Genomic DNA, 70,149 nt, shown 5'->3' with positions numbered 1-70,149 from the left:
GGATGTAGCCATTGACAACGGTGATGCCCTACATACAGCTTGCCATGGAAAGGAGTAGGAAGGATTGGATGAATGTAATAAGAAAATAGAGATACGAGAGGAGCACAGCATCTTCACACACCTATCTGAAATTCCCACTATTGATTTACATAAGTATTTCTATCCCTTTTATTTTCTATTTATTCCATTAATCAAATTTAAACCAATAATCTTCCTAACTGAGATTTGCAAGGTGACCATAGCTTGCTTCATACCAACAATCTCTGTGGGATCGACCCTTACTCACGTAAGGTATTACTTGGATGACCCAGTACACTTGCTGGTTAAGTTGAACGTAGTTGTGATCACATATGCCAAAGAGCCATTAAATAAATCTCATGCAAATACAAAGAGGGTAATCACAATTTCGTCCACCAATGGGATACAGCAAGAATCGAGTTCCCATGGCAATGAAGATCAAGCATCATATCCTAATGGTGGTGAATCCTTTGAACTTGAAGGACCTTCTCCCGGTGAATTTGAAAATAATGCGGAGGTAGATTTCTCTCATCCTCCCAAGTATGATTTGAGTAAGGGAAAAGAGTTAGATAAAATTGATGAGCAAAGGATTTAAGTTGAGAAATCTTATGAGGAGGTGGAAGTCCTTAGAAAAAGAAAGACAGGAGTTGAATACGCTTTGTCAAGATCCTTGGAAGTTTCTTTGCCTCGGTTGCCATCTACACCTTCACTTGAGTGGGTAAAAATCATCTCTATTAGCTTTATTATCCCATTTGAGTATGGCTTGCTTGAAACGGATGATCAACTTAGGGTGCTTTACGGCATGAAGCATAAGAGATGGTTGTTTAGTGGTTGGCATTGCAAATCAAGGCTCATTATGGTTGATACCTCAAGGATTAGATGCAATGGTTGGACTAGTGCTCATTTGAATAGGTCTAGAAGGAGAATTTGGTACTATATTAAGAATCTCTCTTGCTTGCCACCCAGATGGATTAAGGATGATCAACTAGAAGATGGGTGTAGAAACAAGATTTGGGATCCGGGAATATATAAGGATCAACTTTGGGAGCCCTTAGCTTGTGACGAACTCCATCAAAGCTTGGAGCTATTGATTTTGAAGAATGGAGCTTATTGGAAGTCCAAGCATTGGTGGATGTTCAAGGATGGATTCAAGCACAAGCCACCTTGATGAGGAGCTCCCCATAAGTCCAACTTAAGGATAATAAATAAAAGTGTTAGGTGGGAGACACCCCACCATTGTAACATCTTTTCACTTTTCTCTTTTGTAAATATTGGTAAAATTAGTTTAATTTCATATTTTGATTGGTTTGTTGAGTTTAGTTGGTAGTCTAGTATGTTAAATAAGGTTTTATGGTGTTTTGTTAGCTGTTTGAGGGATTGGAATGCTTGGTTGGTGCAAGAACTTAGAAAAATTTTGAAAAATAGAGCACCAACCCATGTGTACGAGTACCCCACGCATACGCGTGACCCCAAGCTTTTCGACCATCCACGCACACGCGTCAGCCATGCGTACGAGTGGATCCAAAATTTTCACTTCCCAGCCAAAAACCCGAGAGTTGTGCAAGTTGTGGGCTGGGATTGTGCCTCTAGCACAAAACCAACCCACACGTACGCATCACCCCACGCGTACGCGTCGCCGCTTTTAATAACCCACCACACGTACGCGTGACTCACGCGTATGCGTCGACACCATTTTACCTATCCACGCTTACGCGTCACACCACGCATACGCGTGGATTGCCCTGTTTCACCACTTTTCTTTTCTTCTCTTCTTTCCATTCCTTTCCTTCTTTTCCCTTTTCTTCTTTTCTTTCCATCCTTCAATCATCATCCAACACTACGAAACACCATCCAAAACTATTTTTTTAGTTAATTAGTTGTTTAGTTAGTTTAGATTTTCATTTAATTTTTTCTTTTTCATTGTAAGTGTTGGATTATAAGTCTTGTTTACTGTTTATTGCTGCTTAGTACTAAATTAGATGTTACTTTAACATCATTATTGTTAATATTCATTGTTGGAAACCTTTATTGAAGTTATATTTGCTACTTGGTCTTGAGTTTCTTCGTTGAACATTTTTTAATACCAAGTGCATGAAAATTGCCCTCAAGCTCTTATATCTTTTTGAATTGCATGATTTGTTCACCATGTGATTTGAACTCCTTACTTTGATTAGGCAATTTCTTGATGGATATTGTGCATTTATCTCAATGCATTGTGCTTCTTGATCATAAGCATCCATATGTTATATATTTGCTTGAATGCTTTCATGCTTCTTTATTCCTTGTTTGGTTGTCTACACCTACGAGTTTAGAGCATCTCAAGCACCCTAGGATGAGTGAAGTGCATGCTTCTTTGTTGATATAGTTTTTTATGCGAGTGTGTGTTCTAGACCACATGCATCTTAGGACTCACACACTTGTTTCATTAATGTCACACTAATTCACTCACTCCATTTTAGTGGTTTTTACCTCATTCCAACAATTTATGCTTCCTTGCTTTTACATTTACTTTTCTTACTATCCTGCCTTCTAATTTCAGGATGAGTTATCTTAAGTAAAAATAGAAGCGGCAGAAAGAACACGCAGCAACTGATTGACCTACCAGCTGAAGGTAGCAACTCAGAGAGTCGCCGTACCACCTTGCTCATCTTTGAATGTACCGTGGACGGTGCAAACTTTTAGGTGTGGGGAGGTCGTCCGACCAGTCGGCCTTTTTGGGTGACAAGTTTCTAATATATATATATATATATATAAGCTTAGTCAAAATCATGATATTTTCCAAGGATTTATCTATAGGGCACCTCAATTGATTTGATTAAAAAATTTTCATCGAACTTGCTTGAATTATATATTGTGGAACATGATTTTGAGCTAAGAACACACAACTTTGTGAGTTTTAAGCCTAATTGCGTGATTACATCATATAACCACTTATTTTCCTTCTTGTGTGCATTATTCTCTTCATATGATTGTAATCTTTGATTTGTTTGATTCTTTATATCCATTATTTTGTGTATACATGCATTTATATGATTGAGGCCATTGTTTCATTAGCTCACTTACCCAAATAGCCTACCTCTTATCAACCATTGTTAGCCAACTTTGAGCCTACGATGAACCCACTTTGTTTTTTAATTTTAGCACATTACAAGCCTTGAAGCGAAACATAATAAATGTCCTTAATTTGGATCTTTGATTAGCTTAGGCTAGTGAGTGTGTGTATCATTCAAGTGTGGGGAAACTTGGGACATTGGTTGAGAAAAAGGGGTGTGTTTTGTATTTTGTTGAAAATATTGGGAATTGGGTGCATACTCATGTGTTAATTAAATGTTTAAACCATATGTATTGATACCTTTGTATATAATTACATCATAAAGAAAAATATGAAAAAAATAAAGAAAAAGAAAAAATATATGTATATGAATAAAAAAGAAAAAATAAAAAAATAAAAAGAAAAGAAAAAAGAAAAAGAAAAGAAATAAAAAGGAGACAAAGTGCCCCAAAGTGAAGTGCAATAATAATCAATGCATATGTGTAGTGATCGAAAAGAGAATGCATGAGTGTGTGAAAAAAGTGAAGGACGGGTAGTTAGGTTAGCTTTGAAATTGTATAGGTTGTCATAGGTTAGGTGGGAAGCTTAGGTTAATCGAAGATTCAAATTTCAAGCTCCCTTGACCATATACAATCTTACCTTGACCCTAGCCCCATTACAACCTATGGGAAAGTCCTCATGATATTTGTATGCATGCGTGAAATAATTGTTGATTGTTAGAAGAAAAACAAATCTTGGAAAGCATGATTAGAGGATAATTGAGTGAATCAACCCCATATACTTGAGTGATTAGAGCGGATACACATCCGGTGAGGGTTCGATTGCTCAATTACATGTTTCCACCTATAATCATCACTTTTCTTGCAAGTTTATAAAAGTCTTTAATAACTTAATTCAATTGTGGTTTGATTTGGTGTTATTGCTATTGCTTTAGCCCCTATCCTTATCTATGTTTCCTTGGGAATTGATTTATTTTGACCAAGTAGTTGCATTCATTTAAATAGTTGCATTTAGGTAGATTGCATTTAGATAGTTTGTTGCATTGAATAAATGTTGATACCCTTTGTTTCTTTCTTGATTCTAGCATGAGGACATGCTTGGTTTAAGTGTGGGGAGGTTGATAAACCCCATTTTTAGGGTTTATCTTATGTTAATTTTAGGGGATTTTATCACCTTTTCTCACACTTATCCAATGAAATAGCATGGTTTTTATTATTCTCTTTTATTTGTGCTTAAGTATGAAAACGTGCTTTTTAGGCCCTTAAATTGGTGATTCTGAATCACCTTAATTCCATTTGATGCTTTGACGTGTTTGTTGAGTGATCTCAAGTTCATGAGGCAAGTATTGAATGAAAGAAGTGAAGAGAAAAGCATGCATAGTGAAGAATCCATGAAGAAATAAGGATTTGGGACGCTGAGATCGACGCGCACGCGCAGCAGACTCGCACGCGTGGAAAGTGAAGTCGCATTGCGACGCATACGCGTGACATACGTGTATGCGTGGATAGAAAATGCCAATAATGGGTACGCGTGACCCATGCATACGCGTCAGTGCTCACACGTGACCCACTTAAAGTGAATTCGCTGGGGAGATTTCTGGGCTTCCCAGGCCCAAATCCAACTCATTTCTGAGCCTATTTCATGCAAAATTCAAATTGGGATCAACACAAGAATACATTAGCACATAGTTGAGTTCTATCATGCTTTAGTTACTTTCTAGAGAGAGAGAGCTCTCTCTTCTCTCTAGAATTAGGTTAGATGTAGATTAGGATTTCTTAGATCTAGATTTAATTCATGCTTTGATTTACTTTTCCTCTCTGATTTCTTGTTCTTCTACCTTTGCTTCTCTAGTTTAATATTTTACTTCTTGTAATTGTTTACTTTGTTGTTGATGCACTCTTGTTTCTTCTATTTTCCTTTTAAAGCAATTTATGTTTGATTCCCTTTGTTGTTGATTTAAGTTGTTGTTGTTAATTTCTTGCAATTAGTAGTTGTAGATTTATATTTCTTGCAATCTTGTTTACTTTTTTTTGTGCCTTCTAAGTGTTTGACAAAATGCTTGGAAGGAGTTAGAGTAGAATTTTCTCGTCTTGGCTTGAGTTGAGTAATTAGTGACACTTAAGCTATCAAACTCTCTTGTTGATTGATGATTGGAAGTTGCTAGTTGACTTGACGGCTACTAAAGCTAGTCTTTCATTGTGATTAGACTAGGACTTGTGGACTCAAGTTGATTATCTCCACTTGACTTTCCTTCATAGTTAGAGGTTAGATAGATCCTATTCCGACACAAGTGAGAACCGACAGATGATTAGCCGTGCGGTAGCTGTGCCTGGTATTTTTCATCCGTGATGAGAAATCCGACAGTTGATTAGCTGTTCAGAAACCGTACTTGGACCATTTTCACTGAGAGGATCATACAGCCTGCCATGGAAGGAAGCCATGCATGTTTGGAGAAGAAGACAGTAGGAAATCAGAGATTCAGATGACAGAGCATCTCCAGAACCTCAACCTGTTCCTTATTACTGAATCACAAGTATCATTTATTTCATGTTATTTACTTTTCTTAAACAAAATCATTTTTATCACTAATCTCCTGACTAAGAGTTACATGATAACCATAGCTTGCTTCAAGCCGGCAGTCTCCGTGGGATCGACCTTTACTCACGTAAGGTATTACTTGGACGACCCAGTGCACTTGCTAGTTAGTTGTAACGGAGTTGTGAAAAGTGTGATTTACAATTCCGTGCACCATGTTTTTGGCGCCGTTGCCGGGGATTGTTCGAGTTTGGACAACTGAAGGTTCATCTTGTTTCTTAGATTAGGTAATTTTCTTCTTGTTTTAACCTTTATTTTCTTTTTAAAAAAAATTGTGTTTCTTGTTTGAGTCTTGTGTCAAATTTTAAATTTGGTATCAATTGCATGTTTTAATTTTCTTAAATTTTCGAAAATATATGCATTATGTTCTTTCTTGATCTTCAAGTTGTTCTTGTTTATTTTCCTTGTTTGATCTTTGGTTTTTCTTGTTTGGTGTCTTTCCTTGTTTTTCTTGTGCATTTTCGAATTATTAGAGTCCAAAGTATAAAAATTTTTAAGTTTGGTGTTTTTTGTGTCCTTATTTCCTTAAAAAATTTTCAAAACTTGTTCTTGGTGTTCATCTTAATCTTCAAAGTGTTCTTGGTGTTCATTTTGACATTCAAAGTTTTCTTGTTTATTTTCCTTGTTTTGATCTAAAAATTATAAGTTTGGTGTCATTTTACTGTTTTTCTCTTTTCTCATTAAATTAAAAAAAATCTTTTCCTTTATTTACTCAACATTTTCGAATTCCTTAGGTTGACTTAGTCAAAATTTTTAAAATTTGGTAGTTTTTTGTTAGTCAAGTCAAAATTTCAATTTTAAAAATTTATCTTTTTAGATCTTTGCAAAACAAATTCTTTTTCAATTTTTTTATTTTTTCGAAAATCTTTTATAAAATTTTTTAAAATTTCTTTCTTTTTTTTATATATAATTTTTGAACTACTTGTCTTACTTTATTATTTTGATGGAAAAATTTTAAGTTTGGTGTTTTCTTGTTAAGAAAGTTTCAATCTTTAAAATTTTAAAATCATATCTTTTTCAAAAAATTTTTTCTTTTATTTATTTTTTTACAAGTATCTTTAATTTTAAGACACATCTTTTTCAAAACTTCCTAACCACTCTCTCTCTCTCTCTCTTCATTTTTCGAAAATCAACACAAAAAGTTTTCAAATCTTTTTAATTAATTAATTAGTTTAGTTTTCTAATTTCTTTTATTTCTTTTAACCTTCTTAATTTTCGAAACTTATATTCAATTTTTAATTTATTTTATTTTATTTTTATTTTTCTTTTTAATTTCGGTTTTCAAAAAAAAGAGAGAAAATTATTTATTTGTAATTCACATCATCTCCCTTTCTCCATCATGGACCTAAGTGGAAATGAACAGTCCAGAGGGACTCTGGGGTCATATGCTAACCCTATTACTACTTCATATGGAAGTAGTATTTGTATACCCTCCATCAGAGTCAGTAATTTTGAGTTAAATCCTCAACTCATTATCATGGTGCAGCAAAATTGCCAGTATTTCGATCTTCCACAGGAAGAACCTACTGAGTTTCTGGCACAGTTCTTACAAATTGCTGACACAGTACGTGATAAGGAAGTGGATCAGGATGTCTACAGATTATAACTATTTTTATTTGCTGTAAAAGACCAAGCTAAGAGGTGGTTAAACAACCAACCCAAGGCCAGCATAAAAACATGGAAACAATTGTCAGACAAATTCCTAAATTAATATTTCCCTCCAAAAAGGATGACACAGCTAAGACTGGACATCCAAGGCTTTAAACAAGAGGATAGTGAATCTCTTTATGATGCCTGGGAGAGGTATAGAGGGATGCTAAGGAAATGCCCCTTTGAAATATTTTCAGAATGGGTGCAATTAGACATCTTCTACTACGGGCTTACAGAAATACCCAGATGTCTCTAGACCACTCAACTGGTGGATCTATACACATGAGAAAGACAATTAAAAAGGCTCAAGAGCTCATTAATACAGTTGCTAGAAATCAGCATTTGTACTTAAGTAGTGAGTCCTCCATGAAAGAAGAGGCTAAAGCAGTATCCACTAAACTTAGTCCTCCAGAACAAGTTGTTGAACTCAATCAGCAATTGCTTTTTATAACAAAACAGTTAGCAGAATTTAAGGAAATGCTACAAGACATTAAAAATGCTAACAAGAATATGGAAGCACAATTGGACCAGACAAGACAGCAATTATCTAAATAGATAACAGAAGAGTGCCAAGCTGTTCATTTAAGGAGTGGGAAGACATTGAATGTTTCAACTGAAGGTAGCAGGAAGCCAAGAAAGGAACAACTGACAGAAGATGACCAACCCACTGCCCAAAATCCCTCTGAAGACAGTAAGAGCCCAGAGAGGAATGATTTTGGCATTCAAACGCCAGAAAAGGGTGAAAAGGTGACGTTAAACGCGCAGTAGATGGCCAATTCTGGCATCCAAACGCTAGAAAAGGGTGGTAATCTGGCATTAAATACCCATACAGCCCCCAATTCTGGCGTTCAAACGCTAATGAAGGATCAGACACCTACAAGTGCTAATAACAACACCCTTAAACAAGCTTCTCCAACCACTTCTGTAGGGAGTAAACCTGCAGCAACTAAGGTTGAAGACTATAAAGCCAAGATGCCTTATCCTCAGAAACTCTACCAAGCGGAACAGAATAAATAATTTGCTCGCTTTGCAGACTATCTCAGGACTCTTGAAATAAAGATTCTGTTTGCAAAGGCACTTGAGAAAATACCCTCTTATGCTAAGTTCATGAAAGAGATCTTAAGTCATAAGAAGGATTGGAGAGAAACTGAAAAAGTTTTCCTCACTGAAGAATGTAGTGTATTCATTCTGAAAAGCTTACCAGAGAAGCTTAAAGATTTCGGAAGCTTTATGATACCATGCACATTAGATGATGCTTGTACCAAGACAGCTCTATGTGATCTTGGGGTAAGTATCAACCTGATACCTGCATCCACTATAAAAAAGCTTGGTTTGACTAATGAAGTTAAACCAACCCGGATATGCCTCCAACTTGCTAATGGCTCCACTAAAATTCCATCAGGCATAATTGAGGACATGATTGTCAAGGTTGGGCCATTTGCCTTTCCCACTAACTTTGTGGTGCTGGAAATGGAGGAGCACAAGAGTGCAACTCTCATTCTAGGAAGACCTTTCCTAGCAACTGGACAAACCCTCATTGATGTCCAAAAAGGGGAGGTGACCCTGAGAGTCAATAAGGATGAGTTTAAGTTGAATGCTGTCAAAGCTATGCAGCATCCAAACACCCCAAACAAGTGCATGAGTGTTTATATTATTGACTCTCTGGTGGAAGAGGTCAATATGACTGAGAGTCTCGAATTAGAGCTAGAGGACATTTTTAAAGATGTTCAGCCTGATATGGAGGAACCAGAGAAAATAAAAGAACCTCTGAAAATTCCTCAGGAAGAGGAGAAGCCTCTTAAACTCGAGCTTAAACCACTACCACCATCCTTGAAATATGCATTTCTGGGAGAGGATGACCCTTTTCCCATGATCATAAGCTCTGCTTTAGAGCCACAGGAAGAGAAAGCACTAATTCAGGTGCTTAGGACACACAAGACAGCGCTTGGGTGGTCCATAAGTGATCTTAAGGGCATTATCCCAGCCAGATGCATGCACAAGATCCTATTGGAGGATGATGCTAAGCCAGTGGTTCAACCACAAAGGCGGCTAAATCCAGCCATGAAGGAGGTGGTGTAGAAAGAGGTCACTAAATTACTAGAGGCTGGGATTATTTATCCTATTTTTGATAGCCCCTGGGTGAGCCCTGTTCAAATTGTTCCTAAGAAGGGAGGAATGACAGTGGTTCATAATGAAAAGAATGAATTGGTTCCTACAAGAACAGTTACAGGGTGGCGTATGTATATTGACTACAGAAGGCTCAATACAGCCACCAGAAATGATCATTTTCCTTTACCATTCATAGAACAGATGCTAGAGAGACTAGCAGGTCATGAATATTACTACTTTTTGGATGGCTATTCAGGTTACAACCAAATTGCAGTAGATCTCAAGATCAAGAGAAATAGCATTCACATGTCCATCTGGGATATTTGCCTACAGAAGGATGCCATTTGGTCTATGCAATGCACCTGCAACCTTTCAAAGGTGCATGCTCTCTATCTTTTTTGATATGGTGGAGAAATTTCTGGAAGTCTTCATGGATGACTTCTCAGTATTTGGAGACTCTTTCAGCTCCTGTCTTGACCATCTAGCACTTGTTTTGAAAAGATGCCAAGAGACTAACCTGGTTTTACACTGGGAAAAATGTCACTTTATGGTGATTGAAGGAATTGTCCTTGGGCACAGAATCTCGAACAAGGGAATAGAGGTAGATAAAGCTAAGGTAGAGGTAATTGAAAAATTACCACCATCTGCCAATGTTAAGGCAATCAGAAGCTTTCTGGGGCATGTAGGATTCTATAGGAGGTTTATAAAGGATTTTTCAAAAATTGTAAAACCTCTGAGCAATCTACTGGCTGCTAAAATACCATTTGTCTTTGACAAAGAATGTCTGTAGGCATTTGAGACTCTAAAAGCTAAGCTGGTCACAACACTAGTCATTTCTGCACCAGATTAGACATTACCATTCGAACTAATATGTGATGCCAGTGACCATGCCATTGGTTCAGTATTGGGACAGAGGCATGACAAGCTTCTGCATGTCATTTATTATGCTAGCCGTGTTTTAAATGACGCACAGAAGAATTACACAACCACAAAAAAAGAGTTGCTTGCAGTGGTTTATGCCATTGACAAGTTCAGATCTTATTTAGTAGGATCAAAAGTGATTGTGTACACTGACCATGATGCTCTAAAATATCTCCTCACAAAGCAGGATTCAAAACCCAGACTCATAAGATGGGTGTTGCTTCTGCAAGAGTTTGATATAGAAATAAGAGACAGAAAAGGGACAGAGAACCAAGTAGTTGACCACCTGTCCCGGATAGAACCAGTAGCAGGAGCATCCCTCCCTCATACTGAGATCTCTGAAACCTTTTTGAATGTGAAATTATTTGCCATTCAGGAAGCACCATGGTTTGCAGACATTGTAAACTATAAAGCTGTGAGATTTATACTCAAAGAATACAGTAGGTAGCAAACAAAAAAATTGGTTTCTGATGTAAAGTATTACTTGTGGGATGAACCATATCTCTTTAAGAGGTGTGCAGACGGAGTAATTCATAGATGTGTGCCTAAAGAAGAGGCACAGATGATCCTATGGCATTTCCATGGATCACAATATGGAGGACATTTCGGAGGTGAGCGAGCAGCCACAAAGGTTCTCCAATGTGGCTTCTACTGGCCTACTCTCTATAGAGACTCCTGAGAGTTTGTACGTAACTGTGATAGTTGCCAGAGAGCTAGTAATCTACCTCACAGTTATGCCATGCCTCAGCAAGGGATCTTAGAGATTGAGTTATTTTATGTATGGGGTATTGACTTCATAGGGCCTTTCCCACCATCATATTCAAACACCTATATTCTGCTTGTAGTAGACTATGTATCTAAATGGGTAGAGGCAATTGCAACACCCACTAATGATACTAAGACAGCGATGAAGTTCCTCCAGAAGCATATCTTCAACAGGTTCTGTGTCCCTAGGATACTGATCAGTGATGGAGGCACTCATTTCTGCAATAAACAGCTTGACTCTGCTCTGGTCCGATATGGAATTAACCACAAAGTGGCAACTCCATATCATCCACAGACAAAGGGGCAGACTGAAGTCTCAAATAGAGAACTAACACGAATTCTGGAACAAACTGTAAGTACCCGTAGAAGGGATTGGGCAAGAAGTCTGGATGATGCTCTGTGGGCATATAGAACCACATTCAAGACTCCTATAGGGACCTCTCCATACCAGTTGGTGTATGGAAAAGCCTGTCATCTGCCAGTGGAACTGGAACACAAGGCCTTCTGGGTAACCAGGTTCTTAAACCTTAATGCTAAGGAAGCTGGAGAGAAAAGATTACTCCAGTTGAATGAGCTGGAGGAGTTCAGACTCAATGCTTTCGAAAATGCTAAAATCTACAAGGAGAAAGCAAAAAGATGGCATGATAGAAAGCTATCATCTAGAGTCTTTGAGCCAGGACAGAAGGTTCTGCTGTTTAACTCTAGGCTCAGATTGTTCCCTGGGAAATTGAAATCCCGGTGGAAGGGACCATATGTGATTACAAGTGTGTCACCATATGGATATGTAGAGCTTCAGGATATTAACTCTGACAAAAAATTCATTGTTAATGGACAGAGAGTCAAACATTATCTTGAAGGCAATGTTGAGCAAGAGTGCTCAAAACTGAGACTAAATTAAAAAGCTTAGTAAAAGTCCAGCTAAAGACAGTAAAGAAGCACTTATTGGGAGGAAACCCAATGTTATTTATTTATGTTAATTACTTTTTCATTTCATTTTCCATTGTTATTTTATGTTTTCTTTAGGTTGATGATCATGTGGAGTCACAACAATAGCTGCAGAATTAAAGTAGAATCAAAAACAGCATAAAAAACAGCACACCCTGGAGGACAGGCTTACTGGCGTTTAAACAGCATTCTGGGCATTAAACGCCAGAATGGGCAGCATTCTAGGAATTTAGAAAAATGCTCAGTAAAGAAGGATTCCTGGCATTTAACACTAGCCAAGGTATCTGGCTGGGCGTTAAACGCCCAAAGAGGCAGTTAAGTGGGCGTTAAATGCCAGAATGGATAGCATTATGGGCGTTTAACGCCAGGATGACACAAGGGAGGTAATTTTGTTTCCAATTCAATTTTTTTCAATTTTTTATGTTTTAATTCGTAATTTCTTGCATCAAACATATTTTAAACGTTCATCTTTCAATTTCAATTTTCAAAAATTAATAATCTTTCCAATTCTTTTTAATTCTTTTCTAATTCTTTTCAAATCCTTCCAAAATGTTTTCAAAACTTACATATCCTTTCAAATTCTTTTCATCTCTTTTTAATTTTTCTTTCATATAATAGTAAGTTTTCAAAATTAATTGAATCATTCTTCTTCTACTCCCTTCTATCTTATTTTGCTCGAGGACGAGCAAAGCTTTTAAGTTTGGTGTGGAAAAGCTCAGCTTTTTGCTTTCCATAACCATTAATGGTACCTAAGGCCAGAGAAACCTCTAGGAAGAGGAGCAACAAAGGTAAGGAAGAGACATAGAGGAGCTCAAGAACTCCATTGGTTCTTCAAGAGGAAGAAGAAGCCACCATCACTAAGGTGGATCCATTCTTTAATCTCCTTGTTTATTTTCTTTTCTGTTTTTGGTTTTTATGCTATGTTTTGACTATGTTTGTGTCTTCATTACATGATCATTAGTGTTTAGTGTCTATGTCTTAAAGCTATGAATGTTCCATGAATCTTTCACCTTTCTTAAATGAAAAATGTTTTCTAAAAAAGAAAAAAGAAGTACATGGATTTCAAATTCTATCTTGAAAATAGTTAATTATTTTGATGTGGTGGCAATATTTTTTGTTTTCTGAATGAATGCTTGAACAGTGCATATTTTTTATAGTGAAGTTTATGAATGTTAAAATTGTTGGCTCTTGAAAGAATAATGAAAAAAGAGAAATGTTATTGATAATCTGAAAAATCATAAAATTGATTCTTGAAGCAAGAAAAAGCAGTGAAAAACACAAAGCTTGCGAAAAAAAAGGGGGGCGAAAAATAAAGAAAAAGAAAGAAAAAGAAAAAGAAAAAGCAAGCAGAAAAAGTGATAAACTCATATTTCATGGTTTATCTTGTGCTCAATTGAGTGGTTTTTATCAACTCTTTACTCACTTATTCATACTATTTGCGTGATTTTATATTTGCCTTCCTAATTATGTGCTTTGATTGAAAACATGCTTCTTTGGCCTTAAGTTCCCTATGTTTAATCCTCTCTTATTACCATTAGATGCCTTGATATGTGTGTTAAGTAATTTCAGAGATTACAAGGCAGGAATGACTCAGAGGATGGAAAGGAAGCATGCAAAAGTGGAAGGAATACAAGAAGTTGGAGAAACTGCTAAGCTGTCTAGCCTGACCTCTTCGCACTCAAACGGCTATAACTTTAGCTACAGAGGTCCAAATGACGCGGTTCCATTTGCGTTGGAAAGCTAACGTCCAGAGCTTCGATTTGATATATAATTTACCATAGTGATCATATATATAGGTGATGCGAACGCATCATCCACGCGGACGCATCGCATCTGCAAAAATCAGCGTGGCAGATTTCGCAAACAGCGAATCCTGGGCTATTTCCGGCCCAGTTTCAAGCCCAGAAAACACAGTTTAAAGGCTGCAAAGTGGAGGAATGAGGGGGGACTTCAGAGGTTCTCATAATTCACTTTTCATATTTTTAGATGTAGTTTTTAGTGAGAGAGGTTCTCTCCTCTCTCTCTTAGGATTAGGATTTAGGACTTCTCTTAGTTTTAGGAGTGACTCTCAATCCCAGGTTCTTTATTTTTTTATTTATCCCAATTTAATTTATGAACTCTTCCATGTTACAGATTACTCTTTTAAATTAATGTTATTTGAGGTATTTCAGTTTAATATTGCCTTCTTTTATTTACATGATTATTGCTTCCCATCTAAAGGCATTTTTATCCCAGCAGTTTCAATTTCCTTTCCTTTTTATTTTGGTCAAGAAATCAGTAACTCAGGAAGTTATCCAACTCAATAGCATAATTGATAATTGTTATCTCCTCTAATTGAATTGAACTTCAAATCCCAATCTTTTCTTAGGAATTAACTCGGATTTGAAGGTCAAACTAATTAGTCACTTGACCTTCCTCTGCTTTAAGTAAGGGTTAACTAAGTGAAATTAAGATTCAATTTTTATTATCATTGATAAGGATAATTCGGTCTGGACTTCCAATTTCTTATACCTGGCCAAGAGATTTTATTATTGTTAATTTATTTTACTTGTCCAACTAACCTTTTACCTTAATCCAAAACCCCAAAACATACCTTTTCATAACCAATAATAAGAACATACCTCCCTGCAATTCCTTGAGAAGACGACCCGAGGTTTAAATACTCGGTTATCAATTTTAAAGGGGTTGGTTATTTGTGACAACCAAATCGTTTGTATGAAAGGACTTTTGTTGGTTTAGAAGCTATACTTGCAACGGGAATTTATTCTGAATTCTGGACCACGCAAAAGTTCTCTCATCAAAATGGCGCCGTTGCTGGGGAATTGCAAACATGTGCCTTATTATTGGTTATTGTAAATATTTTTCAAAAAAAATATTTTCTTTTTGTTAGTTTTTATTTTTATTTTCTCCTACTACCATGAACTCTCACCCCTTTGGCTATGAGTCTGGTTACAATTATGTTGCAGGAAGAGAAAATTACAATGAGAACAGGCACCAAGGTTGGAACAATCAAAGATGGGAGGAGCCATAAGGATTTGATCAACCTTCATGGCAACAACCACCTCCAATGGACTATCAACAACCATTCTGTGATGCATATCAAGGCAATGGCTATGGTGAGCACTCTTTTGACTATCAACAACCACCACCATACGCCTATGAACTCCCTCCTCAACATAGCTTTGAACCACCATACTCACAAGTCCCTTTCCGCCATTCACCTTCATATGGCCCTAACCCTCAACCACCATACCAACCACCTTATGAGCCATATGAACCATATATAGAACCACCCCAATTCCAACCCAATTACTCACAAAAACCACCACCTCAATATTCACCATTTCCATATCCATCAATCCAAGAGCACTATGATCCTATTTATGAAAGCCAAGTGTATCAAGAGACAAAGGATCATCTCAAGGAAACAGTGGATCGATGTCAGGCAACCATTCATCAATTGGGGCAAGCAATAATGAGTCAATTAGCTTCCTGACGCTTAATTATACAAGGATCAGCCAAAAATCCATGTGGACAGTCTAGTGAAGAGCGTAGCATGAAGGAGATACCAGAAACCCCAGTGAACAAGACAGAGAATGAATTCGTACTAGAACGAGTAGAAGAAGCTGTCATTGTTCAAGAAGAAGAAGAAACGGTTGAAGACTTAGGAGATGCAGAACCTCCATGGGAAAGTCGAGACATCGAGCCTCCTTCCAAGACGGTTGAAATTGATGCTGAGGAGGGTGTACAACCTCCAAGGCATATCACAGTTGAAGACTTGGAAGAGGTTGCTCAAGTGATGGAGATTCAAGAAGAAGAAGGACAACCTCCCATGCCCTTGGAAAGAAATGAAGAGGAGATTGAATTGGAAGAGAGCCACCAAGAGGAAGAGGTTGAAATCGAAAAAGCTTGCAAAGAGGTGATAGTTATCCGAAAAGAGCACAAGGGAGTGGAGCTTGCAATTTCATTAAAAATACCTCCCCCTAAGTTGCCATCATCCTTCACAACATTCAAGTGGGTAAAATTCATATCCCTTAGCTTTCTAATTCCACTTGAATATGGGCTACTGGAGACGGATGGTCAACTTAGAGCTCTTTGCGACATTAAGAGTAAGAGGAAGATGGCCAGTGGTAAGAATTGTCCTGCAAGGTTCATCATGGTTGGAAGCTTTAAGTTTAAACGTAAAGGTTGGTATAGAGCTCAACTGAATGGGTCTAGGAAGTTGTTTGGTCGCTTACGTGAGAATTCAGACTGCTTGCCACCCGGATGGAACAATATTGCTCAACCAAAAGACGGGTGCAAAGGTAAGGTCTGGGACCCCAGAATCCATTCTACCAATCACCACTCTTAGGGCCTTATCACTTGCTTTAACTTACTTGAAGGCTTTCTGCGCCTAGTTTGGGATCCCGGAGGACACTGGAAGCACAAACATTGGTGGAAATTCCTGGATCAGTACAAGCACAAGCCACCATAGCAGGAAGCTCATCAAATGTCCAACTTAAGGACTTTAACTAAAAGTGCTAGGTGGGAGACAACCCACCATGGTATGATCTTTCCTTTTTTTCAATTATATTTTTATTTAGTTTTGTTTAATTTTGAATTTTATTTTATTTCATTGAACCTGGAGTTTTGCATAACATTCATATTAATATTGCATTCTGCATATTGCATATAAAATAAAAAAAAATGGCACGCGACGTGATCGCATCAGCAACGCGTCCGCTTCGCAAAGAGAGGGGAGAAAATAAAAACGAACAGAGAGTCACGCTGTAGCGTGGCAGGAGGCGTGCCAATGGCATAAATCACCCCATGTGATCGCGTCGCTGATGCGACCGCGTCATATGAGAATAATGGCCTCCCACGTGACCGCGTGACCCACGCGGCTGCGTGACCAAGATTTCGACGTCAAAGTGGTGCACACCTGAAAGTTGTGCGAGAGTGGTGCGGGATTGGTTCTGAACGCATAATCCTTCCCACGCGGCTGCGTGACCCACGCGACCGCGTCATATTCCTTTAAAGCCCACTCACGCGATCGCATGCCCCAAGCGATCGCGTCACTTAAAATTTGGCACTAATATGATTCTGAACAGAGAGTTGTGCGAGCGCGAGGCTGCCCGCACGCCAGTAGCATAAAATGTGTCACGTGACCGTGTGCCCCACACGATCGCGTCGCTTACACCGCACAGCTTATCCTAATTTGCCAAATATCTTATCTTTTCTTCCCCAATCCGAATTTTGCCTCCCTCACTCACTTCTTTCCCTTCTCATTCTTCTTATTTTTCTTTTTATTTTATTTTAATTTATTTGCATATCTCATTCATTGTATTTTAAATTTGTGCATATTTTTATTTTCTTTTCTGAATTTTTTATTTTTCCATTGGTGTTAAATATCTTTTCTTATTCAACTGTTGCATCTTTTCTTGAATTTATTTTGGTAACTTGTTTTACACTGTTGGGCAATACTATTTAAGTCAATGTTAATCTTTTATGTTATTTGTATTAATTTTGCATTGACATGAATTTATATTGTCTTACACTCTCTTCCCCATTGTTGTACATTTTGTACCACTGGCATGCCATGGCTTCTATTATTTTCTCACGTACATGTTGAAGCTTCCATGTAAATGAGACCCTTATCATTTGGCATTAACACCCATACTTTATTTATTTTCTATCTTGTGGGTTACTTTTCTTCTTTTTCTCTTCTTTCAGGCTGGCCACTGAAGACGGAAAAGGGAGAAACTTCTATAAGGGGAGACAGACAAGTCCATCTGCAAAATCTTGAAGAAAAGCATCAGTTGCATCAACCCGTCCACCTGCACATCTCAGCATGCACCGAGGACGGTGCAATCTTTAAGTGTGGGGAGGTCAATACCGATCTCCATGGGTTAGTACTTCCTTGTCTCAACACCAATATTTAAATTTTCTTTGTAGATTAGTTGTTGCATTTGCACACTTGTTTGATTTTTGCATATTTTACCACTTGGTTAAAGTAATATTTTCTTTTTCAAGAAACCTTTTAGAGAATTTCACTAATTTGAATAAAATTTAATGTTACACTTGTTTGAAGAAATATTATTTTGGAACATGGTTTAGAGTTCGAACACACAAAACTTGTGAGATTTTTGAGCCCATTTGAATTGGTTGCATTTTGGTTAGCTTAGACTAGTGAGAATGCTTATGAATTAAGTGTGGGGAAAAGTGGGTTTGGAAACATCTGTTTTGAGAATTGAGTATGTTAGAATTTTCTGAAAATGTGAAAGAAATGTTTAGGACATGTTCATGCATTCAATAAATTAATCATATGCATTGAGAAAAACAAAAGAAAAAAAAAAATATATATATATATATAAAAGAGCAAAATAAGTGAAACGGGACAAAATGCCCCAAAGTAAGTGGTGAAAGCAATGCATATGAGTTGTACTTGAAATTAGAATGCATGAATATGTGGAAAACATAGTTAATGGGAAGTCAGATTTTATATTATGATTACATGGATTGTCCTAAGTTAGGTGGAATAGTTTATGTTAATTAAGGATTTAAATTTTAAGTCCACTTGGCCAACTACAATCCTACCTTGACCCTAACCCCATTACAACCCTTAAAAGACCTCTTGATTTGTGTATTAGTGCATTAAATTTTTGTTGATTGTTAGATGAAGAGCAAGCTATAGAAAGCAAGATTAGTATAGAATTGAGAGAATTGACCCTAGACACTTGAGAGTTAGAATGATATACACTACCAGTAAGGGTTCAGTGCTCAATTCTATGTTCCCTGCTTTCATGAGCTATCTTCTTCTTGCAAGTTATTTGTATTTTATTTTGTGATTTGAATTAGTGAAATCCAGTTCATATTTGTCTTGAAGAACTTATTTATTTTTAACCAAGTAGGTAGAAACATTTTGCATTTAGTTGCATTCATAGGTTGCATCTCATACATTCTATCATTCCTTTTCATTCCTTTATAGCTTCTCTTGAGCTTAGCATGAGGACATGCTAATGTTTAAGTGTGGGGAGGTTGATAAACCCATATTTCATGGTTTATCTTGTGCTCAATTGAGTGGTTTTTATCAACTCTTTACCCACTTATTCATACTATTTGCATGATTTTACATTTGCCTTCCTAATTATGTGCTTTGATTGAAAACATGCTTCGTTGGCCTTAAGTTCCCCATGTTTAATCCTCTCTTATTACCATTAGATGCCTTGATATGTGTTTTAATTGATTTCAGAGATTACAAGGCAGGAATGACTCAGAGGATGGAAAGGAAGCATGCAAAAGTGGAAGGAATACAAGAAGTTGGAGAAACTGCTAAGCTGTCTAGCCTGACCTCTTTGCACTCAAACGGCTATAACTTTAGCTACAGAAGTCCAAATGACGCGGTTCCACTTGTGTTGGAAAGCTAACGTCCGGGGCTTCGATTTGATATATAATTTGTCATAGTGACCATAGAGATAGGCGACGCGAACGCATCATCTATGCGGACGCATCGCATCTGCGAAAATCAGCGTGGCAGATTTCGCAAACAGCGAATCCTGGGCTATTTCCGGCCCAGTTTCAAGCCCAGAAAACACAGTTTAAAGGCTGCAAAGTGGAGGAATGAGGGGAGACTTTAGAGGCTCTCATAATTCACTTTTCATATTTTTAGATGTAGTTTTTAGTGAGAGAGGTTCTCTCCTCTCTCTCTTAGGATTAGGATTTATGACTTCTCTTAGTTTTAGGAGTGACTCTCAATCCCAGGTTCTTTATTTTTTTATTTATCCCAATTTAATTTATGAACTCTTCCATGTTACAGATTACTCTTTTAAATTAATGTTATTTGAGGTATTTCAGTTTAATATTGCTTTCTTTTATTTACATGATTATTGCTTCCCATCTAAAGGCATTTTTATCCTAGCAGTTTCAATTTCCTTTCCTTTTTGTTTTGGTCAAGAAATCAGTAACTCAGGAAGTTATCCAACTCAACAGCATAATTGATAATTGTTATCTCACATAATTGATAAGGATAGGACTTCCAGTTCTTCATATCTGGCCAAGAGATTTTATTATTGTTAATTTATTTTACTTGTCCAACTAACCTTTTACCTTAATCCAAAACCCCAAAACATACATTTCCATAACCAATAATAAGAACATACCTCCCTGCAATTCCTTGAGAAGACGACCCAAGGTTTAAATACTCGGTTATCAATTTTAAAGGGGTTGGTTATTTGTGACAACCAAATCGTTTGTATGAAAGGACTTTTGTTGGTTTAGAAGCTATACTTGCAACGGGAATTTATTCTGAATTCTAGACCACGCAAAAGTTCTCTCATCAAAAAGCCAATAACTCTTTAAACCAAAAGGCAAGAGCAAAAAGCCAATAACCCTTTAAACAAAAAGGCAAGGGTAAAAAGAATCCAAGGCTTTGAGCATTAATGGATAGGAGGGCCCAAAGGAATAAAATCCTGGCCTAAGCGGCTAAATCAAGTTGTCCCTAACCATGTGCTTGTGTCATGAATGTCCAAGTGAAAAGCTTGAAACTGAGTGGTTAAAGTCGTGATTCAAAGCAAAAAGAGTGTGCTTAAGAACTCTGGGCACCTCTAACTGGGGACTCTAGCAAAGCTAAGTCACAATCTGAAACACCTAGTTATGTGTTTGTGGTATTTATGTATCTGGTGGTAATACTGGAAAACAAGATGTTTAACGTCACGTCCAAGACTCATAAAGTAGCTCTGTTCAAGAATCAAGATGCTAAACTAGGAGAATCAATAACACTATCTGAATTCTGAGTTCCTATAGATGCTAATCATTCTGAACTTCAAAGGATAAAGTGAAATGCCAAAACTGTTCAGAAGCAAAAAGCTACTAGTCTCGCTCATCTAATTGGAACTAAGCTTCATTGATATTTTGAAATTTATTGTATATTCTCTTCTTTTTATTCTATTTTATTTTTGGTTGCTTGGGGATAAGCAACAAATTAAGTTTGGTGTTGTAATGAGCGGATAATTTATACGCTTTTTTTGCATTATTTTTAGGTAGTTTTTAGTATATTTTAGTTACTTTTTATTATATTTTTATTAGTTTCTATGCAAAAATCATATTTCTGGACTTTACTCTGAGTTGTGTGTTTTTCTGTAATTTTAGGTATTTTCTGGCTGAAATTGAGGGACCTGAGCAAAAATCTGATTCAGAGGCTGAGAAAGGACTGCAGATGCTGTTGGATTCTGACCCTCCTGCACTCGAAGTGGATTTTCTGGAGCTACAAAAGCCCAAATGGCACGCTCTCAATTACGTTGGAAAGTAGACATCTTGGCTTTCCAGAAATGTATAATAGTCCATACTTTGCTCGAGATATGATGGCCCAAACTGGCATTAAACGCCAGCCAGAGACCCTTTTTTGGCACCAAAATTGGAGTTAAATGCCCAAACTGGCACCCAAGCTGGCGTTTAACTCCAAGAATGGCCTATGCACATGAAAACTTCAAAGCTCAGCCTAAACACTCACCATGTGGACCCTAGAAGTGGATTTCTGCACTATCTGCACTTAGTTACTCATTTTCTGTAAACCTAGGTTACTAGTTTAGTATAAAAACTACTTTTAGAGGTTCATTTTGTAACTCATGACATTTTTTACATCTCTTATTGTATCTTCTATGGTATGAGTCTCTAAACACCATAGGTGGGGGTGAGGAGCTCTGCTGTGTCTCAATGGATTAATGCAATCACTATTGTTTTCTATTCAATCACGCTTGATTCTATTCTAAGATACTGATCACTCGTACTTCAAAAAAGAGAATATGATGATCCATGACACTCATCATTATCCTCAACCTTATGAACGTGTGCCTAATAACTACTCCCATTCTATCTGAGCTCAACGTAGTCATTGGGTGACAGCTTGAGTGCATATCTCTTGGGTCTCTGATCCACAGACCGAGTTCGTGAGATTAGAACCTTCGTGGTATAGGCTAGAACCAATTGGCAGCATTCCTGAGATCCGGAAAGTCTAAACCTTGTCTGTGGTATTCTGAGTAGGATCTAGAAGGGGATGACTGTGACGAGCTTCAAACTCATGAATGTTGGGCGCAGTGACTGTGTGCAAAAGAATTGAGAGATCCTATTCCGACACAAGTGAGAATCGACAGATGATTAGCCGTGTGGTAGCTGTGCCTGGTATTTTTCATCCGAGATGAGAAATCCGACAGTTGATTAGCCGTTCAGAAACCATACTTGGACCATTTTCATTGAGAGGATCATACAGCCTGCCATGGAAGGAAGCCATGCGTGTTTGGAGAAGAAGATAGTAGGAAAGCAGATATTCAGACGACAGAGCATCTCCGGAACCTCAACCTGTTCATCATTACTGAATCACAAGTATCATTTATTTCATGTTATTTACTTTTCATAAACATAATCATTTTTATCACTAATCTCCTGACTAAGAGTTACAGGATAACCATAGCTTGCTTCAAGCCGGCAATCTCCGTGGGATCGACCCTTACTCACGTAAGGTATTACTTGGACGACCCAGTGCACTTGCTGGTTAGTTGTAACGGAGTTGTGAAAAGTGTGATTTACAATTCCGTGCACCAAGCTCCCTCGCTCTCCTCCGCAAACTCTCTTTCTTCCCCCGTGGGTTGAAGTTGATGTCGGTGGTGAGCTGGACAATGGTGATGAGCTGGGCGGCAGCGGCTCCCTCTCTTCTTTTCTTCTTCCTCCTTCCCTTCTCCACTATTTCCCATTTCTAATTTTCCCCTTTCTTTTCTTTCTTTCTTCGTTGGGTGAGAGTTTGGGAGGGGGTGAGTTTTGGGGATTTAGGATATTGATTAGGTATTAGGGTTAGGCTAGTATAGGTATTTTTAATAAAATTAGGGATAATAAAATAATTGAAAAAATCATTTTTTAATTCAATAATAATTTCTATAAAATACTATCTAATTATCAATTTGAAACTTATTTCCAAATAAATACTATAATTCAATAATTAGAGATAATCAAATTAATTTCTGTTAAATTCATAAAATAAAGTTAAAAATATAATTATTCAAATTAAAGCATATAACATCCTCGTTATTTTTTTATTGTTAAAACTTTTAAATCAATAATAAGAAAGTAATTGGTTAATATAAAAATCCCTAAAAATATATTGTCAAATAAATAAAATAAATTATTAATTAATTTATTATTTAATTTCTGAAAATTCAAGGTCTTACGCTGGGCAATCACCTCTGTTGAATTAGAGAGCATGACTTTGAACTTGTTTTGGAGCCATCCATATGATACTGTGAACTCATCAACATGTTTGTTCAATGGAAGTTCACCAAACAACTCTTCGAATTACACCCATGCAGGCTTTCCACCCTCCATCAACTGCTCAAGTTTGTTGAGATATCCACTAACTACAAATCCATCAATAAGGAAGCCAAACTGGTATGCCACATCTTGTAAGGTGATCGTGCACTCCCGACATGCATGTGAAACGAATGGGTTTCTGGACGCTATTGCTCCACAAATACATTAATCAGTGGCTCATCAACCTTAAACCGATAATCATTTAGCCTTACAACATGAAGTAGGCCGGCTCTAACTAAATAGGGCACAATTCCGTCATGCATTATCATCTTCTATTGCCAACGAATACTCTGTTTACATTGAGTTAGCTGATAAATAAGAAATATCAAAGTCGCAACTTAACATGGCATAATACCAACAAACATATTATATACAAAGTAATTATAAGTTCTATAAACTACATTTTAAAAGTAAATCAGTCCATTTAGAAGCTTTATTATTATCCCCAATAACTGACATCAAATTTCTCATTTACTGACTCTAACATATTTCATATTCATGCTACAACCCCAACATTCTCTATAAAAATGAAAGAGGATTATCGTCGGTTAGGAATTTTCACAAAATAATCTGTTGCTAGTATAGTTTCCAACCAACAAATAATCCTCAATCAAAGTTTAATTTTGGTTGTCACAAGTTCAACCCAATAAAAATAACTGAGAGTATTAGTCCTGGGTAGTTCTCCCTAGGAATTACAATCGAGTGTTTAATTATTGGTTATGAGTTTCACGGGGTGGGTTGATAAAACAAGAAATTAAAATGGAAAGAAAGTAAATCAAACAACTAAAGATAACAATTACTAAAAAGAGGCATTCATGGCAAGGATTGAGAATCAAGACTTTCTATCCTAGTCATTAATTATCATACAATAGTTAACAAGGGCTAATCCTTTTTCGTCATCTCCAACATCGGAAGAAGGTATAATGTTATCTTCATATTGAGAAAAAGTCAAATAGGACTAGTTAATCCCAATCCATAGGTAATGTTAATGGATACATGACTAATTAATCACTCTAGATCACCAATCTAAATTGGGTATTAATGACTCAAGATTGTCCAATTTCTCTTTCCAAGCCAAGAATGCTCAAAAACTACTCCAAAGTCCAACCAAGTATTTTGTCAAACACTTGGAAGGCATAAAAAGAAAGCCGATTAAATTGCAAGAAATAATAAATTCTACCACAACCCAATGCAAGGAAATAACAATAACTACTCAAACAAACATTAAAAGAAAATAAAACATAAAGTTGCATTAAAGGAAAGTGAAATTGACAAGAGTGTTCATAAAATAAAAAGATGTATAAAAGAGAAATTAACAAAGAAACTAAGAAGATCAAGACAAGAGAGCATAAAAACATAAATGAAACTACATTAAACTATGAACAAAAATTTGAAATAAAAAGAAAAATTAAACTAGGAACCCTAATTTTTAGAGAGAAGAGGGAGCTTCTCTCTCTAGAACTAAACTAAAGCATGTTTCCTACACTTTCTAATTGCTCCCCTCTTGACCCATCTTGAATTCTACATGAAATAGCCTCAGAAATGAGTTGGATATGGGCCTGGAAAGCTTAAAAATCGTCCCCAACGTATTCACTTTAATGAGGTCACGTGACTAGTGTCACGCGTGCGCGTCGCTTGACGATTCTCTGGTCACACGTATGCGTGGATGTGATGGGGGAAAAATCGTTAGTAAAGATTTTCACAAAAATAATCGTGTTGCAAGTATAATTCTAAACCGACAATTCAACCTCAATCAAATTTAATATGTTTGTCACTTAAGCAAACCAAATAAAATTAACCGAAGTATTAAACCTCGAGTTGTCTCTCAAGGAATTGTAGGGAAGTATAGTTATTATTGATTATGGAAAAGTATATTTTTGGGTTTTGTAGTGAGAAACAAGAAAGTAAAAATGGCAAGAAAATAAACTAATAAATAATAAAGCTCTTAGCAAGGATTGAGAATTAGAAGTCCAATCCTCATTATCATCATCAATTATGACGGTAATTGCCTTTTGCTTTCACTTAGTTAACCTCTAACAATGAAGGTAAGTCAAGTGAGTAAAGTCAACTTAAGTTCACAAGTCCTAATCAAAGACTAGATTTAGTGAAGTTTAAGCTGACTAGCAAGTCTCAATTACCAATCAACAAAAGACTTTTGATAACTCAAGAGTCTCTAATTGATCAATCCAAGTTAAGAACATAAAAATCTACTTTAAAATCCTCCCAAGCATTTTATCAAACACTTGAAAGGCACAAAATAAAAGCATAGGAAAATAATGAGAGAATGTAAAATCTAAGACTAACAATTGCAAGGAATCAATAACAACAAATAAAGAAAGAAGAAATAAACATGAAATACCTCAATTTGCATTAAAAGGAAATTGAATCTAACATGAAGAATTCATAAACTAGAGTAGCAAAATAAGGAAATCACAAAGAGAGAGAGATAACTAAAGTGCTAGAATAATAGAATGTAGAAGAGAAAGTAAATTAAAGCAACATGAAAATCTGAATTGGAGAAGAAATAAAACTAAACTAAGAGAACCTTAAAACCTAGAGAGAGGAGAGAGCCTTTCTCTCTAGAAAACTACATCTAAACTTAAAATTATGTGAATGTTGTGTGAATGAATGAATCCCCCATCCAGCTCCACTCTGCAGCCTCTAATCTGGATTTTCGGGCCTGAAATTGGATAATAAAGAAGCCCAGAAATTGCCCCCAACGTTTTCTGTAAATTGCAGCATGTGACACTCTGTTATGCGTACGCGTCGCCCACGCGTACGCGTCATTTGTCAAAAATCCTGGCCTATAAATTTCTTGTGTTCCTTCCACTTTTGCATGCTTCTTATCCATCCTTTAATCCATTCCTACCCTATAAACTCTGAAAATACTTAACACACATATCACGGCATCGAATGGTAATAAGAGAGGATTAAAATTAGCAAATTTAAGGCCAAAAAAGCATGTTTTCAATCATAGCACAAAATTAGGAAGGAAAATGTAAAACATGCGAATTATATGCATAAGTGTGAGAATAATTGATAAAACCCACTAAATTAAGCACAAGATAAACCCTAAAAATGGAGTTTATCAAAGTGAGTCAAATTTCCAAGGAATCATATATGCACAATCAAGGGCTAAATAAATCACATCCAACACATTCACAGTTGAATTGAGTTACTTAAAAGAATTCACAAACTTGTAAGACAAGCAATGATCAAATATGGATATATGGAAATGAGCAACTGAACCCTCACTGGATGTGTATATGCACTTTAATCACTCAAGTGTTTGGGATTAAACCACTCAAATCTCCTCTAATCATGCTTTCAAAAACTTTATTCTTTATCTAACCAATCAACAATTATCTAGTGTACAAATGCAAATATCATGAGGGCTTTTCAAGGTTATAATGGGGCCAAAGTAAGGGTGAGGATATATGTATGGCCAGGTGAGCTATCATTTGAATCTTTGACTAACATAAGTTCTCACATAACACATGCACATTCTCTATACAATTCTAAAATCAAGCTTAGCCGCCCAAAATCTCACTTTTGTATATTTTTACACACTCATGTATCAATTCTAAAAGCATAATACATCAATGCATATGGTTCCTATAATTTCACACGAGTATACACCCAAATTCTCAATATTTGTCAATAAAAAAAAATCACATTCTCATCAACCAAAGTTCTCACATTTTCCCACACTTATTTGATACACACTCACTATCTTAAGCTAACCAAAGATTCAAATAAGACAATTAATTATTTTTCCACTTAAGGCTAGTGATGTGGTAATATAAATAACAGAAAAGGGGTTAAAAAGGCTAAATATGGCAAATAAATATAAATGAAATGGTAGACTATTTAGGATAAGTGAGCTATAATCAAATAATGGCCTCAATCACATAATTGCATGAATATACTCTAAATAATGGACATATAAAATGGAACAAACTAAGGATTGCAATCATAGAGAAGAAAACACACAAGAATAAAAATTATGGTTAAATAATGTAACTATGCAATTAGGCTAAAAAACTCACAGGTTGTGTGTTCTTAGCTCAAAAACCATATTCCAAACTATATATACATCATGCAAGTTTCAAAAATTTTTAACTCAAATCAATTGGAATTTTAATGCCCTTTTTCAGAAAAATGAATTTCTTGAAATTTTCAACAAATTGACCAATATTTATTATTATATATATATAAAATGAATTGTTGTGATTATGAAAAGCCAAAAATTTAGTTTACCCCTTATTTTCAATCAAACCAAATTCTCATATGCAAAAGGGTAAACTAAGCTTAATAATCCACATTTTTCCAAATGACAACTAATAAACTAAAAGTGCAATTCAAACTAAAAGTCTAAGATATATACAAGCCAAAGTACAAAATGCAACAAAGTAAAAATAAACAAAAGTACAATAAAATAAAAAGGTGCAAGTACTGAAAAAAGATAAAATAAAGCAAAATAAAACAGAAGTCTGAAATGGTTCACCAAAATATAGTTCGCCGAAGACGGCGACCGTAAAAGTTGATGTAGGAATTTTGTGTCAGTATAGAATTTCTCAAAGAATTCTCGTTGCAAGAAAGTAAATGAAACTCAAATGATAAAAAGGTCTTGGCAAGATTTGATGGTTAAGGATCTTTATCTTTGTCACTAACTACAACATGATAATTGCAAGGATCAATTTCATCAAGTCATCCTCTAACAAATGAAGAAAAGTCAAATTAGCTATATTAATCCTAATCCATAAGTCCTAGCCACTCACTAATTAACTTAGTAGAAGCTAGAGTCAATGGACACCAATCATCAATCGCATGGACATTAGCAACTCAAGTTCACCTAAGTTACCATCCTAAGCCAAGAACACAAAAATTTACTCTAACATCCTTCCAAGCATTTTATAAAAACACTTGGAAGGTATAAAAGGAAAGCATAATAAAATGACAAGAAATGTAAATTCTAACAACTACCAAAAGCAAGGAAATTAACACCACAACTCAAATCAACAACAAAAGAACATAAAATATAAATTGCATTAAAGGAAAATAAAAGGAACAAGAGTGCATCAACAACAAAGTAAACAAAATAAAGAAGATGACAACAAAAGATAAAAGAGATAAGATATAGAAACAACAAATTGCAAGGGAAAGTAAATGGGAACAGGAATTAAACTAGATCTAAGAAAATCCTAATCTAAATCTAACCTAATTTATAGAGAGAAGAGAGAGCTTCTCTCTCTAGAATTCTAACCTAAAACATGGTGAAAAACTAAACTAACACTACTTGGTTCATTCCCCTTCAATCCTTGGGTTCAATAGCATTCGAAATGAGTTGGATTGGGCCCAAAATGAGCTAGAAATAGCTGGCCATAAGTTGCTTAAAATGGCTCACGCTGATCCTGCGATGCACACATATGGGTGATGTGTGCGCATTGCCTAAACATCAGACAACTATGACAATTCCTTATTACTTTGAAGCCTCCAGATGTTAGCTTTTCAACGCAACTGAAACCGCCTCATTTGGACCTCTGTAGCTCAAGTTATGATCGATTAAGTACGAAGAGGTCAGGATTGACAGCTTTGCAATTCCTTCATTTCTTCATGAGTTCTCCATTTTTACATACTTTTTCTTCATTCTCTCAATCCAATCTTTGCCTTCTAAACCTACAATCACTTAACAAATATATCAAGGCATCGAATGGAATCAAGGTGAATTAAATTTAGCAATTTTAAGACCTAAAAAGCATGTTTTCACACTTAAGCACAAATAAAGGAGAATTTACAAAACCATGGTATTTTAGTGAATAAATGTAGGAAAAGTTGATAAAATCCTCTAAATTCAACATAAGATAAACCCTAAAAATGGGGTTTATCAACCTCCCCACACTTAAACAATAGCATGTCCTCATGCTAAACCAAGAAAGACAAGAAAAGGGGTATGAATATTTATTCAATGCAATCTATCTACATGAATACAACTAAATGCTACTACCTACTTGGTTAAAACTAAATCAATCTCCAAGAACACATATGAATATGTAGGGCAAACATAGTATGATGATTCATGAATTTTACCAATTCAAATATCAAAATGAAGTTCAAATAGACTTGCAAGAAGAAAGCTCATGAAAGCCGGGAACAAGGAATTGAACATCGAACCCTTACTGCATCATCGATAAAGATTTTCACAAAAATAATCGCGTTGGAAGTATAGTTCTAAATCGACAATTCAACGTCAATCAAATTTAATATGTTTGTCACTTAAGCAAACCAAATAAAATTAACCGAAGTATTAAACCTCGGGTCATCTCTCAAGGAATTGCAGGGAAGTATGGTTATTATTGGTTATAGAAAAGTATATTTTTGGGTTTTGTAGTGGGAAACAAGAAAGTAAAAATGGCAAGAAAATAAACTAATAAATAATAAAGCTCTTAGCAAGGATTGAGAATTAGAAGTCCAATCCTCATTATCATCATCAATTATGACGGTAATTGCCTTTTGCTTTCACTTAGTTAACCTCTAACAATGAAGGTAAGTCAAGTGAGTAAAGTCAACTTAAGTTCACAAGTCCTAATCAAAGACTAGATTTAGTGAAGTTTAAGCCGACTAGCAAGTCTCAATTACCAATCAACAAAAGACTTTTGATAACTCAAGAGTCTCTAATTGATTAATCCAAGTTAAGAACATAAAAATCTAGTTTAAAATCCTCCCAAGCATTTTATCAAATACTTGGAAGGCACAAAATAAAAGCATAGGAAAATAATAAGAGAATGTAAAATCTAAGACTAACAATTGCAAGGAATCAATAACAACAAATAAAAAAGAAGCAATAAACATGAAACACCTCAATTTGCATTAAAAGAAAATTGAATCTAACATGAAGAATTCATAAACTAGAGTAGCAAAATAAGGAAATCACAAAGAGAAAGAGATAACTAAAGTGCTAGAATAATAGAATGTAGAAGAGAAACTAAATTAAAGCAACATGGAAATCTGAATTGGAGAAGAAATAAAACTAAACTAAGAGAAACCCTAAAACCTAGAAATATGAAAGAGCCTTTCTCTCTAGAAAACTACATCTAAAACTAAAATTATGTGAATGTTGTGTGAATGAATGAATCCCCCATCTAGCTCCACTATGCAGCCTCTAATCTGAATTTTTGGGCCTGAAATTGGGTCAAAAAGGAGCCCAAAAATCATCCCCAACGTTTTCTATAAATTGCAGTACATGACGCTCTGTCATGTGTACATGTCATTTGTCAAAAATCCTGGTCACGCATACGCTTCGCTTTTCTGTTGCGTCATTCATGCGTGCGCGTCGTCCAGCCGTGCGCATCGCTGCCAACTTCTCAAAAGTTAAATTTCTTGTTTTCCTTCCACTTTTGCATGCTTCTTATCCATCCTCTGAGCCATTCCTACCCTATAAAGCCTGAAAACACTTAACACACATATCACAGCATCAAATGGTAATAAGAGAGGATTAAAATTAGCAAATTTAAGGCCAAAGAAGCATGTTTTCAATCATAGCATAAAATTAGGAAGGAAAATGTAAAACATGCAAATTATATGCATAAGTATGAGAATAATTGATAAAACCCACTAAATTAAGCATAATATAAACCCTAAAAATGGGGTTTATCAAGATGATGCGTGCGCGTGGCTGTGAACTTCTCTATCACGCGTACGCGTAATTGACACGTGCTCGTGGCCTTGAATCCTCCAAATGCTCATTTCTTCGTGAATTCTCCACTTTGCATGCTTTTCTCTTCACCTCTTCCATCCAATCCTTGCCTTATGAACCTGAGATCACTCAACAAACATATCATGGCATCGAATAGAATTAAAGTGAATTAGATCTAGCTTTTTTAAGGCCTAAAAAGCATATTTTCACTCTTAAGCACAAATTTAAGGAGAATTAAAATGAAACAAAAGCATGCTATTTCATTAAATAAATGTCAGATAAGTTGATAAAACCCACCAAATTCAACACAAGATAAACCACAAAATTGGGTTTATCAAACCTCCCCACACTTAAACCAAGCATGTCCTCATGCTAAACCAAGAAAGAGACAAGGGGTATCAACATTTATTCCATGCAAACTATCTATATGCGCTCTATCTAAATGCAACCTATTTACATGAATGCAACTACTTAGTCAAAATAAATCAAGTTCGAAGAATACATATATGAACATAAGGGCCAAAGCAATAGCAATCAAATCCAATCCATAATTGATTAGAGTTATTGAAAAGAATTTACAAACTTGCAAGAAAAGAGATGATCATAGGTGAAAACATGTAATTAAGCAATCAAACTCTCATCGGAAGTATATCCGCTCTAGTCGCTCAAGTTTATAGGGTTGATTCACTCAATTCTCCTCTAATCATGCTTTCCAAGATTTATTTTTCATCTAACAATCAACAATTATTTAATGCATGCATACAAATATCATGAGGACTTATCCATATGTTGTAATGGGGCTAGGGTCAAGGTAAGGACATATATGGTCAAGTGAGCTTGAAATTTGAATCTTTGATTAACCTAAGCTCTCACCAAACACATATATTATCCTACACAATTCTAATACAATACCTAACTTTTTATGGTCTTCTTCTTGCACTTCCGCTACCACTTCATCAATTACATCACATCGGAGAACAGAATGCTCTTCAGGAGGATGCTTCATGGCTTCTTCCAAATTGAACTTGATAGTCTTGTCTTTAACCTCAAAGGAATATGTACCAGTGAAGGCATCTAACTTGAATTTAGAGGTCTTAAGGAAGGGTCTACCAAGTAGTACGGAGGATGAGCTTCTATTTTCTGTTGGAGGCATTTCAAGGATGTAAAAGTCAACCGAAAAGATCAAATCCTTGATCGCCACAAGTACATCTTCGGCTATTTCTGTTACCGTGATCACACTTTTATCGGCTAAGGAAAACCTCGCCGCCGACTTCTTTAATGGAGCTAAATTCAATCGTACAAAGGTAGAAAGCGGCATGATGCTTAGACGAGCTCCAAGATCACACATACAATCATGAAAAGTGTGTTTACCAATACAACAAGACACCAAACAAGGCCCAGGGTCACCACATTTCTTTGGAATAGGTTTCATTAAAGAAGAAATTGAACTACCCAAGGATAATGTCTCCAATTCTCCTATCCTATCCTTGTATGTGCATAAGTCTTTCAAGAATTTTGCATACTTTGGAATTTGTTGAATAGCATCAAGAAGTGGTATGGTTACCTCAACCTTCTTGAACACTTGAAGCATGTTCAAATCAAATTCCGGTGTCTTCTTTGCTTTTTCACCATGGAAAGGAATAGAATAGGGATGGACTCATCCACTAGAGCTTTCCTCTTGGGTTCCTTGAGGTTTACTCCTTCTTCCTCATGCCTCTTGTCTACCTCCCCCTTTTCATGTGGAGCTTTAACAATTACTTCTTCCTCATGAATGTCCTCCAAGACCCTTGGAGGTATCTCTTCCAATGTAGTTTCTGACCGTAGAGTGATGGCATTGAGACCGCCCTTTGGATTTGGTTGGGGTTGGGATGGAAGGTTGGAAGAACTTGAGGGTTGGTTGGTATTGTTGGAGGAGGACATGGACATCTTCAAAATCATGTTGGCAAGTTTGGCCAATTGAGCACTCATGGCCTCGAATTGAGCCTTATAGCCCTCATCCCGTTTATCCACAGCGGCTCTAAGCTCATCAACTTGATTGGTGGGAGGTGGAAAGGTTTGGTTAGATTGTTGTCTATGGTGTGGTGCTTAGTACTTGGTGTAGTTGTTTTGGTTTTGGTTGTGGTGATTTTGGTTGGGTTGGTAGTTGTTTTTGTTGTGGTGTTATTGAGATGAAGATTGGTTATTGTTGTGATGAGAAGAGTTGTTCCATCTTTGGATTTGATTGCTCCCTTGTGTATTATCCCTCCATCCTTGATATTGATTACTACCATGAGGGTAGTGGTTTTGGCCTTGAGAAGGATAGGGTGGACGATTGTTGTAATTCACATTGGCTACTACAAGGGCATGTTCCTCTTGAATTTGATGGCATTGATCGGTGTAATGTGTAGTGCTAGAGCACAAACCACAAATCCTAGGAGGGCCTTCAAGTTGAGCAACTGAATGTGGGGCTTGGACGGCTTGGATGGAGTAGAATTCCTTTTGATCCTTTTGCATTTGTGTGAGGATGGTGGTCATGACTCCAAGTGCTTTGGTTAGGCTTGATTCGGAAGGAGATGGTTCTACCACACCCTTGAGGGGATTACTTCTTACCTTTGTATGTTGTGTAGCTTCGGCAACATCCTTTATCAAACTCCAAGCTTCTCCCTCCGTCTTGTTTTTCGAAAGAGAACCACCGCTAGAAGCGATGAGCAATCTTCTATCTTCCACACAAAGACCTCCGGTGAAGTAGCTAATGAGCAAGTGAGTGTTCATTCCATGGTGTGGACAAGATTCCAATAGCCTCTTGAACCGAGACCAATACTCGTACAAACTCTCTTGGTCTCTTTGCATTATACCTGAAATCTCCTTCCGGATGTAGTCGGTCTTTTCCAGTGGGAAGAATTTATCTAGAAACTTTCTTCTCAGGAAATCCCAATTGGTAGCAATCTCATCCGGTAGCGAATAAAACCATGTCTTTGCTTGCGCTTCAAGAGAGAAAGGGAAGGCAAAAACCATGATAGCCACTTCATCGGCTCCATGCCTTCGAGCCGTAGAACAAGCAACCTGAAAATCCTTTAGATGTCGGATGGGGTCTTGACCCCGCAACCCATGATACTTAGGTAGTAGATTTATCAAGCTACTCTTCAATTCAAAGTTTGGATCAAGGTTAGGATACCTTGCTTGCAATGGTTGAAGTATAATATCCGGAGCTCCTTGCTCATGTAAAGTGATCTGGCGTGGCTCCGCCATGTATGGTTCACCTGTAGAATGCAAAGATATATTAGTAGTGCCAACAAAAGAATAGGAAGTAGCAGACTCCAAGTCACTCTCGGTACCGTCTAGTGATTGGGTATGTTCCTCAAGAGAGGCCGAAGTATTAGCCGTATAGTCCAACCGCCGTCTAACTTGCCGAGTGTGTAACAAAGTTTTTTCAATTAAGGTATCAAAATCGGCTAAGCTAGAATTTGGTTGAGACCGAGTCATCAAACTTGAGAGTCATAGCACAAAAATAAAAGAAGCTAAACTATAGCTAAGTATTGAAAGCAAACAAACTATCTACAATATTCACATATTCACATAACCAATATCAAGGAATATGTTGAAACCATTCCCCGGCAACGGCGCCAAAAATTTGGTACACAAGGGGATTGTCGGAAGAGAGTTTCTCAATGAAGTTGCATTGCAAGTATAGCTCTACCAACAACAATCCTCGAGGATCAAATTTAGAAAGGAATTGGTTGTCACAATTTCAACCCCAATAAAATAACCGAAGTATTCAAACCCCGGGTCATCTCACAAGGAATGGGCAAACATGTGCTTCAACGTTGGTTAGAAATCCGGGGTTGTGAGTCATGAGCGAGAAAGTAAACTAGGAATCTTCGCAAACAAGTAATCTAAAGTGCAAGGGACTAATTCAAATAACTAAGCAAGATGTAAGCAATTTCAAACTAAGAAGACAACATTCAATTTAATTCTACTCTCAACTAGACAATAGCTACAACTAAAGCAAGACAATCAAAAATTTGGGTTTTCAAATATGAATAATAAAATCAACTCTTGGCTAGGCATGGGAATTGGGGTCACTATCATTGTCTAATAACCATATCTTGACAATTATGAGAAACCAAACTCATTAAGTCTACTTCTATACTTGAAGTATGTTAAATGGTTTGGTCAACATCTACCCATAAGGTCTAACCTCACTACTAATTAACCTAGTAGTAGGCTAGTGTCAATGGCTATCAAATTGACCACTAAGGGTTCCCAAATCATCAAATCCATTAGACTCAATGACTCAAGTTTACCCAATTCCCTTGGCCTAAGCCAAGAGTAAAAAGAACTACTCCATAATCAAGGCAAACAATTCATCAAACACTTGGTAAGCATTAACAAGAGACATGTTCAAATTGCAAATGGATTGAAATTAACAAAAACCCACTAACAAATATCAACTTACAATCACTCAAACAACACAATTAAGCATAGAAATCATCAATGTAACATCAACAAATCAAGATTCACAATGTTCATGCAATGGGTATAAAGTGATAATTGACAAGAATCCATAAACTAACACAAGATCTAAGCAAAAGTATACAAAGAAATTCAAATTAAACCATCAAAACTAGTAATTAACAAACTCCAATTCAGATTCAACAAGGGAAGATCAAATTAAAGCTAGATCTAGATAAGAACAAGGGTTTCTCTCTCTAGAAGAACAAAGAACCCAAAAAACTAGAAAAATGTGTCTTAGTGTAAAAATGATTGATCCCCCCTTCTCTCTAGCATCCTTGGGTCTTTTTCCATGTAGAAACAACTTGAAATTGGGCCTCATGAGCCTCAGAAATTGTCAGGCATGATTTCCTTTAATGAGGTCACGTGCAGCTTCCTGCTCGTGCACGCCATGCGTGCGCGCACGCCGATTGCTTTTGCGATCCACGTGTGCGCGCCAAATGTGCGTGAGCGTCAGTTGGAATTCTCTGGCCTGCGCGGATGCGTCCATCCTTGCGCGCCGCTTCTAGCTATCCTCATCCACGCGTACGCGTGATGTGCGCGTGCACGTCGATGCTGCAGTTCCCAAAATCCAAATCTTCATGTTCCTTCCTCTTGTGCATGCTTTCCTTCTCTCTTCTAGGCCATTCTTACCCTATTAATTCTGAAATCATTCACAAATACGTCACGGCATCAAATGGCAATAAAGAGGATTAGAATATAGCAATTCTAAGGCAAAATAAGCATGTTTTCTATTATGGAGCAATATTAGGAAATGAACACAAAACCATGCATTTCTTGTGAATAAGTGCGAGAAATATAGACAAAAGCCCCTAAATTAAGCACAAGATAAACCACAAAATCGGGGTTTATCAAATTACAACCAAACTCATAGCCAAAGGAAGACAATAGTGGAAAAGGGAAGACAATAACAAAAGCTAATAAGAAACAAAGAAAACAAGTCCTAAAACTAACAAGCAAGCAAACAAACCAAAATTCAAGCTATTCACAATATATCTGGTGCACGAAATTGTGATCACACTTTTTACAACTCCGCACAACTAACCAGCAAGTGCACTGGGTCGTCCAAGTAATACTTTACGTGAGTAAGGTTCGATCTCACGGAGATTGATGGCTTGAAGCAAGCTATGGTCATCTTGTAAATCTCAGTCAGGCAGATTCAAATGGTTATGAGGATTTGAAATTAAAAGATAAATAAAATGGAAAATAACATAGAGATACTTATGTAATTCATTGGTGAAAATTTCAGATAAGCGTTTGGAGATGCTTTGTTGCTTCTGAACCTCTGCTTTCATATTATCTTCATCCAATCATGCGTCTTCCCTTCCATGGCAATCTGTATGATCCTCTCAGTGAAAATGGTCTGACTACCATTTCTGTACGGCTAATCAACTGTCGGATTTCTCATCTCGGTTAAAAAACACTAAGCACAGCTACCGCAGGGCTAATCATCTGTCGGTTCTCACTTGTGTTGGAATAGGATCCCTTGATCCTTTTGCACACTGTCACTGCGCCCAACAGTCGTGAGTTTGAAGCTCGTCATAGTCATCCCTTCCGAGATCCTACTCGGAATACCACAGACAAAGTTTAGACTTTCCGGATCTCAGGAATGCTGTCTATTGGTTCTACCCTATACCATAAAGGTTCTAATCATGAATTCGGATGCTATGTTGTCAGGAGAGGTGATGCGAATCCGTGATAAGAGACCCAAGAGAATATACTCCGACTGTCATCCAATGACTACGTTGAACATCATGTAGACCGCTTTGTGGTTGTCAGGCACGCAGATCTTGGTTAAGTGAGTAACGAAGATTGTGGGTGATTGTCATGGGTCACCCCCTTCATTCTGACTTAACTGAATTAAGTACGAGAGTATATATTGGAGAATAAGTAGGCATGAATTGAAAGAAAAATAATAGTACTTGCATTAATTCATGAGGAACAGCAGAGCTCCTCACCTTAATCTATGAGGTATAGAAACTCTACCGTAGAAAATACATAAGAGAAGAAGGTCTAGGCTTTGCCGAATGGCCAGCCTCCCAAAAGTGATCCAAAGATTAAAAGATATTTCCAAAGATCATAAATACAATAGTCAAAAGTGCTATTTATACTAAACTAGTTACTAAGGTTTACAGAAAATGAGTAGATAGTGTAGAAATTTGCTTCTGGGGCCCACTTGGTGTGTGTTTGGGCTGAGCTTTGAAGCTTTCACGTGCATAGGCCATCCTTGGAGTTAAACGCCAGCTTGGATGCCAGTTTGGGCGTTTAACTCTAGTTCTGGTGCCAGTTCTAGTGTTTTACGCCAGAAAAGGGTCCCTGGTGGGCGTTTGGACGCCAGTTTGGGCCATTAAATCCTGGGAAAAGTATAAACTATTATACATTGCTAGAAAGTCCAAGATGTCTACTTTCCAACGCAATTGAAATCGCGCCAATTGGGTTTCTGTAGCTCTAGAAAATCCTCTTCGAGTGCAGGGAGGTCAGAATCCAACAACATCTGCAGTCCTTTCTCAGCCTCTGAATAATATTTTTGCTTAGGTCCCTCAATTTCAGCCAGAAAATACCTGAAATCACAGAAAACCACACAAACTCATAGTAAAGTCCAGAAATGTGATTTTTGCATAAAAAAGTAATAAAAATATACTAAAACATATAAATTATCCGCTAATCACAACACCAAACTTAAATTGTTGCTTATCCCCAAGCAACTAAAAACAAAATAGGATAAAAAGAAGAGAATATACAATAAATTCCAAAACATCAATGAAGCTTAGTTCCAATTAGATGAGCGGGACTAGTAGCTTTTTGCTTCTGAACAGTTTTGGCATCTCACTTTATCCTTTGAAGTTCAGAATGATTGGCATCCATAGGAACTCAGAATTTAGATAGTGTTATTGATTCTCCTAGTTTAGTATGTTGATTCTTGAACACAGCTACTTAGGAGTCTTGGCCGTGACCCTAAGCATCTTGTTTTCCAGTATTACCACCGGATACATAAATGCTACAGACACATAACTGGGTGAACCTTTTCAGATTGTGACTCAGCTTTGTTAGAGTCCCCAGTTAGAGGTGCCCAGAGTTCTTAAGCACACTCGTTTTGCTTTGGATCACGACTTTAACCACTCAGTCTCAAGCTTTTCACTTGGACCTTCATGACACAAGCACATGGTTAGGGACAGCTTGATTTAGCCACTTAGGCCAGGATTTTATTCCTTTGGGCCCTCCTATCCATTGATGTTCAAAGCCTTGGATCCTCTTTACCCTTGCCTTTTAGTTTAAAGGGTTACTGGCTTTTTCTGCTTGCTTTTTCTTTTCTTTTCTTTTCTTTTTTCTTTATTTTTTTCCATTTTCTTCTCTCTATTTTTTTCGCAAGATTTGTGTTCTTCACTGCTTTTTCTTGCTTCAAGAATCAATTTTATGATTTTTTAGGTTATCAATAACATTTCTTTTTTTCATTATTCTTTCAAGAGCCAACAATTTTAACATTCATAAACTTCACTATCAAAAATATGCACTGTTCAAGCATTCATTCAGAAAACAAAAAGTATTGCCACCACATCAAAACAATTAAACTAATTTCAAGATAGAATTCGAAATTCATGTACTTCTTGTTCTTTTGCAAATAGAAACATTTTTATTTTAAGAAAGGTGAAAGGCTCATGGAACACTCATATCTTTAAGACATAGACACTAGACACTAATGATCATGTAATAAAGACACAAACATAGACAAAACATAAAGCATGAAAACCGAAAAACAGAAAAATAAGAACAAGGAAATTAAAGAATGGGTCCACGTTAGTGACGGCAACTAGTTCTTCCTCTTGAAGATCCTATGGAGTGCTTGAGCTCCTCAATGTCTCTTCCTTGCCTTTGTTGTTCCTCCCTCTTGGCTCTTTGGTCTTCTATAATTTCATGGAGGATAATGCAGTGCTCTTGGTGCTCCATCCTTAGGTGCTCCATATTGGAACTCAAATCTCCTAAAGAGGTGTTGAGTTGCTCCCAATAGTTGTGTGGAGGAAAATGCATCCCTTGAGGCATTTCAGGGATTTCTTGATAAGGGATGTGCTCATGTTCTTGTTGAGGTCCATGAGTGGGCTCTCTTGTTTGCTCCATCCTCTTTTTAGTGACGGGATTGTCCTCCTCAATGAGGATGTCTTCCTCTATGACAATTTTGGCTGAATTACATAGATGGCAGATGAGATGAGGAAAGGCTAACCATGCCAAGGTGGAAGGCTTGTCAGCCACCTTGTATAGTTCTAGAGGTATGATCTCATGAACTTTTACTTTCTCTCCAATCATGTTACTCTGGATCATGATAGTCTGATCCACAATTACTTCGGACCGGTTGCTAGTGGGAATGATAGAGCGTTTGATGAACTCTAACCATCGTCTAGCCATGGGTTTTAGGTCAAGCCTTCCATGAGGACTTGGTCCAACCTTTGGTCAAAGTTGACCCTTCTTGTGAAAGGATGAAGATCTCCTTGCATCATTGGCAAATTGAATGCCAACTTCATGGTTTCTGGACTGAAATCCAAGTATTTTACCCGAACCACTGTGAGCCAATTCTTTGGGTTTGGGTTCACACTTTGATCATGGTTCTTAGTGATCCATGCATTAGCATAGAACTCTTGAACCATTAAGATTTTGACTTGTTGGATGGCGTTGGTGAGAGCTTCCCAACCTCTTCTTCAAATCTCTAGTCGGATCTCCGGATATTCGCTCTTTTTGAGCTTGAAGGGGACCTCGGGGATCACTTTTTTCTTGGCCACAACTTCATAGAAATGGTCTTGATGGACCTTTGAGATGAATCTCTCCATCTCCCATGACTCAGAGGTGGAAGCAATTGCCTTTCCTTTCCTCTTTCTAGAGGTTTCTCCGGTCTTAGGTGCCATTAATGGTTATGGAAAAACAAAAAGCAACGCTTTTTTCCACACCAAACTTAAAAGGTTTGCTCGTCCTCGAGTAAAAGAAGAAAGAAAAGAGGAGAAGAAGAAGAAATGGAGGAGATGGAGGTGAGGAGTGGTTTAGCCAAGGGGGGTTGGGAGTGTTTGTGGTGCATGAAAATGAAGGAGTAAGGAGGGGTATTTATAGGGTAAGGGGGAGAGGGAATCCGTGTGATAGGGGTTGGGTTTGGGAGGAAAATGGTATGAATTTGAGTGGGTGGGGGTAGGTGAGTTGTATGACGGGAAATAGTGGATGGATGTGAGTAGTGAAGAGATTATGGGGAAGAGTATTATAGAAAGGTGTGAAGAGAAATGAGAGTGATTTCAGGTAGGTAGGGATCTTGTGGGGCCCACAGATCCTGAGGTGTCAAGGATTTCTCATCCCTGCACCTTTTTGGTGTTTAAACACCCTCTGTGTGGCATTTCTGGCATTAAACGCCAGGCTGATACCCCTTTCTGGCGTTAAACACCAGTCTGGCTCACAGTTCTGATGTTTAACGCCCAGAATGCTACCAAACTAGGTGTTAAACGCCCATTCTGCTACCCTTACTGGCGTTTAACACCAGCCAGACACCAGACATCCTTTTCTGGTGTTAAACACCAGTCTGGCTGCCATTTCTGGTGTTTAACGCCCAGAATACTGCCAGACTGGGCGTTAAATGCCCATTTTGCTATCCTCACTGGCATTTAAACGCCAGTAAGCTCGTCCACGGGGTGTGCTATTTTTTTTATGCTGTTTTTGTTTCCTGCTTTAATGTTGCAGCTATTTTTGTTTCTTCACATGATCATCAACCTAAAGAAGACATATAATAACAATGGAAAATAAAATGAAAAAGTAATTAATATAGATAAATAAAATTGGTTGCCTCCCAATAAGCGCTTCTTTAATGTCAATAGCTTGACAGGAAGCTCTTACAAAGCTTCACAGATGCTTATAGCATGGTTGTGGCCTCTCAACACCAAACTTAGAAGTTGAGTGTGGGGTCTCTGATGCCAGGGCATCTTGGCCAGTTTCACTGACCTTTTCTTTACTGTTTTAGGGTAGTTTCATGCAATTTATTAGTAAATAAGCAAGTTTTGGGTAGATATACATTTACACCTTGATTCAAACAAATATTATGAACTTTACATGATTTCATGAGAATAATGCAGGAATTAAATGATAAAATGGATAATGCATGATCTCATGACTTGGAACAGAGCTTTGATGCACTTTATTTGCTTAATTTCAGGATAAAGGAAGCAAGGAAGAGCCACGTTAGCAGCCACGTTAATCTAATTAACGTGACCACTAACGTGGAATGGGAATAAGCTTGCAGCATTAATGGAAAAGGTGATCGCCAATAATGCCTTCGAAGCCATCATAGCCCACGTTAGTTGCCACATTAATTATATTAACGTGGTAGCTAACGTGGAGGAAAAGGGAGCTCCAACGTTAGTGGTAAAAGTGAATACCACTAACGTTCCAAAAGGGCATACTTACCCATGTTAAGAGTCACGTTAATCCAATTAACATGAACTCTAACATGGGAGGAGAAAGTAATCACCAATGTTAGTGACACTCACCTTTGTCACTAACGTTGGACTAAGCTAATATTTCCTACGTTAGTGGTCACGTTAAGACCACTAACGTGAAGGGTAACATGGAGCAAGGAATGATAGGCCAACGTTAGTGACACTCACCTTTGTCACTAAAGTTGGAAATGGCAATCACCACCACGTTAGTGGTCACGTTAATGCAATTAACGTGAGGCACTAACATGGGAAGAAGGGGGCATTTGAAGCGTTAGTGACAAAGGTAAGTGTCACTAACGCTCTCGAAGCTTGGGCATGCCCACATTAAGGGCCACGTTAGTTACACTAACGTGGATCACTAACGTGGGGAAAAGAAGCAAAGAGCAACGTTATTGGTAAAGGTGAATGCCAATAACGTTTGCGAAAGATTGAGAAGCAACGTTATTGGTAAAGGTGAATGCCAATAACGTCTACGAAGGACTAAGAGGCGATGTTAGTGGTCATGTTAGTGCCACTAACGTTGAACTTAACGTGGATCAATTTGGTTTGGAGCGTTAGTGAAAAAGGTGATCGTCACTAACGTTCTCGAACCCACATTTTCACTTAATGTTAACACCACTAACGTCCTAACTAACGTCCACCCATGCCTGACTCACACTTTTTCTGCAAGCAAAGCTGAGCCCACTGAAGATTGTAACTGCTTCAACTCAAGATCAAAGGCCCATATCCAAGACTTGAAGAGCTGACTAGAAGATCAAGAAGAGTAGTATATATAGGAGTAGTTTTGAACTAAAAGGGAGCTTAGCATTTTGGAGAACTACACTCTGTATATTTACTTTTCCTGCAATTTCTAGTTTACTTTAGAATATACTCTTCTCTATCATCTTCCATTTCCAGAGCTATGAACAACTAAACCCCTTTTCATTGGGTTAGGGAGCTCTGTTGTAATTTGATGGATCAATTATAGTTTTCATTCTTCTTCTTCTTTCTTTTCTCTTGATTTACTAGAAAGCTTTCGATCTTAAATCAATTGGTTAGTTGTCTTGGAAAAGAAACTCTCCATAATTGGATCTCCTCAAAGCCTTGGAAAAGGGATGAGGAGATCATGCTAGAAATGCTTTCTCATGTTGGACCAGATTGGGGTTTGGATGGATATAGTGACATATAATCCTCCCAACACTTTGATTTGGAAATACATGTGGTATAATCAGTGACCATACTTCATCTCTTCCCATGAGCAATAAAATCAAGGAATTAGGCAATTGTTCAAGCTTAGAGAGATTAGGTTGCCAAGAAATTGGGATCCAATCATCTAAGATTGCCAATGAGATCAATGAATGCATTGATTGAGGAAGAGATGAGAACAAACTTGATCCGGAGAATGTAACATCTCCTAAGTCCAATGAATCCCCCATTTCTGATCTTACCCATTCTCTTTACATTCTGCCATTTACTTTTATGTTCATCTCCCCAAATCCCCATTTAAGATTCTGCAATTTACTTTCTGCAATTTACTTACCCGCCATTTAATTTTCTGCAATTATCAACTCAACTTCTGCTTAGCTCAACTAGAACATTCCTCCAATTAAAGTTGCTTGACCAATCAATCCCTGTGGGATTCGACCTCACTTTATTGTGAGTTTTTACTTGACGACAATTCGGTATACTTGCCGAGGGAGATTTATTGAGATACAAGTTTTCGTGCATCAAGTTTATGGCGCCGTTGTCGGGGATTGATTTTGTATCAACAATGATTAAGTTGGAAGATCACTAGATTGAGCATTTTTCTTTTGCTTGTTTATTTTATCTAGTCATTTACCTTCAGTTTCAGTTATTTTCTCCCTTCTCCCCTGTCCCCTCTTTGTTTTTGTTTTCTTTTTTTCTATTGTTATTTACAATTTTATTCACTAATCCACTAACTGTTTGATAAATTGCACCACTCACACTAACAGCTACTCTAACAATAATAATTTCTTCATTTTCTTTCTAGCTGTGTGCTTTGTTATTTGAATGACAGGGAGAAGAAGCGGAGCTTCAACTTCCTTTGATTCTGAACCTGAGAGGACCTTCCTTAGAAAAAGGAGGGAAGCACGAGGGAAAAGAGTTTTTGGTGCTGAGGAAGAGGAGGAGTACTTTGAAACAAACATGGAGGAGAACCTGGAAAACAACCATGAAGGAGAAGCTCACAACCATGCCAAAGAAGGCCCTGAGAATCATGCTGGGCCAGAAAGAAGGGTTCTAGGCTCATACATCAATCCAAACCCAAGAAATTATGGAAGTAGCATCCAAAAGCCAACCATACATGCCAATAATTTTGAATTAAAACCACAGCTCATCACCCTTGTTCAGAACAACTGTTCATTCAGAGGAAGCGCCCAAGAAGACCCCAATCAACATCTAACCACCTTCCTAAGAATATGTGACATTGTGAAGTCTAATGATGTTCATCCTGATGCCTATAGACTGCTTTTGTTCCCCTTTTCACTCAGGAACAAAGCATCTAAATGGTTGGAATCTTTCCCGAAGAAGAGTTTAACAAATTGGGAAGATGTGGTGAACAAATTCTTGGCGAGATTCTATCCTCCTCAAAAAATTAACAGGTTGAGAGCTGAGGTACAAACATTCAGGCAACAAGATGGTGAAACTCTCTATGAGGCATGGGAGAGGTTTAAGGACTTAACAAGAAGGTGCCCACCAGACATGTTCAACGAATGGGTTCAACTGCACATTTTCTATGAAGGTCTTTCTTACGAATCAAAGAAGGCCATAGACCATTCATCAGGGGGGTCTCTAAACAAAAAGAAAACCATTGAAGAAGCCATAGATGTCATTGAGACTGTAGCTGAGAATGACTACTTCTATGCTTCTGAAAGGAGCAACACTCGAGGAGTGATGGAGCTGAACCATATGGATGCACTGCTGGCTCAAAATAAGATAATCACCAAGCATTTAGCTGATCTTACCAAGAAGATGGAAGAGAACCAAGTTACAGTAGTCATCACTTCATCACCAGCTCAAGAAGGAGTGAATACAGGAGAAAAAGGTGACTGGGAACAAGCCAACTATATTGGGAATTCACCTAGGCAGACCCATGATCCATACTCCAAAACTTATAATTCTGGTTGGAGGAACCACCCTAATTTTGGGTGGGAAAATCAACAAGACCAAGGCCAAGACCAGAGACGCCACAACCACAATCTCAACAACAATGTAACTCACTAACATCCCTCACAGAGATCATATCAACACCCACCTAACCACCCTTCTCAACATCCATATCAAAACCAACATGACCACTCTCAACCTCCTAACCTCAACCCACCATCACCAACCGAAGATAGACTCTCCAGAATTGAGACTCTGCTTGAAGGTATATGTAAGGAAGTCCAAGACAACAGAGTGTTCAAGGATGAAGTGCGAGCCAATATCAAAAACCAGGGAGACACCATCAAGAGGCTGGAGTCCCAAGTGGGATATCTATCTCAACAGTTTTCCAAGCCTACTAATAGTTTTCCAAGTGACACAGAGAAGAACCCAAGAGGAGAAACAAAGAAAGTAAGATGGGAAGAATGCAAGATGATCACTATAAGTAATGAGAGGAGTGTGGAAGAAGTAAACACACAAACAGAACACTCTCAAGACAATCCAAAGGAAAAGCATGAAGAGAGAAATCAAGCACCCAATTCCACACACAGGAAGGAGCTAAAAAAAAAGGAGACTCTGAACCCATATGCACCTTTTCCCCAAAGGCTCAAGGCTGGTGTAGCAAGGAGAGTGTATTCAAGGTTCCTCGACATGTTTGCATCTCTTCATGTAAACATACCGTTCATCAAGGCTTTCCAGCAGATGCCCTCATACATCAAGTACATAAAGGAGCTACTGACCAGAAAGAGTTCACTGAAAGGTGGGCAAACAATACTGATGAATAAGGAGTGCAGTGCTCTCATTCAAATAGAGCCACCTACAAAAAGGAAGGACCCAGGGAGTTTTCACATCCCCTGTGCTATAGGAGAAACAATGATTGATAAGGGACTCTGTCACCTGGGAGCAAGCATCAACTTAATGCCTCTATCCCTCACGAAAAAACTTCAAATCAATAAGCAAACACACACGAACGTAATCATCAAATTGGCTGACAAAACTCAAAAACAGGCAATAGGAGTGGTTGAAAATGTGTTAGTGAATATTGGGAACTACTTCCTTCCCACAGACTTTGTTATCTTGGAGATGGAAGAGAATCACATCCATCACATCATCCTGGGGAGACCATTCTTAGCCACAGCCAGGGCACTTATAGATGTGGAGCAAGGAGAGCTAATAATGAGGATACATGATGAACAACACACCTTCAATGTATTTAAACCCTCACAAGAAGTAGATCAAGAAACCAAAGAATCAAGGGAAGAGCACAATAAGGCATTGATGGAAGAAACAAGCACGGAAGCACAAACAATACACCTGAGAATTCCTCTGGTTGACAAGCAATGTGGTCAGAAGGAACAACAGCCATGTGTAACCCAAGAGGAGCTAGACCCACCAGAGTCATATGAGACCAGCAACAAAATCTTTCTGAAAAAAAAAACCACAAGGAGCAAGGCAATATCAAGGGAAACAAGGAAAAAGGCCCCAAGGGGATGGAAGAACAAGAAGATCCCTACAGAGAATTTCTCTCCAGGAGATGAAGTGATCTCTGCTTATTTTTCATCTATTCCACCTCATCTCCTCACCATCCCATCTCAGCTGCCTCAAGTGTACACCATTAGCAAAATTCTTTCCTTGGAACATGTAGAGCTTCTTAATAAAGCCAATGGAGACAGATTCACTGCAAGAGGGGAAGATTTGAAGCATTACCAACCACCCTGACAAAGGACAACTGTCGAGCTAGCGACGCTAAAAAAGTGCTTTGTTGGGAGGCAACCAGCCTGAAGTAGTTTTCTTTTCATTATTGTCTCAATAAAAGATTCAAGTAGAGTTCTCTATATTGTGAGGAGCTAAGTTTGGTGTTGCACACCAAAATATTCCAAGGGTAAATGTGGAACTCTAAGTTTGGTGTTCCACCAAAGACTCCATCTGAAGAGTGCATTGTAACCCTTCAATGATAAAGCATTTGCTCTAACAAACAGAGAAACTACTTGGCAGATGTTTAATCTCTAATGCATAGTTTGCTTTTCTAGTTCATAATTGTTTTCTTAATAAAAGCACATGAGGTTTCTGCATGTATTCAATTTGTTGCATTAGGCAAGGAACTAAGTTTGGTGTTCACACACCAAATTAATTTCAGAAATTCACAAGCATACATGCATGCCAACTATTTTTCAAGTTCTTGGGGAACAAGCAACTTCTAATAGTTTTACAGGAATTCAATCAATCTCATGGAATAATCATACATCATCATCCAAGGAGACAAACAAGGATGCAAAAGCTAAGATGATGATGACAAGGAAGAAATAGGAAGACATCAGGAGGTTGTACTATATTTAACTGTCTCTGAGTTGTAGTACTTTAATTGAAAGTATGATTGAATATTGTTCTCAGGAGACATTCATATTCTGCTTGTTCCTCTTTATTCACATATAAGTGTGCTGGTCTAAGTCCCTGGCTTTCATTTTCATCTTGTTTACATATATGCTTGTCCTTTAAGTCAAATAAAAGAAAATGCTATGAAAAACAAGAGTGGCATTTATCTTGTGAAGTAAGTTCTCAATGTTTGTGGTATGGTAATTGATTAGCTAAGTTGGTTTACCAACAAGGTATATAGGCAACTATATGCTCTAAATCACATGATTGAAACACATCCTTTGAGACTAGGCAACCAACAAGATCCTAATAAGAAAAAGAGAAAGAACAATAAGAGTTTGAAAAGGAAAGAAAGATAATAAGAAATAAGGCTAGACACCAAGGGTTTGAGTCTTGAGGCATGTGTTTGTGGTGCCCCCGTGCAAGGGATATGCTTGGATGAATAAGCTCTCAAGTGTGCCTTATCACTTGGTAACTTAGGTTAACTAACCCGGGATTATCAGCTGAAAGTCTACTATCAAGAGCAACCTTTGCTACAGAGAACTTAGTAACCCAAAGAGGTGCTGGACACCAAGGTCTCAAGAAAGAAAGTAACAAACCATATGCCTGTGGTATGCATGTATGGGGGAAAGAGACTTGAGGGAGTAAGTCCTTAGGGGTGTCTTAACACCTAGCACCTTGAAGCAACTGGTTCGGGAGTATTGGCTGAAAGCTTATCTTAAAGAGTCACCCTCTCACAGAGCACTTAGCCCAAGAATGCAATAAACCCTGGAAAAGAAGGGAGGATCAATAAATAAGAAGTCTCATAGGGTGCAATCAAGTGAGTGTTCAAGGGCATGATAAGGACCTAAAAACCAGTAAAGGAATGAACCTAAGTTGCTATGCATGAAACCCCATAGACCAAGAACTTGACTTCTATAATAATGAGTTGTTTATCTTGTTCTTTCATTCATCTTTCCTATGTTCTTTCATTCATCTTTGCTATGTTTCAGTACTTGCTTAGGGACAAGCAAGCTTTAAGTTTGGTGTTGTGATGCCAGGGCATCTTGGCCAGTTTCACTTACCTTTTCTTTACTGTTTTAGGGTAGTTTCATGCAATTTCTTAGTAAATACGCATGTTTTGGGTAGATATACACTTACACCTTGATTCAAGCAAATATTGTGAACTTTACATGATTTCATGAGAATTATGCAAGAATTGAATGATAAAATGGATAATGCATGATCTCATGACTTGGAACAGAGCTTTGATGCACTTTATTTGCTTGATTTCAGGACAAAGGAAGCAAAGAAGAGCCACGTTAGTAGTCACGTTAATCTAATTAACGTGACCACTAACGTGGAATGGGAAGAAGCTTGCAGCGTTAATGGAAAAGGTGATCACCAATAACGCCTTCGAAGCCATCATAGCCCACGTTAGTTGCCATGTTAATTACATTAACGTGGTAGCTAACGTGGAGGAAAAGGGGGCTCCAATGTTAGTGGTAAAAGTGAATACCACTAATGTTCTAAAAGGGTACACTTAGCCACGTTAAGAGTCACATTAATCCAATTAACGTGAACTCTAACGTGGGAGGAGAAAGCAATCACAAACGTTAGTGACACTTACCTTTGTCACTAACGTTGGACTAAGCCAATATTACCTACGTTAGTGGTCACGTTAAGACCACTAACGTGAAGGGTAACATAGAGCAAGGAATGATAGGCCAACATTAGTGACACTCACCTTTGTCACTAACGTTGGAGATGGCAATCACCACCACGTTAGTGGTCACGTTAATGCAATTAACGTGAGGCACTAACATAGGAAGAAGGGGGCGTTTGAAGCATTAGTGACAAAGGTAAGTGTCACTAACACTCTCAAAGCTCGGGCATGCCCACATTAACGGCCACGTTAGTTACACTAACGTGGATCACTAACGTGGGGAAAAGAAGCAAAGAGTAACGTTATTGGTAAAGGTAAATGCCAATAACGTTTGCGAAAGATTGAGAAGCAACGTTATTGGTAAAGTGAATGCCAATAACGTCTGCGAAGGACTAAGAGGCAATGTTAGTGGTCATGTTAGTGCCACTAACGTTGAAGTTAACGTGGATCAATTTGGTTTGGAGCGTTAGTGAAAAAGGTGATCGCCACTAACGTTCTCGAACCCACATTTTCACTTAACGTTAACACCACTAACGTCCTAACTAATGTCCACCCATGCCTGACTTACACTTTTTCTGCAAGCAAAGTTGAGCCCACTGAAGATTGTAACTGCTTCAACTCAAGATCAAAGGCCCATATCCAAGACTTAAAGAGCTGACTAGAAGATCAAGAAGAGTAGTATATATATGAGTAGTTTTGAACTAGAAGGGAGCTTGGCATTTTGGAGAATGATGCAGCGGAAATTGGTGAATTAAAAATTACTAAAATGTATACGTTGCAAGTATAGTTCTTAACTCACCGGAAATCCACTTATCAATTTAGAAATATGTCACAGAAATTCAAATTTTAAATACTGGGAGTATGAATCCCAGGTCGTCTCCCAACGAGTTGCAGAAAGGTATGCTATTTTATTAATCAGATATTTTCAAAAAGGTTTGAGTTGAATAACAGGAATTTAAATTGATGAATTTGAACAATGTAAATAAAAGCCTTGACTGGGAGTTGATTAGTTGGAATCCCTATTACAGTTGGAATACTCTCAAGATTAATTGATAATTAAAAGTTATTTTGTTTTGTTATCCTTTACTAGGCAAAGGAAAGTCAAACAAGTTGGAATGCTACGTCTGTTCACAAATTGCAACCCACTTAATTAAAAGGGATTGGTGTTAGTGACTAGAAGGCAATCCAACAGTAACCCAATTACAATCCTTCTTTCAAGCCTTCCAACTCAATTGGTTCCTTTCAATCAACTCCCCATCAAGTTAGGGAACTACTCGCTCATTGTGAATGCAAAATTCATAACATATGAGAAGAATTTAAATAAAAACATTGTAAATAGAAATTAAAAATAATCCAATTAAAATAAGAATAATCCTTATATTGAATAAATCCTAATAATATTCCAATGGTAAAATTAACAAAGCAAAGGACATGGAAGAGTAAAGCCAAGTAAAGAAAATGAACTAGAATGACGAAGTCTTGATGAGGTAATGACTCTTCTCAATATCCCAATGCAAAAGCAGTAGAAAAATAATATCCTAAGAGTACCAATTTTGTAGAGAGAAAACCTAGAGGATGAGTAAAACTAGATCTAAAAACTCAAAACTGTGTAGAATGAATGTTGTCCTTCGTTTCTGCATGTTCTCTGGCTCTAGTCTGCTGTTCTGGGCCGAGAACTGGGTCAAAACAGGGCCCAAAATCGCCACCAGCGAAATCTACAAATTATGCAGATCGCGCATGTCACGCGATCGCGTCGTCCACGCGGACGTGTCATTCACGTTTTTTCGTGCCACGCGTTCGCGTCGTTCACGCCTCCCCGTCACTTGTTCTTTTCCTTTTCGCGCGATCGCGTGAGCTATGCGGCCGCGTCACTGCGATTTCTCCTCTTCCGCGCGACGCGTGAGCCATGCGGCCGCGTCACTTCTCGCTGGTTGTCTCCTCAATTTCTTGTGTTCCTTCCATTTTTGCTAGCTTCCCTTCCAATCTCCAACTCATCCATGCCCTATAAAGCCTGAAACACTCAACACACAGATCACGGCATCGAATGGGATAAGGGAGAACTAAAATGCGTAATAAAAAGTCTCTAGGAAGCAGTTTTCAACCATGTAATAATTCCAGGAAGGAAATATAAATGCATGCTAAATTAATGAATAATTAGGTAAGGATCATGATAAAACCACATAATTATACACAATATAAACCATAAAATAGTGGTTTATCAACATCCCCACACTTAAACATTAGCATGTCCATTGAAGAAGATAAGACAAATGAGTCTGAACATGTAGAAATTCATGCAATGTAATACAACCTATATATATACAAATGCAACTATATGATTCTTGCCCACTTGATCAAAAGTAAACAAGCTCTTCAAAACAATTACAAATCAAATTCCATTAATTCTATCACTATACAGTAAAACAGATAAAATTGCAAGAAGATAACTCGTGAAAGCAGGGAACATGAAAATTTAAGTATAGAACCCTCACTGATGATGTATATACACTCTAATCCCTCTAGTGTATAGGGTAATCACTCTATCCTTCTCTAATTATGCTCTCTAACTTTTGTTTTTCTCCTAACTAATCAACAACAGATGGTCACGGTTTTTTACCGTGGTCTATTCTCTCGTGGCCATAGGTCTATGGTCACGGTTTTTTTATCTATGGTCACGGTTTCAATTTTCAACATCTGACACTTTAGGCCACGTTTTTTTACCGTGACCATAGGTTAATCTATGGTCACGGTAAAAAACCGTGACCATAGCCTTGTCTATGGTCACGGTTTTCACCGTGACCATAGCCTCTATGGTCACCCCTCCTTAAAACCGTGACCATAGCCCTATCTATGGTCACGGTTTTCACCGTGGCCATAGCCTCTATGGTCACCCCCACCTAAAACCGTGACCATAGCCCTATCTATGGTCACGGTTTTTCACCGTGGCCATAGACTCTATGGTCACCCTCCTTAAAATTGTGACCATAGCCTATCTATGGTCACGATTTTTCACCGTGGCCATAGCTTCTATGGTCACCCCTCCTTAAAATTGTGACCATAGCCTTATCTATGGTCACGGTTTTTCACCGTGACTATAGCCTTATCTATGGTCACGGTTTTTACCGTGGCTATAGCTTATCTATGGTAACCTATTTTATTTTATGAAATTTTTTTTAAAAGCATAATCACATCCCAAAATGATGATAATCACAAAATAAATCTAAGAATGAGAAATTCAATAAATGTAAATCATGAAAGTTTCATTAAAAACTAGATATCCATTACAATACTAATCAAAATAAGGTGTAATTTATCCATTACATGTAATACCTTATAACGTCTCTTATCAAAATGTAAAGAACACATCAAAATAATATAGTTAGATAACCAAAATCATTATAAGACCCATCCCATCTTATATTTGTATAGAACATATTTTCTTCACATCATGTCCTCCTGCTAGCAAAAGAAATAAAGAAGTTAGAATAGAACAAAAATGTTTTTGATGATGCATGCAGTACAGTTGAGTAATGAATATGGAGCACAAGTTAAATAAGTCAATCAACATGAAAATTTCAACCACTAAATAACAAGGAGCATTTGCTAAGGTTTTGAGCCATTTAGTAATGTTTATATATTTTTAATCTATCTTTGAGTGGAACTTCAACTCCCCTGTTGAAGTAGCTTAAAACTCTAAAAAATTCCAGCACAAAAAAACAACCACAACAAAAATAGAAGCTTAAAAAACAAGGTAATACCGAAATACTATTATTAGCTTCCAACCCATCAAACAAATCAAGTAATCAACACCAGCGAACAAGAATTAATCACCCCTAAATTAATTCAAACCAGCAGCATAACAAGAATTTTCTATACATGATTTTAAAAAATTTTCTATACAGCAGCATAACAAATAATCACCCCTAAATTAATTCAAACCAGCAGCATAACAAAATCACTAATCACAAATCACTTATCACAACTTCAAAATTCAAATCACTATCCATTAAAGTGAAAATGACTGAAAATATATTTTCAAGCTTACAAATAAAAGTAGATCGGAGTCAAAATTATGCCAACAAAATTCAACTAGACACAAATTATTAAAGTTCTTTCATCTCCTTCTATAATGAGCTATTTTTCAAGCAACTTTGAAGGCAGTTAATTATTAACAGCATCGATAAAGTGTCAAAGGAAGCTAATAAGGAAATGCATTATTCATGCACCACTAATAGAGTATAAAATCTTATGCACATGGGGTTTGTTCTCCTCACATATAGATAAAGATCATTATCATATTCACAGAGGCATATGACTTCAGCAAAAGTCAAGCAGGACCATAATTAATTAATAATTAATTAATTAAAATAAAATAAAATAAAATGAAACTATTAATTTAACAAGGTATGTACCTTAATAGGGTAATGGCAAAGTAGTGGTGTAACAACAAAAAATCAATCATGATTCATGCAGTTATACATCAGCAAAGTAAAAATGTCCCTGGCAATTTGATGTAACAACAAAGATATTATTCAGAACATACCTTTTGCCCTGTATAAAACTGCATTGTTAGGACTTGCCTGCTAGTCAAATCCTGCATGCATTAATATCATACTATGTTGGTAAAAGTATTATAGTAAACACTAAGTATTCCACTGAAAGGAAAATAATGAAGACTATCATACCCAGAATACATGAGGAACCCTGATCAATTTGTTGTTTCTCAAGTTTTTGGCTGCTCTCTCAGAATTCCTTGCCTCATGAATAAAATTTGTGTGAAATTAATCCAGCCTTGTATTGTTCATTCAGTAACTAAGAAGGATAACTTACCAGCTGCTAGAAGTAAATGTAAAACATACAAACAAGCCTAAGGCAAGAAGATTAATTTTCTTATCATAAGTGTTTGTATATATACAACACTTTACTCTTTAAACTATTTGCATTTTAGAAGAGCCTCATCTAACACTTTATTGGCATTCATGATTTAAAATGTTTAGTTTGGAAATGAATCCCCTACCTCAATGTGTCGAAATCCACATAAATTAAGCCTGACCCGTTCATCCTAACTGGTAGCAGCAGCAACAGTCTTGAGCCGAACAAATAGCAGCGGCATTAGCCACACTGACAACTTCTCAAGGATAAAACGAGAAATAATACTTCAGAGGTAATGACTACGACTGGGGCAACATCACCTTCCTTCAACTTCTCAAACCAGAGAAAAGAAAATAATGGATGCTTCTTTCATTAGATAAAATAGCATTAGAGAGAGACACAAACCTCGTGGAACACGACAGAAATCAGGAAAGCAATTAATACAGCAGCATCCTGTATGAAATTGTGAATATCAAACATAGAATAATAACTGAATGCAAGGGCACAACCAGTCTACAAGCTACACAGAACACAATTTGAAAAAAAGGATTCACAACGAAAAATTGACTTGCCTGAGCTATAGGATTGTTACAGAGCAATAAGAGTTCAGAAATGGTGGTTCTGGTAGCTAGGGCACAACCAACTCACCACGGGCAAAGTGTGTGTGGCACTAGCAGCCGCAAGTTTAGGGTAATCAAAGAATGGTAGGTGTAAAATTGACAAAGAACCGATACTGGGTTTTGAGGTATGGCAAAAGCATTCCCAACGAACAGGGTCTCATTGTTTCCTCCATGGTTTGATCCCATTCATTCATTCTTTATACCATATGTTAACTTGTCCTGTTTTACTGATTGATTCTTCTCATCGCACGAAAACGGTACGCGCCCTGAATTCCAATTGGTTATCGAGGGAATTCAACAAGCACACGTAGGGGCATAGCTTAAAATAATACTCCAAAATGGCATCATAAATAATAGAAACAATATCAAACTCAAAACCTACGAAATCTATGGCACATGACTCCACTTTTTCTTTCCCATCAAAAGGGCGTGAGAAACGCACTGAAAAGAAGAAAATACCAAAATCCAACACATGTTTCAGTGAACCAAAAAGAAGAAGTGGAGGCTACTAACCTTCGACGGACGGCAACCGGCGAGACAAGGCGATATGCGAGATGAAGGCAAGCGGCAACCGGACGGCGTGCTACTCCAAACCATGAACAGCGAAGCCGACGAAGATGAAGACGACGTGCTGAGTTTTCTAGGTTTTGCAAAACAGGGAAGGGGAAGAAGCGATGGCGCCGCGGAGTTTGGGACGGCGGTGGCGCTGAAGAGCTTGGGACGGTGGCAGCAACAAGGGGCTAGGGTTTTCAAGTTTCGATTTCCATCAGTCACAGTTTTATGAATTGGGGGAAGAAAGAAGAGGGCCGCGGGGGTTTTCAATTTCCTTCAATTTGGTTCTCATGTATTTCAAATAAACAAGAAACGGCGTCGTCTATGCTTTTTCCCTAATTATTAATCCACAAAACTTAATAATCTATTATTTAATGGTTAAATTTTTAGTGTAAAAAATTAATTTTTATATTATTAAGTTTTAAATTATTTTTAATTTAAAATTATTAATAGTATTCAACCTAATTTTTTATTTATAAAATTAGATTTCAAATTTTAATATTTAAAGTAAATCATATAAAATTATTATTAGTTTTTAATTATTAAAATTTTTAAAAAGAAAATATATTTAAAATAATAAAAAATACATAAAAATCTTAATTAATTAAAACTCAAATGATTAAAACTGTGACCATAGATCCCTTTAGGTCACCCTCAAAATTGTGATCATAGACCATTTTAGGTTACCCTTTTGAAAAACCGTGACCATAAACCTCTTTAGGTCACTCTCAAAACCGTGACCATAGACCCTTTTAAGTCACCCTTTCGAAAAATCGTGACCATGGACCCTTTTTGGTCACTATAAAAAACCGTGACCATAGACCCCTTTAGGCCACCCCCAAAAACCGTGACCATAGACCCCTTTAGGCCACCCCCAAAACCGTGACCATAGACCCCTTTAGGTCACCCCCAAAACCATGACGCTAGACCCTTTTAGGTCACCTTTTTTTGAAAAACCGTGACCATAGTCCCTTTTTGGTCACTGTAAAAAACTGTGACCATAGATCCCTTTAGGTCACCCCTAAAACCGTGACCATAGACCCTTTTAGGCCACCCTCCAAAACTGTGACCATAGACCCCTTTAGGCCACCCCCAAAACCGTGACCATAGACCCTTTTAGGCCACCCAAAAAACCGTGACCATAGACCCCATTAGGTCACCCCCCAAAACCGTGACCATAGACCCTTTTGGGTCACCCTTTTTTGAAAAACCGTGACCATAGCCCCTTTTTGGTCACTGTAAAAAACCGTGATCATAGACCCTTTTAGGTCACCTCCAAAACCGTGACCATAGACCCTTTTATGCCACCTCCCAAAACCATGACCATAGACCCCTTTAGGCCACCCCCGAAAATCGTGACCATAGACCCTTTTAGGTCACCCTTTTTTGAAAAATCGTGACCATAGACCCTTTTTGGTCACTGTAAAAATCCGTGACCATAGACCCCTTTAGGTCACCCCTCAAAACCGTGACCATAGACCCTTTTAAGCCACCCTTTTTTAAAAAACCGTGACCATAGGTACTCTATGGTCACCTTTTCCAAAAAAAACCGTGACCATAGCTTTTTTTTTTATCACCCTAAAAAACCGTGACCATAGAGGGTCTATGGTCACGGTTTTTTACCGTGACAAAAAAAACTATGGCCATAGACCCAAAATATTGTAGTGCTATATATTTTATATAACTTTAGAATTCATACCTAGCTACCCAGAATTCCCTTTTACCTTCCATACTCATGTATCAAAAAAAAATTTTTTTATATGTGTGCATTGATCTTTGAATTTTTTAATTTAACATTGGGGTAATTTTGTCCCCTTATTCATTAAACATAGCTTATCAATGCACATAGATTTGTAATTCTTATAGCTTCACATGAGTAGGTACCCAAATTCCCATTATATTATCATGATACATTCCCTTAATAATTTTTGTTCCCACATATTCCCATACTTAACTAGCATACACAATTCTATCTTAAGCTAACCAAAGATTCAATTTGGGATATACAATTGTTTTTCCGCTTAAGGCTAGTAATGTGGTAAAATATAGAACAAATGGAATTTTAAGGCTCAAAGTGGTTAACAAAGGTAATTAAAAAGGGTAGGCTTAATTTGGATAAGTGAGTTTAAACAAATAATGGCCTCAATCACATGCAAGCATATAAACATAATAACTATTGGACATATAGGATGGGACAAAATATAGATTACAATCATAGAGAAGTAAACACACAAGAATAAAAATAATCATGGTTAAATAATGTAGCCATGCATAAAGGCTCAAATTTTCACAGGTTGTGTGTTCTTTAGCTCAAAAATCATGTTCCAAATACAACTTCAAGCAGATTTATCCTAAAAATTAGGATCAGAATTAGTGAAATTTTGTTCTAAACATATATTTTTTTTTAGAGGAAACTTATTGTCTTTTCAATCAAGTAGAACATGCATGCAACTAACCTATTCTAAGAAAAAGAAAATCTAACTAAAATATCCTAATTTATTGGTGCTAGGGAAGAGAATTTACCTCCGGAAGTCAGGTACGGACCGACCTCCCCACACTTAAGGCTTTGCACCGTCCTCGATGCCATCTGTCAGGAATAATGGTGGGCTGGTGGCAGTGTCTCCACAGTCGGGGCTGTCATGGCTCCCTGTGCTGGTGAAGGACGTGGAGTCCGGGGTGGCTGAGTCTCTGCAATCTTCTCGAAGCAGCTCCCTGAGGTGTTTGAATCGGCGTTAGTTGCGGCGCTCATGGAGCTTTGCTTTCTTTTCATGTTGGTCCAACCGCTTCAGTATCTGATGTAGTAGTTGACTGGTAGATGGTGGAGGAGCTGAGCATCCTCTGTGGACTGGCTGGTAGTGGCAAGTTGTGGCCTGAGATATTTCCCGTGAGGAATATATTGATCATCCCGTGGGAGAATGGCTTTGGTGTCCCCAGCTCTGTAGGATACTCCGGCTGCTGAGATGAGATCAGAGACCAATACGGGAAAAGGTAGGTTGCCCGCGATCTGCACATGTTCCATAGCATTCCGGATATGTCGCGGTAAATTGAGAGGCTGGTCTGTGAGGATACACCATAGTAGAACGGCCATGTCTACGGTGAAGGAGGACTCATGAGTACTCAGGAAGACGTAATGGGACATGATCTGTGCCCATACGTGAGCCTCTAAGGTAAGGGCAGAAGCTGAGATTCCCTTAGGATGGGAACGATGGTATCCGAAGATCCATTTGCTGCCAAGGTGAGCAATAACTCTGAGAACAGCATCCCAGTCAAAAGTGTATGCCTGGCGCTTGGTTGCGGCTCTCTAAAAAGCGTCCAATCCTTCTGGAGCAGGTGGGAGATCTAAGGCTTGCTGTATGGCTTCTTCTATAATGGGGACTTGCTTCTGGCGTAAATAGATGGACTGCAGAGTTGGCAGGTGGAAGTTGGAGTAGAACTCAACAACCCAAGAAAGATTAACCTGTCGTGGCTGTGTCAGTAAAAATCCCCAATGTCTATGTGCAATTTGTGGCTCAACAAATTCAGCGATATGAGGCGGAAGGATAAGAAGGTGTTCGTTATTGTAATTTCGAGCTGCCAGAATAGGGAACATCTACTCACAGTAGCGATTTGGGAATCGTGCAGTGTCCTTGGCTGGGAAGGCTCGTTCCTTTTCATCAACCTTGATAATCCTTTTAATTCTCTTTGTTGAGGGCTTAACTGCAGTTGAAGAGGGTTCTGCCACTAATGCTCTCTTCGTTCCTTTCCTTGCTGTGGGTTTAGGGGTAGCGTTCTCTTTGCCTTTCTTGGTGGCCATTCTGAAAAAGGGAAGAGAAAGTAAGTTAGATCCAAAGAAACAAAGCAAGGAAGGAGATGGAGTGGGTAATAAACAGTGCACGGTGAAGATGAATGAAAGAAACACATGGTCTAGACAATATGTGAAAAGATCAAGAAAGGAAATAGGATAGGTGCATAAAAAGGGAAGTAGATGCAAGATGATTATTGGCATGCCGGCAAGGGCATGAGTAGCATAGATCAAGCATCACTTCATAACAAATTAACAATTTGTATTGGCAATTAAATTGGATTAATAAAATAGTAAAGGAATATTTGTGAAAAACATGCATGGAGTAGTAGAATAGGATAATGTAGAAAGGTGCATGATGCCATATAAGCCTTTTCACAAACACATAGCATGCATGGTAAATAAGGCATAGAAAGTATTAAAGTAAACATGCAAGCAATCCTTTTTTGAGAATAAGATATAAGTGCCAAACAAATTACAATAATCCACAAGCAAATAATGAGGAATGATGGCTCAAATAAATATGCTAGCACCATGTAAAAAGGAAATAAGAAGAAAGAAAATAATGATAAAGAAAAGAAAAAGAAAATAAAAGAAAATAACATCTAAAAGAAGATGAATGATAAAAAGGGAGAAAGGGAAGAAGAAAAGAAAATCTTGTTAATGGAGGTGAGAGAAAGAGATAGTGAAGGGTGGGATAGAAGGGAGAAGGGAGAAGTAAGGAGGGAAAAGAAAAATTAGGATTTGGAAGAGAGAAAGATAAGATAATTTGGCAGTTTTGGTGGAGCTGTGCAGTGCAAGCGACACGGCCGCATGGAGCACGCGTTCGCGTGATTGCACTGTAAGGTAGTTGACGCAGTCACGTAAGTCACGTGGTCGCGTGACCCATATTGTGCTTCTGGCGCGAGTACAGCCTCGCGGCGGCACAACTCTCTGTTCAAATTGATAAATTTTCCAAAATTGGGGTGACGCGATCGCGTGGGGCAGGCGATCGCGTGAGTGGGCTTTTAGAGGAATGTGACGCGGTCGCGTGGGGCACGCGGCCGCGTGGGTAGAATTATGCGTTCAGCACCAATCCAACACCACTCCAGCACAATAATTGGTTGTGCACCCTTTTACGTCGAAATCCAAGGCACACGGCCGCGTGGGGCATGCGATCGCGTGGAAGGCCAGGAATCCCATGTTACGCAGACGCGTCAGTGACGCGGTCGCGTGGGATGATCTGTGCCATTGGCATGCCTCCAGCCACGCTCCGGCATGACTCTCTGTACGCTTTTTATTTTCTCACCTATTCTTGCGACGCGGACGCGTCGCTGATGCGGTCGCGTCGCGTAGCTCTTTTTTTTAATATATATAAAATACGAATGCAGATGCATGAAGGTGCTAATAAAGAGAAGAGTTATTGACTAGGAAAAACTAAAGATAGAAAGAAAAGAACGATCATACTATGGTGGGTTGTCTCCCACCTAGCACTTTGCTTTAACATCCGTAAGTTGGACGCTCCAGTAGCTCAATCTTCTGGCCTGTGGGGATCTTCCAAGAGGAAGATCTCAAGCTCCTTATTTTTCTGCAGCTTCTCTCCATGGTACAACTTCAGACGATGTCCATTAACTTTAATAAGTTCAGAGTGTGAAGGGTGGCTTAGGTGATAAACTCCGTATGGTTCGGCCTTCTCTACTCTGTATGGACTTTCCCATCTCGATCTCAACTTGCCTGGCATGAGTCTTAGTCGAGATTTATAAAGGAGGACTAAATCCCCAGGCTGGAACTCTTTCCTCCGAATGTGCTGATCATGTACAGCCTTCATCTTTTCCTTGTATATTCTTGAGTTCTCATAAGCTTCTAAGCGAAGGTTCTCCAGTTCTTGCAGTTGCAACTTCCTTTCAGCTCCAGCTTGCTCAATTCCCATGTTGCACTCCTTGACTGCCCAAAAGGCTCTGTGTTCTACTTCAACTGGGAGATGACAAGCTTTTCCATAAACTAAGTGGAAAGGGCTCATCCCAATGGGTGTTTTGTATGCTGTCCTGTATGCCCATAGTGCATCTTGCAGCCTGGTGCTCCAGTCTTTTCTGTGAGGTTTGACTATCTTCTGCAAGATATGCTTTATCTCTCTGTTTGACACCTCAGCTTGCCCATTGGTCTGAGGATGGTATGTTGTTGCAACCTTATGAATTATCCCATGCTTCTTCATCAATCCTGTTAGTCTTCTGTTACAGAAATGGGTACCTTGATCGCTCACGATTGCTCGTGGTGATCCAAAGCGGCAAATAATATGGTTTCTCACAAAGGAAACAACAGTGTTAGCATCATCAGTGCGGATGGGAATTGCTTCCACCCACTTGGAAACATAATCCACAGCTAACAATATATAAAATTGACCATTAGAATTTGGAAACGGACCCATGAAGTCAATGCCCCAAACATCAAAAATTTCACAAAAAAGCATAAATTGTTGAGGCATCTCATCCCTCCTGGATATATTACCAAATTTTTGGCATGGAAGACAAGATCTACAAAACTCAGCAGCGTCTCTAAAGAGAGTAGGCCACCAGAATCCACAGTCTAAGATCTTTCTAGATGTTTTTTGAGGGCCAAAATGTCCTCCACTCTCAGATGAGTGACAGGCCTCCAAAATGGACTAGAATTCTGATTGAGGTACACAACATCTAATTACCTGATCAGCACCACATCTCCACAAATATGGGTCATCCCATATATAATATTTAGACTCGCTTTTTAGCTTGTCCCTTTGATGCTTAGAGAATTGTGGAGGAAATGTGCGGCTAACTAGATAATTAGCTACAGGTGCGTACCAAGCTGCTACCTCAGATACTGCTTGCAGGTTATCAAATGGAAAATTATCATCTATAGGAGTAGAATCATCCTTAATGTGCTCAAGGCGACTCAAGTGGTCTGCCACTAGATTCTGATTACCACTCCTATCTTTTATTTCTAAATCAAATTCTTATAAAAGCAATATCCAACGTATGAGCGTTGGTTTGGACTCCTTTTTAGCTAATAGATACTTCAAAGCTGCATGGTCCGAATACACTACTACTCTAGTACCAAGTAGATAAGCTCGGAATTTATCCAGAGCAAAAACAATAGCAAGAAGCTCTTTCTCAGTAGTAGTATAATAGGACTGGGCAGCGTCTAAAGTTTTAGACGCATAAACAATAACAAAAGGATCCTTACCTTCACGCTGAGCCAGCGTTGCTCCTACTGCATGGTTGGAAGCATCGCACATGATTTCAAATGGCTGGCTCCAGTTTGGTCCTCTCACAATGGGAGCTTGAGTCAGGTTGGTCTTCAGCTTATCGAACGCTTGCTTACAATTCTCACTGAACTCGAACTCAATATCCTTCTACAGCAATCTGGATAAGGGAAGTGCTACCTTACTAAAGTCCTTAATAAATCTCCTGTAAAAACCTGCATGGCCAAGGAACGAACGGACTTCCCTCACAGAGGAGGGGTAAGGTAAACTGGAAATAACATTCACCTTTGCTGGGTCTACAGAAATACCAGTATTAGATACAACATGTCCTAATACAATCCCTTGTTTAACGATAAAATGACATTTTTCAAAATTTAATACAAGGTTTGTATTGACACATCTATCTAATACTCTAGATAATCCATCTAAGCACAGGCTAAAAGAATCACCATAAATGCTAAAATCATCCATAAAAACTTCCATACAGTCCTCAATGAGATCAGAAAAAAGACTCATCATGCACCTCTGAAAAGTAGTTGGTGCATTGCACAAGCCAAAGGGCATTCTCTTGTAAGCATAAGTCCCAAAAGGACATGTAAAAGTAGTCTTTTCATGATCCTCAGGAGCTATATGAATCTGGAAATAACCTGTGTAACCATCTAAAAAGCAATAATGTGATTTACCTGACACGCGATCCAACATTTGATCAATGAATGGAAGAGGGTAGTGATCATTGCGAGTAGCTTGGTTGAGATGCCTGTAATCAATGCAAACTCTCCAAGCATTTTGTACTCTGGTCGCTATGAGTTCTCCATGCTCGTTCTTCACTGTAGTGACTCCAGACTTCTTGGGCACCACTTGTACTGGGCTAACCCATTCACTATTTGAAATGGGATAAATGATACCTGCTTGGACAGGTCTTGCTCCTTCTCTAAAAATATTCTGTGCTCACACACTTGAGGGTTGATGCCTACGATGTCTGCCAAACTCCACCCAATTGCTTTCTTGTGCTTCCTCAGCACATTAAGTAGCTGCTCTTCCTGTTCATGAGTGAGATCCTGTGCAATAATAACTGGAAACTTCTGCGCTTCTTCAAGATAAGCATATTTGAGATGTGGAGGGAGAGGTTTCAACTCAATCTTCTGGTCATGAGCAGGCTCTGGATTGTCTGGAGCTTGTGAAAGTTCAGAAGTGTCCTTATTGTTAGTTAATAGAGTCCCCACACTTGGACTTTGTTCTGTGTACTTTTCTTCCAACTCTTCCTGGTGAATTTCAGCTACAGCTTCATCTATGACATCACACTGGAAGATGGAATGATCTTCTGGAGGGTTGTTTGTGACTCTATTCAAATTGAAGATTACTATTCGGCCATCTATTTCAAAAGAATATGTTCCTGAAAAAGCATCTAATTTGAATCTTGATGTCTTCAAGAATGGTCTACCAAGTAGGATTAATGATGGCTTATCTGAGTCATTATTGGGCATCTCCAAGATATAGAAATCAGTGGAAAATGTGAGCCCTTTAATGTTCACTAAAACATCTTCAGCAACTCCAGCTACTGTAATGATGCTTTTATCTGCCAACACAAAACGAGCTGCCGACCTTTTTAAGGGAGGGAGCCTTAAAACATCATATATAAATAAAGGCATAATACTAACACATGCTCCCAAGTCACACATGCAATCATAAATTACTACACCACAAATAGTACAACTAACTATACAAGGACCTGGGTCACTACATTTTTCAGGTAAACTTCCCATTAAAGTAGATATGGAACTTCCTAAAGGAATAGTTTCTAATTCATTAATTTTGTCCTTATGTATACATAAATCTTTTAGAAACTTTGCATATTTAGGTACTTGTTGAATGACATCAAAAAGGGGAACAGTTACCTCAACCTTTTTGAAGATTTCTACCATCTTAGGGTCAGGTTCCAACTGCTTCCTGGGCTTCCTTGCAAGTTGTGGAAATGGAATGGGTGTGGTGTTTTCTGCAGTGTCTGCGCTGTGATTGAGCTTCTTCTCTCTCAGGTATGTCCTGTATGTCCTGTATGTCCTCTTCAACATCTTCTAATTCCACAACCTCTTCAACTGAGGTGTGTTCTGGTGGGCTTGGCTCCTCCTGACTTCTCTCCTGCAGTGTGGTTCCAGACCTTAGGGTGGTGGCATTAATACCATCCTTTGGGTTGGGGAATGGTTGAGAGGGGAGTCCACCAGAGCTTGAGGACTGGTTACTGGAATTCTGCGTTGATCCCATCTGTGAGACAAGAGTTTGTAAAGTAGAAGCGAAAGTATTCAGAGTTGCTTTAATACTTTCTTCCAAAGCCTAATGTCTCTGATCAATGGCTTGTAGTAAGTCAGTATTAGGGGATGAAGAGATGCTAGTGGTCTGAGAGGTTTGCTGAGGGGCTTGAGGTTGTCTTAAATGAGGTGCTCTGTAAGGTTGATTCTGCTGCCTGTTGTTATTGTTATTCCACCTCTGATTTCCATAGTTATCTCTACCTCCTCTGTTAGAATTGTCCCTCTAACCCAGGTTAGAATTATCTCTCCAGCCTTGGTTGGAATTATCCTGCCATCCTTGGTTATAATTGCCACCTTGATTGTACCCTTGATTGGGGCGGTCATAAAAGTTGTGAGTGGCTGCTACAGTATTGTCTTCTGGTTGGAGCTGCGGACACTCATCGGTATAGTGACTATAATATGCACAGACGCCGCACACTCTTTGTGGGACTAACTGCTAGCTGTATTGTGGTGGAGAAGGCTGAACTTGCTGAGGTTGTTGTTGATTCAGTTGCATCTGTTTCAGCAAGTTAGTAATTTCACATAGATTCTGGGCTATAGCGGTAGTCTCTGTATTAGTGGATACCTCTACAACAGCTCTTGACCGACTTTGTCTCTGCCTATGATTCCTAGTAGAGTCAGATAAGTCTCTGATCAATTGCCATGCTTCGTCCGTAGTCTTGTGCTTTTTCATAGAACCATTGCAAGCACCTTCTGGTGTGGTCCTATCTTGGGGTCTCAGACTCTGTGTAAAGTAACCGAGTAAGACTATCTTGTCAATCATATGATTGGGACATACATTTCGAAGTGTACTGAAGCGTTCCAAGTATTCATAGAGGGTCTCAGATTCGTCCTGGACGATCATAGACATATCATTCCTTAGCTTATCAGCAATTTCAGCTGGAAAAAACTTATCTAGAAATTCGCTCCTACGTGTATCCCAGTTGGAAATAGTTTCTCGGGCTGAGTATAGTACCACTCTCTTGCCTTTCCTTCTAGAGAAAATGGGAAGGCTTTTAGTAGAATAGAGATTTCATCAGCTCCATCACGCTTAACAGTAGAGCAAGCGGTCTGGAAATCCATGAGATGCTTGATAGGCTCTTGAGCAGGTAAGCCATGAAATTTGGGCATTAAGTTGAGTAGTGACGATTTTATTTCAAAATCTACAGCTATTGCTGGGTGGTGCGCCTGGAATGGTTGGAGCGTAAAATCAGGGGCTTCTTCCTCCTGGATGGTGACTCTTCTGGGTGCTGCTATGTCACCTGCACGTAAATGAACTGAATCAGTAGAAAGGGGGGTTGTTTCTTCCTTAAATGACGGTTCAGGTTCGTCCTCAAAGAGGAATCGCCTACGCCTAGCTTGCCTTATATGCGAAAGAGTTCTTTCAATTTCAGGGTCAAATGTTGGCAAGCTTGGATCAGGAAGCGAACGCGTCATTTAACGAAAGAAACGTGCAGTTCATAGTGATAGAATGAAAAGAAAAAATTGCAATAGAAATAAATACCAATCAATAAATTAACACACTATTGCAACTCCCCGGCAACGGCGCCAAAAATTGATGCAGCGGAAATTGGTGAATTAAAAATTACTAAAATGTATACGTTGCAAGTATAGTTCTTAACTCACCGGAAATCCACTTATCAATTTAGAAATATGTCACAGAAATTCAAATTTTAAATACTGGGAATATGAATCCCAGGTCGTCTCCCAACGAGTTGCAGAAAGGTATGCTATTTTATTAATCAGATGTTTTCAAAAAGGTTTGAGTTGAATAACAGGAATTTAAATTGATGAATTTGAACAATGTAAATAAAAGCCTTGACTGGGAGTTGATTAGTTGGAATCCCTATTACAGTTGGAATACTCTCAAGATTAATTGATAATTAAAAGTTATTCTATTTTGTTATCCTTTACTAGGCAAAGGAAAGTCAAACAAGTTGGAATGCTACGTCTGTTCACAAATCGCAACCCACTTAATTAAAAGGGATTGGTGTTAGTGACTAGAAGGCAATCCAACAGTAACCCAATTACAATCCTTCTTTCAAGCCTTCCAACTCAATTGGTTCCTTTCAATCAACTCCCCATCAAGTTAGGGAACTACTCGCTCATTGTGAATGCAAAATTCATAACATATGAGAAGAATTTAAAGAAAGACATTGTAAATAGAAATTAAAAATAGTCCAATTGAAATAAGAATAATCCTTATATTGAATAAATCCTAATAATATTCCAATGGTAAAATTAACAATGCAAAGGACATGGAAGAGTAAAGCCAAGTAAAGAAAACGAACTAGAATGACGAAGTCTTGATGAGGTAATGACTCTTCTCAATATCCCAATGTAAAAGCAGTAGAAAAATAATATCCTAAGAGTACCAATTTTGCAGAGAGAAAACCTAGAGGAGGAGTAAAACTAGATCTAAAAACTCAAAACTGTGTAGAATGAATGTTGTCCTTCGTTTCTGCATGTTTTCTGGCTCTAGTCTACTGTTCTGGGCCGAGAACTGGGTCAAAACAGGGCCCAAAATTGCCCCAAGCGAAATCTGCAGATTATGCAGATCGCGCATGTCACGCGATCGCGTCGTCCACACGGACGCGTCATTCGCGTTTTTCCGTGCCACGCGTTCGCGTCGTCCACGCCTCCGTGTCACTTGTGCTTTTCCTTTCCGCGTGGTCGGGTGAGCCATGCGACCGCGTCACTGCAATTTCTCCTCTTCCGTGCGACCGCGTGAGCCATGCGGCCGCGTCACTTCTCGCTGGTTGTCTCCTCAATTTCTTGTGTTCCTTCCATTTTTGCTAGCTTCCCTTCCAATCTCCAACTCATCCACGCCCTATAAAGCCTGAAACACTCAACACACAGATCATGGCATCGAATGGGATAAAGGAGAACTAAAATGCGTAATAAAAAGTCTCTAGGAAGTAGTTTTCAACCATGTAATAATTCCAAGAAGGAAATATAAATGCATGCTAAATTAATGAATAAGTGGGTAAGGATCATGATAAAACCACATAATTATACACAATATAAACCATAAAATAGTGGTTTATCAAAGAACTACACTTTGTATATTTACTTTTCCTACAATTTCTAGTTTACTTTAGAATGTACTCTTCTCTATCATCTTCCATTTCCAGAGCTATGAACAACTAAACCCCTTTTCGTTAGGTTAGGGTGCTCTGTTGTAATTTGATGGATCAATTATAGTTTTCATTCTTCTTCTTCTTTCTTTTCTCTTGATTTACTAGAAAGCTTTCGATCTTAAATCAATTGGTTAGTTGTCTTGGAAAAGAAACTCTCCATAATTGGATCTCCTCTGAGCCTTGGAAAAGGAATGAGAAGATCACGCTAGAAATGCTTTCTCATGTTGGACCAAATTGAGGTTTGGACGGATATAGTGACATATAATCCTCCAAACACTTTGATTTGGAAATACATGTGGTATAATCAGTGACCATACTTCATCTCTTCCCATGAGCAATTAAATAAAGGAATTGGGCAATTGTTCAAGCTTAGAGAGATTGGGTTGCCAAGGAATTGGGATCTAATCATCTAAGATTGCCAAGGAGATCAATGAATGCATTGATTGAGGAAGAGATGAAAATGAACTTGATCCAGAGAATGCAACATCTCCTAAGCCCAATGAATCCCCCATTTCTGATCTTACCCATTCTCTTTACATTCTGCCATTTACTTTTATGTTCATCTCCCCAAATCCCCATTTAAGATTCTGCAATTTACTTTCTGTAATTTACTTTCTCGCCATTTAATTTTCTGCAATTATCAACTCAACTTTCTGCTTAGCTCAACTAGAACATTCCTCCAATTAAAGTTGCTTAACTAATCAATTCCTGTGGGATTTGACCTCACTCTATTGTGAGTTTTTACTTGACGACAATTCGGTATACTTGCTGAGGGAGATTTGTTGAGAGACAAGTTTCCGGGCATCAGTCTCTGTCTGACTTTGTATTGAGAGAAGCTTTTCATGCTTCTTCTCCATGTTTATAGAAGAAGATCCTTGAGTCTTAAACACAAGGTAGTCCTCATTCAATTGAAGGACTAACTCTCCTCTATCCACATCAATCACAGCCCTTGCTATGGCTAGGAAGGGTCTTCCAAGGATGATGGATTCATCCTCATCCTTCCCAGTGTCTAGGATTATAAAGTCAGCAGGGACGTAAAGGTCTTCAACCTTCACTAAGACATCCTCTACAAGTCCATAAGCCTGTTTCATTGATTTGTCTGCCATCTCTAGTGAGATTCTTGCAGCTTGTACCTCAAAGATCCCTAGTTTCTCCATTACAGAGAGTGGCATGAGGTTGATACCTGACCCCAGGTCACACAGAGCCTTCTTAAAGGTTATGGTGCCTTTGGTGCAAGGTATTAAGAACTTTCCGGGATCCGGTTTCTTCAGAGGTAATGTCTGCTGGATCCAGGTATTAGTTTATTGATGAGCAATGGAGGTTTATTCTTTCAAGTATCATTACCAAATAACTTGGCATTCAGCTTTTTGATTTCTCCTAGATATTGAGCAACTTGCTCTTCAACAGTGTCTTCGTCCTCTTCAAAGGAAAAATATTCATCAGAGCTCATGAATGACAATAGTAGGTTCAGAGGAATCTCTATGGTCTTTGTATGAGCCTCAAATTCCTCTGGTTCCTCAATAGGGAACTTATTATTGGTCCGTGGACGTCCTTTGAGGTCTTCCTCACTGAGAATCACTACCTTTTCACTCTCTCCGGGTTCGGCCATTTTGGTTATAGTTATGGCCTTGCACTCTCTTTTGGGATTCTCCTCTGTATTGCTTGGGAGAGTACTATGAGGAGTTTCAATAACTCTTTTACTCAGCTGACCCACTTGTGCCTCCAAATTTCTGAGGGAGAACCTTGTTTCATTCATGAAATTGAAAGTGGTTTTAAATAGATCAGAGACTATGTTTGCTAAGCCAGAGAGGCTCTGCTCAGAATTCTCTGTCTGTTGCTGAGAAGATGATGGAAAAGGTTTGCTATTGCCAAACTTATTTCTCCCACCATTATTGTTGTTGAAGCCTTGTTGAAGCGTCTGCTGATCCTTCCATGAGAAATTTGGATGATTCCTCCGTGAAGGATTATAGGTGTTTCCATAGGATTCTCCCATGTAATTCACCTCTTCCATTGCAGGATTTTCAGGGTCATAAGCTTTTCCTTCAGAGGAGGTTTCTTTAGCACTGCCGGATGTAGCTTGTAATCCAGTCAGATTCTGAGAAATCATATTGACTCGTTGAGTTAATATTTTGTTCTGAGCCAATATGGGATTTAGAGTATCAATCTCAAGAACTCCTTTCTTCTGAGTCATCCCATTATTCACAAAATTTCTTTCTGAAGTGTACATGAACTGTTTATTTGCAACCATCTCAATGAGTTCCTGGGCTTCTACAGGTGTTTTCAGATGAAGAGATCCTCCAGCAGAATAGTCTAATGACATCTTGGGCAATTCAGACAGACCATCATAGAATATACATATGATGCTCCATTCTGGAAGCATGTCAGAAGGACACCTTTTGGTTAATTGCTTGTATCTTTCCCAAACTTCATAGAGGGATTCACCTTCCTTCTATTTGAAGGTTTGGACTTCCACTCTAAGCTTGCTCATCTTT

At 38.1% G+C, this 70,149-nt stretch overlaps 1 protein-coding gene, 1 long non-coding RNA gene and 1 other non-coding gene across 6 annotated transcripts; all 3 read right to left on the bottom strand.

Moving 5' to 3' along the window:
* Positions 1–33,245: 33,245 nt before the first annotated feature.
* Positions 33,246–34,313, bottom strand: LOC107479403 (uncharacterized). Its single transcript, XM_016099542.1, has one exon. It carries the CDS (start codon positions 34,311–34,313, stop codon positions 33,246–33,248), a length of 1,068 nt encoding a protein of 355 aa, XP_015955028.1.
* A 10,319-nt stretch (positions 34,314–44,632) lies between these two features.
* On the bottom strand, positions 44,633–44,736 carry LOC127746461 (small nucleolar RNA R71). The gene has a single exon (XR_008008080.1). It is a non-coding gene; the product is annotated as a small nucleolar RNA R71 (small nucleolar RNA).
* Positions 44,737–52,430: 7,694 nt separating this feature from the next.
* Positions 52,431–54,711, bottom strand: LOC107479401 (uncharacterized). 4 transcript variants are annotated; one of them, XR_002372362.2, is made up of 4 exons: positions 54,474–54,711; positions 53,882–54,324; positions 53,740–53,790; positions 52,431–52,652 (listed from the first exon to the last, which is right to left on the bottom strand). It is a non-coding gene; the product is annotated as an uncharacterized LOC107479401 (long non-coding RNA). The 4 variants fall into 4 exon arrangements; XR_002372364.2 differs by having other exon boundaries at positions 53,882–54,282; XR_008007231.1 differs by having other exon boundaries at positions 52,431–52,655; positions 53,882–54,711.
* Positions 54,712–70,149: the final 15,438 nt, after the last annotated feature.

Source organism: Arachis duranensis, chromosome 3 (assembly GCF_000817695.3).
Source record: "Arachis duranensis cultivar V14167 chromosome 3, aradu.V14167.gnm2.J7QH, whole genome shotgun sequence".
Classification (NCBI taxonomy): Eukaryota; Viridiplantae; Streptophyta; class Magnoliopsida; order Fabales; family Fabaceae; genus Arachis; species Arachis duranensis.
Note: the sequence above shows the minus strand (reverse complement) of the source record. Positions and strands in the feature narration are given on the sequence as shown.

Bases quoted from the DNA above. Each gene is read 5' to 3' on its own strand.
- LOC107479403 (XM_016099542.1), bottom strand. From the start codon at position 34,313: ATGGCGGAGCCACGCCAGATCACTTTACATGAGCAAGGAGCTCCGGAT.